Genomic DNA, 72,089 nt, shown 5'->3' on the forward strand with positions numbered 1-72,089 from the left:
GGCGTTAAAACACCAATCAAAAAAAAAAAAAAACAAATCCGACATTTGCAGTAGGTACAACACCTGGTAATGCCCGATTTTACGCTCAATTTTATTTATTTATTTATTTATTTGATTGGTGTTTTACGACGTACTCAAGAATATTTCACTTATACAACGGCGGCCAGCATTATGGTGGGAAACCCACGACCATCCGGCAAGTTGTTGGCAGACCTTCCCACGTACGGCACCCAATCTTAAGGTTGGCTATTATGTAATCGCATATCTTTGATGCGTAGTTGCATTAGCCGAACTGTTGACCGCCATAGTCAAAAATTTACTTATAACACACATACAAAAGAGGTTGCCTTACAAACGCAGTCGGTATTTAAAGGAGAAGAAAATTTTTTAAAATGACACTATAGGCTAAAGAAAGCACATTTTTTTTTCTATCTGCTGGTGCCTGCTGCATAATTTTGCGATTTTTCCTCGCCATACACGTAAAACCTGAAAACGGAAGTGCTGGCAGAAATCGCTGAGTCCATCGCGTCTCCATCTTTAACACCCTGTAATTTATGCTGTGCCTCTAAGCCAATGAGAGTCGTTAAAACTGCCTGTACGTGTAAACTTGGCTTGTTCGTGTAAACTCGGAACCTACGGCCAACATTTCGATTTTCCGATCGTCAAGGGGAAAACGAAGTGTACTGTTCACTACCTTCTGGAAGAAGAGTTTCAACCGGAAATGTTCGAACTGCACTTCGGCGGTTTCCGACGGCATTTCTCCTCCTAACACAGAAGTCTTCAGGACTAGTTCTTAGATAAAATGGAGTCGGCCACAGCCGATGTTGGCGCTGACTTTATTTATAATTTATCAACTTGAGGTACATATTAAAGTCTTTGTGTATGGCATGCAACTGCGAGGAAATGCATACTCTTTTCAGTGGTATTTGATTGATATTTAAATTTTCTTCTCCTTTAAACAAACCTTCTTTATGAGATGTCATGCAAGCCTAGAATTCAAACTGCACAATAAAGGCGTATGTATTATGGTAATCAATGGCGTGCAGCTATTCGTACAGTGGACCCGCAGTTCCTGCTGGATTTACGACTGCTCTGTTGTATTGCACGTGTACTATTTTATATACTCACCATATTTGCAGAGGTCCTTTCCTTTCTTTCGAACCTCTACAGAAGGTAGGCTAAAGGTTTGATATAGTACATATAACTGCACACATTAATCTGATCGTATGGTCGACTAATCAACGCGCCTTTATAGAACGATTACGGAATCTGGCTTTCCACGCTGTTGTTGTACCGTAATGCTAACCAGTTTCTGAAATTATACATTTGCCAGTTCAGGTTTTAGTATGTAAACAATGCTTGGCGACACTAATCGTCTGCACAGACTAAAGGGGGAGAAAACCCCCAGGAAGTGACACGTGTCAAACAGCAAGACACCTGACCACAGGGGAGAAAACGACCAAGCAGGAATAGATATTCATCAAACGGCAAGGGAGAGAAAACCACTGAATAGGAAGTAGCACACACCAACGGCAAGACACATAGGAGGTTGGAAATACACCGAATAATTGAAAAAGTTTGGAAGATGTGATAGTCACAAATCAATTTGGTGAGACTGATTATTCTTTACAGGAGTTGTTGACTAAAGTTATAAACTTAAAAAGTTTATTTTTATCAATTCAGAGGGTATAGGAATAAAAAGCTTTAAAATAACCCTTTAACAGTCAAACTATTTGTCTGATAACGTAACCTATGTTTCGTGTGATTAACTGGGGCCTCTGTGGCCAAAAGGTTTAGGCGCCAACGCGGCGCAATGACCTAGGAGCCTCTTACCAATGCCGTCGCCGTGAGCTCAAGTCCAGCTCATGCTGTCTTCCATTAACGCCATACGTGGAGAGGTATTGCAGCAACCTGCGGATGGTCGTGGGTTTCCCACATGCTCTGCCGGGTTTCCTCAAACCATAATGCTGACCGCCCTTGCACAAGTAAAATATTTTTGAGTACGGCGAAAACCACCAATCAAATAAATGAATCAAATCGTATGATACGAAAGTCTTATTGTTTGCTTTATAACGTGTTAACAGCCATCTTGTTTGTATGATAACAAGGTAACAGTCCTATTGTTTATATAATAACGTGTTAACAGTTCTATTGTTTGTATGGTAACGTGGTAACAGTCCTATTGTTTGTATGATAAAGTGGTAACAGTCCTATTGTTTGTATAATAACAAGGTAACAGTCCCATTGTTTGTATGATAACGTGGTAACAGTCCTATTGTTTGTATGATAACGTGATAACAGTCCTATTGTTTGTATAATAACGTGGTAACAGTCCTATTGTTTGTTTGATAACGTGGTAACAGTCCTATTGTTCGTATGATGACCAGATGAGTCAAATTGTTTTTATAATCGCCTGCTAACAGTCATATTGCCTCGACATGTATTTTGTATATGATTTACATGTTTTTGCTTTACTTTTTTGTTCTAACTGATGTAGATGTTTAGCTTTGTTTCACATTTGTTCTCTCGTTGTTTCTCTCTACATGGTACGAACAATCACTTCTGAAAACCACTCCTGCTAATGATCGCATGGTCAGCCAAACACTGAGGAATTTACCAAGAGGTTTGGTGTTACTTTGCTTAAGTCACTTGCAACGACTGCCCTCTCAGACAGACTCTGGGGCTCAGGAGAACGCTACAGGCAATGCTCTCCATAAGCTTTATGTAATTACAGTGTCCTAATTGCCTCAAGACACCCCATCTGTGAGCACAGTGCTATTGCTGATGCAATGTGGTTGGACTCGTCTTTACATACACATGCGATGTGAAGAGATGCAGAGGTTTTACGGAATCATAACATTTTGTTATTTATTATTTTTTGTTTGGAATAAACTATTGATTTGAGAGCAACTGTCCCCGAGCAATTCACAAATAGCAAAGGTCGTCTTGTTATTTGTTAGCTTTTCTGTTTGACTTTCCATAGATGATGTTCAGTGATTTTCAGTTAACATCGCTTCTTGTGCAGTTGCCAGAACGAGTTAAATCAAATAACTGACCACAAGAAGCGAGTTTGTGTGGTCTGAACCTCGCTCATTACGGCCATTAAGACGTATGGCCTCGCTGGTTAAAAAAAAAGCTCTATCAGGCTTATGATCAATGAGGTTGTGAGTTTGAATCCATCTGTAGCTCTATCGTTGAGAATTTTAGACCAGAGGTTAAATGAAGTTCCTGACAAAGGTTGATGTTTTATTCTTAATTTGAACATTTTTTGAGCACGGCACGAAATACCAATCAACTAAATCAATAAATATCGATATTATCGATGTCTTTGAAGGTATTTCTTACTAATTCAAGATTTTGCAACTCAACTTTTCTGGTGTTTTGCTAATGTTTTAAGGTCTCTATCAATTTTTTTTTTTTCATATCAAGGCGGTGTCTTTCCAGTTATAGCGGGCTGGCCTCGTGCAATGACCGTGTATTAGTAATGCAGTGTTGATGGTGACGAGGGCGTTTATGACTTTGATACTATAATGCTGCACACATCATCAAATACTGCTGTCCTACATTAGTATATACAATTTGGTAAATTATACTTTTAAAAGAATGGTACTACAGTTTCAGAATTTTAATTGGGTTTTGTGAGATTTAAACGAGTTTTTTTTTTGTTTTGGTTTAGGATGTTCTCGTTATCTTTTGGAAAACCTCCTGGAATATACGTGTACTCGCCAGGTTATGGCTACAATACTGCCCACGTGGTATATACATGTACTCGCCAGGTTATGGCTACAGTACTTCCCACGTGGTATAGACACGTACTCGCCAGGTTATGGCTACAATACTTCCCACGTGGTATATACATGTACTCGCCAGGTTATGGCTACAGTACTTCCCACGTGGTATAGACACGTACTCGCCAGGTTATGGCTACAATACTGCCCACGTGGTATAGACACGTACTCGCCAGATTATGGCTACAATACTACCCACGTGGTATAGACACGTACTCGCCAGGCTATGGCTACAGTACTTCCCACGTGGTATAGACACGTACTCGCCAGGTTATGGCTACAATACTGCCCACGTGGTATATACATGTACTCGCCAGGCTATGGCTACAATACTTCCCACGTGGTAGATACATGTACTCGCCAGGTTATGGCTACAGTACTTCCCACGTGGTCTAGACACGTACTCGCCAGGTTATGGGTACAATACTGCCCACGTGGTATAGACATGTACTCGCCAGGTTATGGCTACAATACTACCCACGTGGTATAGACATGTACTCGCCAGGTTATGGCTACAATACTGCCCACGTGGTATATACATGTACTCGCCAGGTTATGGCTACAATACTGCCCACGTGGTATTACATGTACTCGCCAGGTTATGGCTACAGTACTTCCCACGTGGTATATACACGTACTCGCCAGGTTATGGCTACAATACTGCCCACGTGGTATAGACATGTACTCGCCAGGTTGTGGCTACAATACTGCCCACGTGGTATAGACATGTACTCGCCAGGCTATGGCTACAGTACTTCCCACATGGTATAGACACGTACTCGCCAGGTTATGGCTACAATACTGCCCACGTGGTATATACATGTACTCGCCAGGCTATGGTTACAATACTTCCCACGTGGTATATACATGTACTCGCCAGGCTATGGCTACAATACTTCCCACGTGGTATATACATATACTCGCCAGGTTATGGCTACAGTACTTCCCACGTGGCATAGACACGTACTCGCCAGGTTATGGCTACAATACTGCCCACGTGGTATAGACATGTACTCGCCAGGTTGTGGCTACAATACTGCCCACGTGGTATAGACATGTACTCGCCAGGCTATGGCTACAGTACTTCCCACATGGTATAGACACGTACTCGCCAGGTTATGGCTACAATACTGCCCACGTGGTATATACATGTACTCGCCAGGCTATGGTTACAATACTTCCCACGTGGTATATACATGTACTCGCCAGGCTATGGCTACAATACTTCCCACGTGGTATATACATATACTCGCCAGGTTATGGCTACAGTACTTCCCACGTGGCATAGACACGTACTCGCCAGGTTATGGCTACAATACTGCCCACGTGGCATAGACATGTACTCGCCAGGTTATGGCTACAATACTACCCACGTGGTATAGACATGTACTCGCCAGGCTATGGCTACAGTACTTCCCACGTGGTATAGACACGTACTCGCCAGGTTATGGCTACAATACTGCCCACGTGGTATATACATGTATTCGCCAGGTTATGGCTACAATAATACCAACATGTTATAGACACGTACTCGCCGGGTTATGGCTACAGTACTGCCCACGTGGTATATACATGTATTCGCCAGGTTATGGCTACAACACTGTCCACGAGGTATATACATGTACTCGTCAGGTTACGGCTACAATCCTGCCCACGTGATGTACACATGTACTCGCCAGATTATGGCTAAAATACTGCCGACGTGGCGTTAAGCCATGGTTCTTCATTCAGTAACACTAATTCCAGAGTGAGTATCCGTTCTAGTGCAGCTCTCTGGTAATAAATAGACACAATATACGATTACGATAATATGAGCCCCTTATCACACCACAGAGAATTCTGGAGTATGTATGTATCAAATCTGTAGTGAGGTGAGATATCACACTGGTCAGTCCTCGGGCGGGGGGAACGGGTAATTCTGCTCATCGGTAGTTTTTTCCGCTGATCTTTTGGTTTGAGAGAGAACTAATATATTAAGAGGGACATGTCCATGTCACCCGTTATTATAACACACGCAGATGATCAAGAAAACAGCTGATGTTAATGAAATAACAGCAAACAAGTCCAGTCATGTACCAATTGGGTTCATGTTATTGGTGACGTTAACTGACTGCTTACTGATTGCTTATTTCCATCACAGTATGCATCACTGCAGCGCCCACCCGGGTTACAACAGCGAACGTTATTCGTTTCCAGTTTTGACGTGGTCTTTTGTACAATCTTCTGGTCTGTGAGTCAAGTCTGCGAGGAGAAGGAGACGGGGGTGAGGGTCTGGGGTGGGGTATGACAGGGGGTTGAGGGAGTAATTACAGTGACTGACAGTGACTTGATGTGGGATGCAGATAGCATGATACTGTGTTTTTTATTCATATCGGTATTAGAGGAGGACGCCGAAGGAAACCATAAAAGTATTATATGGATTAGAAAATCGTGTACGGTTGACGAAGACACCGTTTATATGAGGAGAAAAGCGTGATGATAATGAAAGTGTACCCATGCATGAGGAGGACACGATAGCTGAATAAGGTGTACACCGGATACGTTTTAGGAGGACGTCGTATATAATGCTTGACGAGGGCATGACGAAGATTACTGAAATAATGTTCTCAAACGTTCCTTCCTTCTGGTGAACATCAGATAAAAAAAGGTGATGTGACGTCAGAGTTCCTAGATACCGTCAATATGGCTCTTAAGCCCACCACAGTTTTCAGATATTTCAATGCCCTTCAACACTCTCAAAAAAATGTGAAAAAATAAAAATACGAATAGTTTTCAGCTGTCTTTGTGATGAACCTTATGTCATATTTTAGCTTTCTTTTACTTTAATTGTGCTATATGTATGGCAAGGAAACGTGTCCATACATGTATAAAAATGTACAGAAAATTGTACTGATTAGATTTGTTGAAATTCCAAACATACGAGACCGAATATGGCGGGATCCGGAGGTACATCAGTTTCCACATACAGTAAACGAAGAAATTTAAAGAGCATGCTGCAATCATTTTTGTTCCTATCGTGATGAAAAAGCCATTTGGAATCTTTTGAAGAGTTTCCTCCAGAAACTTCGTGTGAAATCCTGTATATAGATCACTTAATCTTGCCTTGGTTTGAGGGCCAAAAAGAGGACGGGACTTCACATAAACCTGTAGATTTGAATGTCTCGGTTACTCCTAGTTAAATCACCGTCCACATCCTCTTGTGCCTGGACACAAGTCAATCTGTTTCCTCTCTACCTGTTGATCACAACATCGCCGTGTTGGCCGTGAAGGAGAGAAATTTGACATGGGCAAAGACTGAGTGTTGATAGTCCATCTAGATGTGCTATTTTAATCTTCTAATATTCATCGTAACACTGAGTCCAACGTCACCTCTCAAACAAAGCGCCGCACATATGCGCACCCCAACTAGATGCAACCGATTTCCGTGAAGTTAAATTTACCTGCAACAAAATGCATTTTCTTTTTTATGCCCATTTGGTTTGGAATTACGACGATTGAAGTTGTTCTTGCAAACGTCAATGGAAATATAATAGTTTCCTCGAGGATTTCAATGCCGACACTCAGTTGCATTTTAAATCCAGAAGTAGGTCACGTGACACTTCAAAATGGCTGTCTACGGCGAGCCATTCGATACCACCGAAGTTCTAGCAGTCAGTTTGACCACAAGGCAGCGAGTAAATTAGTTTCAATGGTGTGGATGGTAAATTAAGAGGAAAGTATTAGAGATTCCTCCGGAAAAAAAGAGCAAGTGATTTTGGACTGTCATGAGTTGGAAGGAAATGGGAGTTTGAAATCCGCACCATGTTTTTTGAGAGGCGTTGATGGACTCAGTGTTACGATGAATGTCAGAATTTTAAAATTGTAAACCATCTAGATGGACTAGAGTGTAGAGTGCCGACATTTCCCAAACTCAGTACCGTACCATCCGCATCGTTATCCAAATCGACATCTTCTCTTCCGAAAACAAAATCGCCAGCCTTCTGTCGTCCCATCTTCTTCTCGCGTTTCATTTGGCTGCGATAAAACCACGCCTGACCATGACTGACCTAAATCAACTGTTCAGTAGAGTAACTTTGATGATGTACACGTAGCTCCGAACACTGCAACGTAGCCAACAGAACTGTAGGCCCCTGACAACTACGACGTTTATTAACTGTATCATACAGTCAATGAACAGTAATATTAGTAGAAAGCGATTACAACTTTCTTTCAAAGTAGGAAGACTCTGAACTTCACCCAGCACCGATAAACACCCACTGTAAAGATTTAAAGATTTTATTTTATCACACACAAAAAAACGCGAAAGGAAAGAAACCCTCGACATCATTAGTTTTCCTCAGTTTTGGTTATACAGTATGAGGGGGACACCGTATGTGTGAATCAAACTCCGTATATGTAATAGAGGAAACATCATGCAAGTATGAGGGCGACACCGTATCTGTATGACGGCGACACGTATACGTCTGAGGAGGATACCGTACATGCTAAGAGCCGCCCCGCCCGAGCCATTATACTGATACGGGTCAACCAGACGTTGCACCATTGCCTTCATGCTGAATGCCAAGCGAGGAAGTTACAACTTTCTCTTTTAAGGTCGGAGGTGTGACCCGACCCAGGATTGCCCCTGCATCTACCCCTCCCGAAGCGGACGCGCTACCAACTTTGCTATCGAGGCCGGTGTATGTAAAGGAGGGGGGAGGGGGCACCGGATCTGTATGGGATGGACAGTTTATAGGTCTATGCATCAAAATGAAACCGTGTGTGAACGAAGAACAATTCGTACATCGTATGAGGAGGAGAGCGTATGTGTTCGGTGAGGTTTGAGCTGGGTTTAACCCAAGTTGCTATAATCGGTTGCTATAACTGCAAATTTTCTGCAAAGTATCTTTCACATACGGACTTGGCCAAAACATCTATGTGTAGCGTTGGAGTGTGGCTATTACACTAAAAGACCTTTCCTCTTGTTCTGATTGTGACTGTCCGATGGTGCAGAATACTGACAATGAATACAAATAAGATGGATGGCCGATACAATACAGCATACAAATACCAGTCTGTATACTTTTTAAATATGTTTAAATCAAGGGAAAATATGTAGTTCCGGAAACCCGTAAACATTACGTGTCCTTTCACAGTCATGCCAGCAATTGCAAAGGCCATCTTAAAACAATGAATACATTTCACATAATGATATCCACGTTCTCTAAATATACGCTTTATGGAAAAAGACAGTTTTTTGCATTTAATATAAATAAATGATTGGTAGCTATGGTTACTTTATCAATGTAGCCCTTGGGTACAAAATCCGATGGCCCCTGCTATCCTTCTTTTTTTGTTTGCTTTCGGTAACCTTTCTCATCTTCCTCAGGACAAGAGGCAATACAATATGAACAGCTTCAGCGAAGTCTACTTGTAGGCCGTCACGTGATCCTTGCAGCGCCCTTTTTTGTCGGTGCATGTTCATGTGGACTTCGTGTTCGACTTCGTCTGTAGAATTACGTGGTAAATATCATTCTCGCCTCCACATGAGCACGTGATCTTCATAGGACAAATTGACTTCCGTTTGCGCATGTGTGCATGTTTCTGTTTTCTCTTCCACATGTGCGCCTGATCATAGAACGTTTCTGCACCAGCCCTCCAGTGACAGTCCCAAGTTACAGCGCTCGTTCGCTGCGACTGTTAGGCCATTGACCAATGAGGTCACCGTTTTTACCGTTTTTCAGTTTCATTTTCTTTACCACTTTCAGGCCCTCATATGTGGACATTGAGATAATTACATACTATGTGTACAAAAGTTGGGAAAACGGTTGACGGGGGGGGGGGGGGGGAATAAAATTCTAGACTAGACGACTAAACCTGGACATAACTCTATTAACTTGCTGTGTTAATCTTCTCATAATTTCAATGTTTTTATTAACAAACAAACTATTAAACCAGTGCAATCGTTGGATGCGGATAAAATATTGTGTCATATTTCTGTTCCTTATCCTACAGTTGCACTGAAAAATATAATCCCCTTCGTCACCTATGCCCACCGTTTTGCACTTATCACAGATTGAAGTACGAAAGCGAAACAAATACAAGTGAGAGTTGTTACTTATACGTATATCTCGCGATCATTTCTGAGTAAACTGTTGTTTTTGTTATTTGAAAATGTGTGACTGGCCCAAGTACCAAAAAGTCCCAAATTATTCAAGAAAGATTGTATGGCGTAAATTAAGTGGGATTGTGCCATAGTACTCGTTTTGCGCATGCGTGCATTGTCACTTTGCGTACCGTGTTCCGTTTTCGTTTTCAGGCTTGTGTATTATCATGTCGCATTATGCATGTACATACACAGTGGGGACGAAGTATGTTCTCAAACAGAGGGTGATTAATACGCTCTTGACTAAGCCACAGTTCATAATATGACAGCCATCTGTCGCGTGCTGTAAGTAAATGAACGAGATGTCGTTATTTACCATCACATTAGAAGTAACGGATGAAAGCCCACTTTTATGCGATTGTGTACTGTTCCGTACACAAAACTCAAAGCCAAGCTAAGGTATCATGGCTCATGGGGTGGGACTTTCTGGCATCATTGTTTGTTTCTTTGTTGCATGCTGTCACTGTGATTCTTCTTTTTAAGTCGGATTTGAACAATTTCTTGGAACAATTTTTTTTGTGTTTTTTTTTATATATTAGACAGGTTTAGCAGGTCGTGAATGACCTAGCAAGTGACGTCATCGTTATTTGACATCACCCTCTTCTAGGTCTCTTCGTTGGCTTGTTGGTATACGCGTAATGCTCTTCCGACTCAGTAATTGGGAGGTGGGGGTGGGTGGGGTTTTTCCTGTCCACAAAACTCAAAGCAAAGCTAAGGCGTCATGGCTCATCGAGTTGGGCTTGGCATCATTGATTGTTTCTTTGCTGCATGCTCTCACTGTAATTCCTCGTTGTATGTCGACTTTGAACAGTTAAGAAACTAGACAATTTTCTTAAAACTTTTTTTTTAATGTTAGGTAGATTAGCATCTGATGAATGACAAGTGACGTCGTCGTTATTTGTGTATGACATCACACTTTTTGTAGGACTCTTCGCCGGCTTATTTCTTAACAAGCTGAACGGTATATTCGTAATGATTTCCTGGCTCAGTATCGGGAGGGGTGGCGTGGGGTGGGGTATCTGCTTGAATGTGAAATGAAAACGAAAACATTATTCTGGCATGAGTATCGATTTTTGTTAGCAATTAAGCCAAGAAAACGTGATCTGCCATATGCATGTATTTTATGCCTCAGTATATGTAACTGTGTGATGATGAATTCCAGCGTATCTGCAACAGTTTTCGTGTAACCTACTCGTGCTGTAAACATGTAAGCAGCCTTCTGCTGTGCGGCATTCTTTACTTGTAACATATACTACTATGACATTCGTACTGACTTGACCGGCCTCGTCCAGTTAATAAGTGTAACCGTTTCCATCGTAGTAACATGAGCTCTCACTTGCATCTTATTGGCGAGTAGCTCAACCGCTGTATTGGACTTCTGAATATTTGTTTCGTTGCTCTGTGGCCGATCACTGGCACTGTAATTCTGTCATGATAGCTAGATTTAAGAAAGGATATGTATCATTAGTAACGTTTTCTGAAAGCAGAAGTAAAACCCATTTATCACGGTACCCTATTACACATCCATAGCAGAATTGTGTACAGGCTAGTCCTCGCCTGTCCGGTGTAACACTTCATTATCTGATCTTGGAGTTGCTCAAGGGTGATATCCTTGTCTATAAAAGAATGAGTTAGTACTTCCAAAGTTGTTGCTTCGCTACTTGGGGCGCATTTTTCGTAATGAGTTATCTCGTACTTTTATGTTGGAAGTTACTCTCGGCGCATGTTGGAACTACCATGTATAACTTGCCCGCTTTTGTCGAGATGAAGCACTAGCTATTCTTTCGTTGACGAAAAAATTTCACTCTTGAGTAACCGAGCTCAGCAGACTTAGCTGATGAGCCAGAAAAAATAAATAGGCTTTCATGCCTGGTATGTCGTATTTCACCTGAGATTTCTGCGTACGCTTTCTGAATGAAACACACCTATATATATATAAAAGTTGTATCGTAACCTGTGCCTCTTTGAATGGCCACGACGTGTGTATTATTAGTTTTCTTGGATGTTCTCGTGTCTTTAATACACAGAATGATGATTTTACAAGCACTCAATACAATGCCACAGTTCTGTGACACGAAATTTATGCCGTTCAAGCAAAGGTTGTTTTGGCAATTCGCTCAAATCATATGGGCTGAATTTCTATAACCACCGGAGTAACCTTCAGTGTACTGTTGTAAAATGATTTAAATCATTGCAGAATAACCATGGACAGATAGAATACATTAGCAGAATCCATGCCGAGCGAACCGATTTGTGTGATCGTCGATTTGTTGCCCAACAGTTTTCTTGCATAGTTTAGCATCACGTGATGACTTTTCGTGAGAAGGAAGTGCTAAAACCAAAGAGAAAAACAACAACAAAAAACAGAGGAATCTAATCAACTGAAAGCTGTTTTTGTTAATTAGCTGGATGGGGGATTCACGAGCCTCGCTCAAAAAGTGACAACAAGGCGGCAACGTCTTATTAGACAAAACCACCAAACAAGAATGTTTTAATGAAATCGTTAATTCTACAAGATTTGTTTTTCTTTTGGTATGGAATGACCTTAAGATGAAATGATTTGATGAAGCGTTTGCAGAAAGGCCCAAAATGTTTTACTTGATTTGTTAAAAAAGGAAATGAAACGAGCCAATATAAAGGGACAGTCTAGTGAAAGATAACGTTGCACATTTAAAATTTCAGCACCAAGCGCAGTTTCTTGATTATGTCTAGGGAGTGTCATGTATTTGTACTGTATTATCCATTTTACAGATTTCAACAACAGTTATGAATGCAGTATGTGTTTATCTGAAAAGAATAGTGCATGAAAATACCTGTCAAATGTTTGACTGGTGTAACTCATGTAAATTACAGTGATCCATCTTGAATCCTTTACTTTAATCATACAATAAAAAAAATAGCTCCAGCTATTAAAGAGGTATAAAGACATTTCTATGACAGAAAAATAAATGCTAGAAATGTTTTACGTTCAGTGTGTGCAGTAATGTCTAAAGGTTCCAATCAGCAGATGTATGAAGAAGCTGTCTGATCGTTATTTTCTCGTAATTCCCCTCCAAACGAATGCTGCCAAAATAAACCTGGGCCATTTTCCCTCGTGCTAAAGTCTGGACGTACACTATTGGTTTAGACTGTTCATAACATTCATCAAATGGTACATTTTGGAACCGGGCGCCCCACTGTCGGAGCTGACAGAGAATAGCTATTTCCACACCATGATTGCGCCCTTTCATTGAAACACACTTCATCATGATATAGCCCAGCGTGTATAACGCAGCCAACGCACGAACTGTTATCACGTTAATTAATTTGAGAAGAACTCCTTTATAGCGCGGCAGAGGGCGAGTCGCGCGGCCTACTTCATAGAACAATCTTGTAAACTAGAAGCACTGAGGAAGTCGTATTGACTCACTGTCGATATCGAAATCCTCCTCCGTCAATGTGAGTCGTGAGTGTGGAAGATAATCTGATGGTGTTAGTGAGATGAGTTTTAAATCAGAAGCGGGTACTGAAGAATAATAAGTGCTGTGGACGGCAGATTTTCTGGGTTTATGCTCCCCGCTTTGCGACATCTGCCTCATTACTTGGCTAATAAGAGCACACTTTTGTATCGGCTGTTACATGAGCTCGTTAATTTTCCTTACAGTTTACAGAAATATCAGCGCGTGTAGTTTACATCTTTCTCTTCAACTCTCCAAATAATTAATGCAGGGTGACCAACGTGTTGAATTTTGTCGCTTATCACACCATCATGTTTGTATCGATAAAAACAGAAATTCATAGTGTATTCCCAAACTATTATATCTGTTTCAATATTATCCAATCAGTGACCCTTTGATTCCGAAGCAAATCAATCAATTGCCAATGTATATCCTGTGACCACATGTATTTAAATGTTTTCCATTCGTCTTACACTTACGCAGCTGACTTTCGTGCTAAACAGGTCAGAATGTAAAATGCAAATTGCATCTTGGCTCTCGTTTGTGTGTTGTGTATACTTAATTTTGCCATCGAGGTAAAAAGTTAAGATCATGTCTTGAGATAAAGGTTATAAAAACTTATCCTAAATGGAGCTGTTTGCACCATGTTACACCATGAACTGAAGTCCGTCTACGATTTCTTTAACAAACAATCTTAGCCCTCTTCAAGAAACAGCCTAAGCCTTCTTTAACGAACAGCCTTTTTAACAAACAGTCTTTGCTTTCTTTAACCAACAGTCTTAGCCTTCTTTAGCGAACAGTCTTAGCCTTCTTTTTTACAAACAGTCTTAGCCTTTTTTAACAAACTGTCTTAGCTTTTTTAACAAACAGTTTCAGTCGTTTTTAACAAATAGTCTTAACCATCATTCACGAAGTTTAACATTTTTCACGAACAGTCTCGGCTTTCTTTAATGGACAGTCTTAACCTTTCTTATGGAGCAAACAAATGCAAATTAAAAGTTGTCCAATGAATATTGGTTTTTTTTTTAAGTTTAAGAGTTTTTAATGAACTTAATGTTCCTGAGTCTTCAACGAAACAAATCCATTAATACATCTACCAGTGTGGGTGGTATGGGACCAATGCGTGGATTGGAATTGACCAAACTGTTTGTCACAGCCTCAAGTTTCCGAATACATTCCCAATCAGGTCTGCTAACCACGTACACTCCAATGGCTAAACCTTGTCTTTGTTTCCCCAACAGGAAAGAGTAAACAGTCCCCAGACATCTTATTAGTAGTGTTTTCCGTTGCCTAGCAACATGCCCTGTTTCCTACCTTCCTCGGGAAGTGACAATTAGGCCAAGAAGAAAATTACACAGGTTGTTATTTCAACAAAAATCGTTGACAAATTCCTTGATTAAACAAGTTTATGCTGCTGCTTAGCCGAGTGAGTTGCATCAGTCTCATGTGCCCCCAAAACACTACGGATTATCCTAAGCACTTTCTTGCGTCAGTAAGGCATGACAGATTAAGTGTTACGTTATTAGCTATATTAGCGGATAGTTACCGAGATCGATGAATATTGCTAGAAATTACCTTGGACATTGTCTACAGTCCGTATGTAAATTCCAAGTATAACAGTCTGCGTTAATAATGTTACATGAAGATACGGAGCCGCGGTTATTCAAGGTGACGAGAGTTCGAATCCAAATAGTGCTGATTTCTAGAGGTTCCTTCCTCTGTAAGATGTCCACGTACTTACCATAACGCTTTCTTCGTCTTGATGACTTGTATAATGAGATTAATCGTATCGCTTTATATACTTGTATTAAATATCTGTATGTATGCTATTTTTAAACTGATATTGATCCTTACGTAATGTATTGGTTTTCTGATTAGGATTTTTGTACTTGGATTGTTGTCCTCGGGTATTAATCCCTATTTCTGCCTAGATGCCCAGTGCAACGTGAGATTCATATTTACCCAATGCGACATCTGCAGCCCAAATCTCATAGAGCAAAATAATAGCCCACTAGGAAAACAAGATTGAAGCTGAACGAGGGAACGATGAAAGAATGGGTTGTGTGTGTGTCTGATTGGGGGGAGGTGGGATTAATTATCAAATTAGACATGGGTGTGGAGGGCTGGACCTACATGCACAGGGTATAAAGGTTTCATGAACGGACTTAATTAGGCATTTGTGAGGTGGATTGAATTAAACGTGAAGCCTAACTTAAATCTTAATCAATATTGTTATTAAAACAGCTCGCAGTGTTTAAAACTCTTGTCTTTCAATCATTAAGACTCACAAAGTAGGGATTCTATCCCAACCTCTGCCAGAGAATTTGTGGGCCACTTATCAAAGGTAGGTGGTTTTCCCTGGACACCCCCGTTTCCCGTTGCGTAGATACCTTGCGCCTTTCCAAGATCATTGACTGTTTCTCTTTGAATGATTTCGTTCTAATTTAATATTTTATATACTTCCTTGGTAATTTGTGTTAAATATCGTTTTGGGGATTGGCCTTGCGATTATTGGCCTGAGACGTCTACGTTTTCTGGTTCGAGACCTCTTGTTTGTTCATGAAACATATGTTTTGTGAACAGAGGCGTGTAGTACCTAGGATAAGATGACAGTAGTCGGCAAACAAAAATTTTCGAAACATTAAAGCACGACTATGATAGGCGCCCCAACAAGTGCAGTTGATTGAAATGTACAAAAGAAAACCAGCAGCACTGTGTGAGTCGTGAAACATCGTCATCTGTGTATCTATGTATCCACTAAAATCTAAAGCTCTATATGGAAAACTGTTGGAGATTTCGCCCGGACACGAAATCATATCTATTTATAGAGTGTATATAAGGAAAATTGCTATCTGGTTACTATGACAACCGCGGAAATGGACAGATCTGAGTCGCGATACATCGTCATCTGTTTATGTATGCATCCACCAAAAATTAAAACCCTACGCAGAAAACAGTTGGAGTTATAGCCCGGCCACGAAATCATGTGTATTTATATGGTATGTATAAGGAAAATGGCTATCTGGTTACCATGACAACCGCGAAAGTAGACAAATGTGGGTCTCTACACATCGTCATCCATGTATCCACCAAAGATTAAGCTGTGTGTTGAAATCTGTTGGAGTTACAGCCCGAACACAAATACGGACGGAGAGACGGGCAGACGAACAGGCAGACAGAAACGCTCTAACACAATACGCTCCACTTCAAATGTGTGTGTGTGGAGGGTGGGGGGGGGGCGTATAAAAATATAAAGTTAATAGAAAGACGGGAACAAGAGAAACGCGTTTTCTTGAGTGAATAGAGGATCGCGGTTTACGGAGTCAAAAGGGGAAGTTTCACTGAGTAAATAAAAATAAATAAGTATAAAAATAGATCCATTAGAATGGATGAATGGAGTTTTATGCGATTTGACACCTTTTCACAACACCATGTCAGACTTATACAATTCGACACGTGACCTACACGTGATTAAAAACAGTGCCTGCAAAAGTATACGGTGCAAGTATAATTTGGGGGCTATGTTTAGCTTGATAATCGGGAAAACATATTCCTGTCAAAGCGATGCCCATCTGTTTGTCCGAACGGGCCTATACAGTGAGTTATGAACAATTCATTCCTGGGGAATGAATCGTCTAGCTATCGTATTTAATTGTTTACAAAGAGCGAATATAGAACGCCCTAAATCTTATCTTCTTGTTGTTCGTTTTACATTCTTTACAACCACACAAGCATTCAAAGACAACCATTTGACTAATGCATGTATCTATATATAAGCAGAGAATAAACACCATATAGTGACGTTGCCCTCATTCTAATTGCGATAAATCGTTATGTTTCTCAGTCACATTTTCTGTTATGCAAGGGAGATAACAACTGGCTGGCGCGTGCCACAAGGCGTGCAGGTTTGTCTCCCTGTCCACGAGGATACACCTAAGCTTTTACAAAGAGCGCTGATGGCTCAGTGATAACAAAGCTATGGTCTCTCTGTTTGAATCTAACATTCCCCCGTCTGGTTGAGGCTTCAGCTGTAGTACCAGAGGAACTTATTTTATTCTTTATTTATTGTCTGAAGTTCAACTTTACTATTTTTGTGTTTGTCGTATTCAAACATTATTTTTGATATGGTCTGTTTTTCTTTTTCTTGTGGTGCTGAACAAGGTTATACGTTTCTTTTGCCCGGTAGTTTATTTGATATGGTTAAATGCTTTACGTGTGTCCGATGATACTTGTTCTTACATATCCAAGGGCGTAGGAAGCAATTTCAAAGAGGAGGGGCGGGGACAAGCCAAAAAGGCGAGGGTCCAGGGGCCACCAAGGCCCCGGAAGCACGAAGCACTGAAGGAGCTATATAGCCTTAGAGACGATTTGCCATATCTTAGATATGCCAGTTGAGGTGTTATTGACTATTTAAGCCTGCCTGAAAAAAAGATATTCAGCTCAACTGTTAACGCTTTTGCCCTGAGAACCACGGGTCAACAAAGAACATTGTAACAATTTATCCAGAATTCAACATTAAATTTATTCATGTCGGAGAAAGGTTCCTGTAGATTGACTAATGCAAGCATTTAACTCGTACGGAGGAGAACTGGTAGCAAGAAACATCCATGTTTTTTATCTGGGCCTTGGTAGTAAACTTGTCTGCCTATTCGCGCTGGCTTGCTTTGGCTTGAAATCAATGTTATTCACATGTATACATACACTTTTTGATCAGGCGTTTGGCTCAGAAAAAAGGCGTGCGTCTGATTTAGGGGAACTGTCAATAACGCGCCAATGTCGGTGGTTACAACGGTTAATTATCTTTCCTTCACTGATGAATATTGCAACCCGTCCTAGGTGAAATGATCTTTAATGACGATAAACCATAATGAAATAAATTACTCAACACCGATGAGTGCATATATTGTACAAACATACATTAATTGTTCTGCTTTTTGGGCTGAATAGAATTGTAACGTCATCGCATTGAAACACAGCCACTAAATTAGAAAACAAGATTGTGTTTGGAGACAAATGAGTCCACGTTTTGTCAAATTATACTGTAGATGATTTACCCTTCCATGGGAGAATTATGTAAATATGTAGGCCCAAAGACGGAAAAAACATGTAGGCCCTATATTAATAGTAATGTGCAGTGGTAAAATTGCAGTTTACCATGTTTAGTTTACCCAAAAAATATATTTGCAATAGTGTGATGTTTTATTCAACGAAAGAGTCTGTTTGTGTTACAAGTATATATAATTCCCAGAACCTGAAAAGTGTGTGTGTGTGGGGGGGGGGGGGGGGCTAAAGACATGCTTTCCCCCCATTTTTGAAAGGTGGGGGGAGTGGGGCTTTGACTCCCTCCCACCGCTTCGTACGCCCCTGATATTAACATCGCACTCCCAGTTAGTGTCTCTGATTTGATTTATTTGAATAGGTTGTGACAAATACCCACCATACAACAAATGTTTTCAGTTGTATTTTTCTCCTTGAGGAAAACTCGAAAAAAATCTTGAATACCGTATTTACAAATAACTTCCTGTAATAGATGACAGCTATCCATACAATGTTTGCGACATATCTATATTTTCTCTTGTACGTGGTAGCGTCATCAGATCAGCAACACTAATCAAACCATGATACAATATATTTCTATCAAGTCAAGTGAAATTAATTTTGGTTTACGAATTTACAAAATGTAACACAACAGTCTGTGTGTGCAGCCTGTGGTTACTGTTGGTTATATCGTGTTCTTCGACAAGATAGTGATGTTACCTACATGTATATGCTCATAATGCACTCATGCTTTTCATGCTCATACTGCCATTCATGCTTAGTCGAAAAACATTTTCACAAAGATTTCTTTATCATTTACTGAAATACTTTAGTCATCGAATACCCTGAACGAAACAGAGCAATTAACACCGTTCTTCCTCAAGTGGTTATAGACACATTCATTAAGGAGACTTAATGAATTCATAATGACAATGTCTCTTGTTGTTTTCTTGGCAAAATAGGCGTTTTATTATAAATAAATAAATCGTACATTTACCCCTTTGTAAGTGCTGCAAGTAAAATGCTGACTGGCTGTAAGCATTTCATAAACGGCAGGAGTTTGATTTTTGAGTTGTAAAGATGACGGTTTATCTTGTCTCTGGTATGACATCACATCAACAATCGGTTTCCAGGAGATTTTACCATCGTATAAGGTGACACTCTGGTCCAAATAAATCATCCAGAAGGAATCAGTGCTAACCAGCGGTTCTATCTGACTACCTGTAACCTTTATATCTAGCACTATAGCCCGGACAGGGTCGTAGTTTAGTAGTTAAAGGGTGTATGTTTCCTTCTCTGTATCAGGCACCAGGTCGTGCTTAAAGGGTGCATGCTTCTTGCTCTATCGCCGGCTGCGGATCATGGTCTAGTGGTTAAAGGGGTCGCCGTACCGGGTCGTGGTCTAGCGGTTAAAGGGTGTGTGCTTCTCGCTCTACATTGAGCACCGGGTCGTGGTCTAGTGGTTAAAGGGTATATGTTTCTTATTCTATCGCCGGCTGCCGGTCGTGGTCTAGTGGTTAAAGGATGTATGCTTCTCGCTCTATCGCCGGCTGCCGGTCGTGGTCTAGTGGTTAAAGGATGTATGCTTCTCACTCTATGGTGGGCACCGTGTCGTGGTCTAGTGGTTAAATGGCGTATGATTCTTGCTCTATCGCAGGCACCGGGTCGTGGTGTAGTGGTTAAAGGGTGAATGTGTCTCGCTCGCTCTCACTGCTTATGTGGTCTTGATAAAAATAAGCGGTTGATAACGCTCGTGTGACCGTTTGCTCAGTCTAACTTCTGCTGAACACGATGTGTCGTCCACCATTATGAGGTGCATATGTTTACGTTACATATGTGAAAGTTGGTCTAATTTCCCAAAAGTTACTGGGTGCTCCGGTTTGTTCCATCGATACAACTGACAGCCAACTCAAATAAATGAGTAAGCAAGTAAATTAATAAATAAATAAATCATTTATTTCATGCAAGATATGGATAAAAGATCCGATAATACTGCACAAAGCTGAGGTACTCTTCTTGCTCAAATAATTGCCTACAACTGGTCGTTATTGAATGAATAATCACTATGCCTCCTGCCGATTTCTTACCTGAATTGGCTTTTTATAAGGTGGAAATGAAATGAAATCTTCTCCGGTTTCTTAATAATAAGACGCTGGGCTGTTGCAATCTCGTCCTTATAATGTCAGATATTGGTTAATTGTCACACAAATATCTGCTGGTGGTAATGGTTCAGCTACAAAACGTCTGTGACTTACATGTAGTATATAGGTATCAAAGTCCACGTTTATCCCACGCATGACACGTTCTGTAGATGAAGCGTGCTGATACATAAGTCGAAACCGTTATTTGGGTTACTACGCTGACCCTCATACTTGTAAAGTCCACCTTAGACAGCAGTGTCCACTAACGCTCTGGTTTCCTCCACCAATAAAACTGACCACCATCAATCAAGTGAAAAGTTCTTGAGTATAAAAAAAATCAAAAAATAATTCAGAAATATTCGGACAGTGTTACCAAATCACAGAGATATAGATGGCCTTGTTAAATGCTACGTGTACAACTAAAGACCTGTTAGCTGCTTTCCAAGTTCCATGCAATTCAAGTTCCCCCATACCAGTCAATCAAACACACTAAGGTTGTAGCAATGTACATAAAACAATATCCGTATAGTTGTGCAATTACGTATAGCTGTGAATTGCACAGCTCCGCTTGAAATATATTTGACATAGGCTATGCACTCACACTTAACACATCACTGAGTTGCATTAGTGTGTGTTATACAATTACCATACTTCTTGGTTTTCATGAAAAGAAATCCCTCCTTTCATATAACGTAAACACCGTGCATGTACCCCATCTAAGAATATATATGATGACCCAGCACTTAGACGTATAGATTTTATATGCTTGCACACAATTCCTGGGTTAGGGACCTCTGTGGCCGAAGTGGTTAACGTGCGAGCGCGGCCAACTTACCCAGGGGCCTCTCACAATGCGTTCTCTGTGAGTTCAAGTCCATGCTGACTTCCTCTCCGGTGTGGGATGGTATGCCAGCAACGTGCGGATAGTCGTGGGTATTCCCAATGCTCTGCCCGGTTTCCTTCCACTATAATGTTGGCCCACGTGGTATGTGAAGTGAAATATTCTGGAGTACGGCGTAAAACACCAATCAATTAATCAATCAATCAATTCCTCTGTTTACGTCAAAGGAGACACTCCGGCGGGTGCTGCGTAGACGCCAGTAGTGTAATAAGAATCTACAATGTAATAATTATTACACCGTGGAGAACAATTACAGGCACCAGTGTCATCCATAGTGTAATAATCCTGGTACTTTACACCAAGGAATTAAATTAACAATAGTCATAATTAAAATAACTAAGTACCAAGTTATTACCAATTCTGCACTAAGCAAAATTTGCTGTTAGATCGGCATGAGGTTAGATCAGGCGTATCTGGGTTCTCGCTGGCTCGTTGATTTGTAATGTGTTTTCTATGGGCTTTGCAGAGTCCCCCCCCCCAAATGTATACATGTGTTCTCAAGAATATTTCACTTACATGACGGCGGCCAGTTTTATGGTGGGAAGAAAACGGGCACAGCCAACCGCAGGTTGCTGTCAGACCTTCCCACTTACGGAGAGGAAGCCAGCATGAGCCAGCAATGGATCGTAATTTTCTCTAATCTCTGTTCGATTCGTGCATCCATAAACCTGACTGCCGTCATATGGTGAAATCCCCACTCCCCCAAAACATAATATCGTTTCATCTTTAATTGGCTTTGCAGTTGTCCAAGCGGAAATAATAAACAGCGGTGATGTTCGAAAAAAAATTGTAACTTTGCCTTTAACTCCACACGACATTTTTTTTTAAAGAAACGTGTTTCAAGAGACTTTCCAAGTTTATGAAGCGGAGACATCACGTTTGTCTTGTAACTGCCCTGTGTTGAAATCTAGTCGATCTCTTATTCAGATTTACATTAAAATGGATATTATTTTCGTTTCTCTCAACGATTTCCATAAAAACGATTGCCAAAGTGCAATTTTGAACCGTTATATAGTAAACTCTGACACGTCACAAATTATAACAGTATAATTAACCAAAACATGAGGGCATAGCGAGCTAAAAATAAAAACCAACTATTGCTCTTATATATATTAACCCTAAAAGCAAAGAAAACACTAGTATGAAGTAAAACTAACACAATTAAACACTGCAGGAAAATAGAATTTTATAGAATTTTTCAACCCAGTAAAATGCATTTGAATCATTGGAGTTGTGACCAGTGCCGGTTTTCCTCACACAATACACAGAAACTGCTAGACTTTTACATGCAAAAAGCATAGTCATACAAAACTGTGAATGAATTCGCCGAATGGAAGCATTCTGATTAATGCAAGTATTTGGACGTACCGTCAATGGTACCGACTTGGTCCCAACAGACGACCGCAAAGTTTTAATATCATTTTACTGGGTTGGAAAAATTTTTTTAAATGTAAATAGAACTTATTTCGTTGACAGTGTTTAACGTTCTTTCATTTCACGTACACGTCATCATAAGGTTATCTTTGCCTCTAAATTAACTTGTCAGATGAATGTTACTTCTTTTCTAGACTACCACAAAAGCACTAAAATTACATATGTACAAATTTGAAAAGTAAATCGTAAAATCTGATATGCCACAAACTATAACTGAAATATAAAAAGATATTTTCACCAAGACGGATTGACATTTAAATTTAAGCTAACAAGTCGGTTAAGTGTTTTTCTCTTTTCTAGATTGCCATAAAAGAAATTGCATCTGTACAAATTTGAAACCTTTATAAAGTAGAATCTGACAGGAAATAAAAAATAACAAAAGTACAACAAAAACATCATAACCCAGAAAGGTGATGACAGACATTTCCTGTGCACGTGATCGCAGATGACTTCCGCCAAACCTCATCACGTGATCTATCCAAATGGCAGCACGTTCCCGTGGGGTCTCTGGACGACTTTTGAAAATGTCGGATGCGTGTTTCATGTTGGCTTTGAATGTTACATTGTGCAGAACGTAACTCAAAGTTGAGAACATGGCGTCCTCTGATGAGTAAAGCAAGGATAGGGAAAGTCCTACTCTCCACTTTTCAACACGGGCGGCATTATAGAACTGGTCGCCATAGAGAGGGAAACATATAAGGGGCACGGCATGATAAAGAGCCTCGAATACCGAGTTACTGCCGCAGTGGCTGATGAAAAGCCTCGTTTTGACGTGACCAAGTAAGTCATTCTGAGGGAACCATTTCACAGATTTCACGTTTTTGTTGTCGTTTTCCTGTGTATACTTCCATATCACTGCTACGTTTAATTTGTACAGTGTGCGCAGAATTTTGTGTTTCACTGTCATTGGCAGGGCTTTGAAGGTTGAACCCAAGGACATGATCACAATTCCACTTTTCTCTTTATCGTACAGTTTTTTTAACTCCGCAGGAAGAGGCCGTGCGGGTCGAGCGGTGATGCCGCCTATCTGGATATGATTTTGTATTCGCGGTGTCGCATATCCAATAATGGGGTCCGAATTCTGCAGAAATAAGTCGGATTTGGCCGCGAGATGCAGCAAACTTCTTGTTGACAATTCTGGGGCGACACTGACATATACACTGCCTGGAATTGCCATCCTTACTGTTATGTGGGTATATAACTGTCTGTATAGGTTTCGTATTCGCTGAAAAAAAGACATGTGATCAGTGTCATGGGAGAAAGGGCTGGGAACCAAGCTGGGCAGGAACGGGCCGGCCATGGTGTAATCCTCAAACGCGGTGCTGTAAGCCACATACGGTATCCTCAGCTTGTACGGGATTAAGAAATAACAATATGCGAAGACGGATCCTTCTACAACAACCATGTCAAACTTCTCGGCTCTAAAGTGCTTCCACATTCTTGTATCAGAAACCACGCCTGCGCAATGATACGAAATCATTTCCTTAATAACGCCCATTTGAGTCGAAAACGAAGCCTCCTCGCCATTCATGAGTAAATCTGTGACAGAATCATAAATTTTCTCGGGTGTCTTTGGTGCGGCAGGTCCGGAAAGCGCTTTAAATTTGAGAGCCCTTACTTTACCCTCACCATAGCATTTCCTGTCATTGAAATTGGACAACAGGAATATCGTGGAGTTATGTCCCCTGCATGAGAGTGCCTCTCCAATGGCGGTCATCTCTACACAGCCGCTATAAGTCTGTAATGGCAGGAGGAGTATTTTAGCAGCGTTTGCCACAGCTAGGAGAATGACACAGACAAAGAGGGAAATGTTGTCTTTACTCCACCAACCACACGCCATTCTGAAAAGATAAAATGAATCAGTAATTGGATTAGTATTTAAAAAAAAAACATTACATCCTATACAGCGAGTTGACCTGTGTCCCAGAAGTATAAACATTATTGTATTTTTTACAGTTAAATGACAAATTAAACTGACTCAGAAAGACCTGTTAAAATTCAAGGTTATTGTGGCACTACATCCATATCATGTTATGTTCATTACTTTCTGTGCACGTGATTTGGCTTTATTCTGGAACGAATTTAAAGTGCAAAAAAGTAATTATCGCCTGAAGTGAGAAAGCTACTCTATCCCGAATGTACAAGGAGAAATGCTGAAAAATGAGCTAAAATCAGATGAAGCTGAAATTTCAAAGCCATTTTGAAGTCTGGTCTACCTAAAACACTTTTGAATTGTTTCGTTTTAATTTCCGTGGTTCTAAACCGATGCGAGGTGGCAAATAATAAGAATCAACCCACTGAACACGTTTCAGAGGAAAGGATGTTTACATTATGTAGAAAGCATCTTTTTTTCATAAAATGTTTGTACGCAGGAAAAGTAGGATTACTGTATGGACCCAAAAATTCGTCAACGATGAAGTCACCCTTTCGGTTTGATCCTGATACATTCATTCATCTTAAAAAAGTACATGTATTTTGTTTGGAAGGTTGGATGATGACCTATATGGAACTTTCATTTGCCTCTACAAATGCACGTTTTGGGAGAATGAATCAAATGGTCTTGGCGAAGTGCAACAGATTTTCTTGATGGTAAAAAAGAAAATGAAGGAAAAGTTGTCGAACAGTCATATATATAGTGTTGAAAAACTGAAGCTGTGCAAATTTTCAGTCTTTAACTACATGATTGAGAATGTGCCTACTCAGCAGATTTACAGTCGCGTGAACATGTTCTCCCCATTACACAGCTGCAATATTGCCGAAATGGCGTTAAGACATAATCATTCATTCAGTTGTACGGATAAAAATATTTAATCTGTGTTGTATAACGTCAAAGCGTCATGTTAGTGACTTACACACAGGTTTAGCACTGAAGTTACACTAAATTTGGATAAATAAGTTAATTCTTTTTTCAAGATTCGGTTCCGTTTATATGCCAGTGATGACACTCAAGCCTAAAGGGATACAGAATCGACGCTGATTGGCCGACACTTAAATAGATCTGCCATACCTAAAATTCATCTTGGGCTAAGCATAACCTATGCATGCCTATCTCTCACTCCAGCCAATCAGAATCGGTTCTGTATCCCTTTAAAGCTTACGACAATAAACAGATATAGAAGCTGGAGCTATAAGCTTGAGCAGGCTTTGTGATTTTAGGTCTGTGATCAGCAGACACCCAAAACGTAAATGATTTTAATTAAGCATTCAATGTTTACCACTGAAGGTAATCAACTAAGCCTTTCAGACTAGCCTTCTCAAAACATCTCGGACTTTCGGGTCATGATAAATGGGAACGGAAAGGACTGTGTAAAGAACAAGCAGTTTTTTTTTACATATGTATGTTTAGAGCTAGTTTTTGGATAAAAGAGAAAAAGAAGACTCCGACATAATCCAGACACTGATATATACACCAAAGCTGCCAACCAGTGAGTACGTTTTCACTCCAATGTTTTTTACTTGTTTGGAGTTCAACGGTAAAGGAATGCATACGAACTCAAGATATGTTGCAAGTTCAGTGTGTGCTGAAATGCAAATCTATTTTAAGGATAAGCTAAAAGATAAGTGGCACCTGTCTATAGTTAAGCATTCCGAAGGGGTTGTATACCCTTGGTGAAGGAGATGAGGTATATTGATAGTGAACAGCTTCGCTCGTCACGGTAAACTGCCTCTTGCAGATAAATGTTTGGCCTGAGAACGATACTGATGCGGAGGTTGATAGATGTTTTACGATAGAACTTGGCCAGAGGATTGCGCCCAAATACTTTGAAGCTCTTGGAATCTTCGAGGGGTATCTGGAGTCTTAACAGTCATTTTAAGCTGAGTGTGTTATCTACCGTCCGTTTTCTTCTATCACTCAAGACCCGACATCGTTTTTTACACTCGTATTTAGTGAATATGATGCTAAATCCTCCAGTCACTATTTACAAACCTGTTGGAATTTTTAGGTCTGTGCCTTTATGCCTAAAGACATAAATACACGCTCATTCAGAATTCGACCTAATGGCGTCTTTAGAGATAATTCCTGAATATACCTAAAGAATCTCAGCCCTTGGGGCAGAGAGTTAAAGATTTTAACACCATGATATTTATTTATTTATTTGATTGGTGTTTTACGTTGTACTCAAGAATATTTCACTCATACGACGGCGGCCAGCATTATGGTGGGAGGAAAACGGGCAGAGCCCGGGGGAAACCCACGACCATCCGCAGGCTGCTGGCAGACCTTCCCACTTACGATAGGAAATCTTATGATTTTGTCAGTGAATTCTTGCACATATGCCTCCTTGCGAATATCTTCCATGTTATAGTTCTCTGGATTAGTTGAATAGTTTTTAAGGATAAGGGCATAGATGACTTTTATGTAATTTAATGCACATTTTTGCAACAGAAATGCTATTCTACTTAAGCTTTTACAGAAATGTAGATATTAGCGTGAGGTAAGATAGGTTCAGTGGAATTCCGATTGCTCTTTTTTTGAAACCTTAAGATTCTGTCAATTTGTCAGCCCGTGAATTTTATCATATTATTAAACAATGAGCAAAATGCAGGAGAATATACCCTAATTCTTCTAAGTTTTGGGACACCTGGTCTGCTCAGTTTATGCAATACATATGTAATTGCGAATGGAATGCAGTTTCTCTTTTCTTACAAGGCAAGTCCATCTTATGAGAACAATATGCATAACTTTACCTGTCTGAAAAATAGACATAGAGAGGTATGTATTTTTTTGGTTTTTCCCACTGCTGATGTCTGTCTCAAAATCACAAGAATTATATCGTGCACTATTATAGGGAAATTTTGTTGCAAAGGAAGTTTTAAGCGCTACAATACATGGCACGACTGTTAAGTAACAACAATTATAACTGTATCAATATGCATGGTAACTGATGACAGGTCTTAGTCTATATATATATATATATATATATATATATATATATATATATATATATATATATATATATATATATATATATATATATATACACAAACAGATAAACTCAAGGAAGTGGACCTGATCAAAAATATTTTTTCAGCTGCTATCAACTAGGGAATATAAGAGAACAAGGCGTCCAAGAAGGGTCCGGTCCATTATTGTTTGTACAGTAACGACAGAATAAGACTGGAATACAAAACTAACTGCTTCAAATGCCTCTGGTCTGTCTTATAAAGTTCACACAGAATACGGATATTAGGAATAATGAAGACAAATGGCAGAATGATACCCTTCAAGCTTAAAATACCCACAACGATTTCCTGTGGCGGTGTTGATGGGTGAAAGATGCGGTGTTAGGGAACGTACCCCAGAGCCCTGTATCCATTATAGTAAAAGAAAGCCAAAATATGAAATAAGGTTCATCATACGGATAACTAAAAACTAAACTTAAAAATACTTTCATTTATTTTTTCAGATATTTTTAAGATTGTTGAAAGGCATCCAAATGTTTGAATACTGTGGCGGGTTTTATGAGCCATTCTGGCGATCTCTAGGAACTCTGACGTTACAACGCCTTTTTTTCTTGATGTTCACCAGAAGCAAGGAATTTTTTGGAGAACATTATTTCAGTAACGTTATACTCATGGGTGAAAAAAATCACTCCAGTGTAGTGATTAGAGTTGAAAAACCTTCTGTTTAGGGTTCCTAAACTCTGATAGCATGGTCCATAAGCCCATCTTACAATTCAAATATTTGCACGCCGTTAACTCTTTTTACAAAAATCGAAAGTATATTTGTGCATAGTTTCAAGTGGTCTATTTAGTGATACTTGTTTCAATTTTTGGAGGCCTTTTCCTTTATACGAGAGACTGTATTACTACTCGGCATGTGTTTGCTGGCATTTAACCATGTTTTTGTTTCTTATGTGCAACAGAATTAACAAAATTCTGCAACAAATATACAACGCTGTTTTTATCATTTTTTATTTACATCCGTTAGTTAATTGGTGATGAGAAGTAATACCGTTTCTTATTCGCCCAATATACAATCGGGACATCCGTGATTTCACAGACACGCAGAAATAATTATACTACCGGTATAGTAAAAATAGAGCAGCGTCGACGGTGAGATAGTCTTTGTTTACGCATATAAAGTGGCTTCTCTCAAATATATATATATCCAAGAATGACTGCTTTTAGATGATAAAATCACGTCAATACAGAATGGCTTAAAATCAAACGAATCTGTAAGCTTTCTGTGGATAGTATTGAACGTTTGTGAAGAACTTATTAATTCCAGACCAATAAATGTTGTAACTTAATCGACATATGAGTTAAAATTTTTCTTTAACTGAGGTAAATTGAAAAGAAGTCAATTGACAAGAAGAACATTTCAATAGTTACGTGTGCCAGCAATCACATTGTCCTCGTGGTTGTGGTTTTACCCTCAGTGCTGCTAACCTTTATACCTGTATGGACTTTACGCAATTGAGTTTATTTATTTTATTTATTTGACTGGTATTTTACGCCATACTCTAGAATATTTCACTTATACGACGGCGGCCAGCATTATGGTGGGTGGAAACCGGGCAGAGCCCGGGGGAAACCTACGACCATCCGCAGGTTGCTGGCGGACCTTCCCACGTACGACCGGAGAGGAAGCCAGCATGAGCTGGACTTGAACTCACAGCGACCGCATTGGTGAGAGACTCCTGGGTCATTACGCTGCGCTAGCGCGCTAACCAACTGAGCCACGGAGGCCCCCAGTTGAGTTTAGGGATTGCTGGCTAGAATCTTCACAGACAGGTGGATACCGTAAAAGTGTTTACATAATATCATGCAGTGATAAGCCATATGTGCTATTCTTTCAAAGACGATATTGGCATGTGCGCGAATGTGTGTGAAGGCATTGAGAGGGCAATGAGTTGGTGTTAGTACAGCGGTCGAATACGTGAAGTTACCCTTTTTCGCTCTTGGCACCTCTGGAAAGTGATCTTGCAGAAGAACAACAACCCGTGTTTGTTGCTTTTACCAGGGTCCCTCCGTGGCTCAGTCGGTTAGCGTAATGACCCAGGAGCCTCAATGCGGTCGCTGTGAGTTCAAGTCCAGCTCTTGCTGGCTCCCTCTCCGGTCGTAAATGGGCAGGTCTGTCGGCAACCTGCGGATGGTCGTGGATTTCCTCCGGGTTGTCCCCGGTTTCCTCCCGCCATCACGCTGGCCGCCACCGTATAAGTGAAATATTCTTGAGTATGGCGTAAAACATCAATCAAATAAATAAATAAATAAATTGTTGTTGTTACCATAGACCCCGTACACAGACAAGAGGACACCGTATATATGGACATGTGTTTATTCAGCAGAAATATTTTGATTTATTGATCGACTTTTTGTATTGATCGCCCAACTTATGAACCATTCACTTATATGAGGGTGGCGAGATTTACAGGTGGCGAACCTGTAGGTTATTTTATTGCCGTTGTCTTTGGGATTTCAGTGGTCACGCGAGTTCACGCAGATATAGGCGAGGAAAATGGCTCTCGTAAACTTTTGTGAACATAGCCAATATGAGATTCTTAGATTACCTTAACACATTTTGTTCTTTGACCATATGAGACCTTACATGTGTGCGAAAATTCTCGTACTGACCTCAATGATACAATATGATAGACAGAGCAGCAACGATTGGCGATACCCGACACATGGTCACACGTATAACCAGTAAACTCTGGCCTTTTGAGTGTCAGTTAGGGTTTGAACTGCATTACGTAAACGTTTAAAATTTAGTATGCTTATTCGTCCATAGCACAAAGCCTTAAGCAGAAGTAGATAAGAAAAATGGAGTGAAACTAATAGGAATTTATTGGACGTCCCTTGTCATTAATAACCATGGCTTTGAGGCGACGTAGCAGCGGCATCCGATCACACGAGCATGTTTACAACCTGTTGTGTCGTGTTAACGCTATATATAGCTTATGTTTTCTCAGAACACTTTGCCTATACCAGGTTGAACCATTGATAAACACAGGTGCTCGCTGCCAAACTATATTTTTAGCATGTAAACGAATCTCGTTTCTTTAACACTCGAGTCATCTATATATGAATACCAGATGGCATCATATAGCGTAACGATACTTAATAAACATACTTGTAGCACTACATGTAATAATTATATGGGTTCCCCGTGAATAGTGATGGCAGGATCTTATCTACCCCCTGCTCTCCGATGGAATCCCTTGTACTTGGCTAAACACCAGATATATGTAGTAGGAAAACACTAAATGCTTGTACACACCTCTTTCAGAGCTTTGAATAGCTTGATTATATTCTAATGACTTCTAAGGTAATTTTCTAGCAAACAAATGACAGGTGCGCTTTTTAAAAACACTGACTGGAAATAGCTTGTCACATGGTAAATAAAGAGTTGGAATATATCTTAACATTATTGTTGACCACGTGAAGGAACATATCAATTATGTCACACAGCAGATTGGTACAATTAAGACGTGGCAGAATGTTATAAAGATTATTGTGTCTCCGCATACACTGAATTTGTCACATAAAAAAACTGTGCACAGTGTCACATGACATGATACAACATGTTGTATCGCCAAATGGGATCTAAGCACACCCCATTTGTGTCACATAGTGGCTTATTGTATCGCAGAATGCATTTGATGAAACTTATTGAATACAATAAATCGTAAAGCAACGGACTCCCTACATTCGACATTAGGTGTGCTGTATATTATTTTTGGGGGGTTGATAACTTTTATGGGTTAGCAAACATTAGCACATAATCTTTCTCAAAAAAAAAAAACAATACATGTACAAGTTATAGAGAATTGCAACATCTCTAACACTGTCATTGCCTTTAGACGTGTTATGCAACTTTCTTAATAACATTGAGAAAACGCCGAGAAACGCCCAGACAGGACATACATCTAATGATGTAGGATGCAGGAATCTGTTTGTTTACTTGTCTTTACCTATGTATATTCCCATTTTCTCCAGAAATTTTCGTCCAATCGACGCCATCATTTGCCAGCTTTATTACTTAGAACCAAAGAAGTACAGTGTAAACAATGATGACGTCACAAGCTGTAGAATGAATATACTACCCGCTATTGAGGATATGAACTGTTTGTGATGGACACAACGGTATATAGCTTAGTAAATTAAAGGGATAGAAGAGAGATACTGAGAAACAGAATGAATTAATCACTATAATCCTAAACTCAAATACACGAAAATACATTAACAACTCAATTTTGGAGGCCTGCCTTCGTTGTGCTTAGTCCAGTGTGTTAACAGGTGAGCATAATACTCTAATGTATAGAGTTGTCGTATAAGAAACTAGACAAGAGCCTAAGATGGCCCTACTAGGATATCATTCAACACAATATCGTGCCTGTATTGGTTTAAAATACTTTGGAATCAGTTTTTCTGTGTCAAAGTTAGGAAGTTTATTGGTGCCTGTTTTATACTCATCATTAAATATACGTGTCTCACAACTACTCCCGGGTGCGATACAGATGACCAGTACTTGATTTATAGATGCTTACCAGTGTCCTCATACAGCATAAATCACAGACTTTCAGCTTTTGATTACAATAATAAGGGATGCTAAAACTAATTTTTAGAGGATTTCCTGGCACGAATGTGAATCCATAACTTATATTTCGGCCCCTTTGAAGATATGAACGTTCATGATAATTTGACTTAGGATATTGTTTCACCGTTTGACGACCTGAACTGTGATTTTGACACTTTATTTGCTACTAAAGAATTCTTATAAAACCCCCAAAGCACTGATGGATTTGCATTAATGTTTTATGCCTTTCAATTGAACATTTTATTTGTCCTGTGTCCATTTCTAGCCCCAGTGTTTTAAACCACCGACCTTTGGCAAGTTACTGACCAACTTTTATGCATGTGATGTATAATTAGGCGAGTAGTTCTCAATGAATGTTGGATCTCGCTAACGGCCACATGAGACTAAAGCATTGATAAAATGGGAACACACTCATTAAAGTACAACATCCGTCTTCTCCATCTTTCCCCACAGACAGACTGACAGCCCACCTTTTCCCGCACAAGTTAAGTAACATCCCGAGCCTCTTTGCCAACGATAGCAGGGTAATGTAAACAGCGAAGAGAAGCTGCCATGGTCTGACCAGCGAACATCTCTGCTGGTTGAAATGTTTATACAGGGTACACACAACACGTTGTGGCATTATAGCAGTGTACACATATCCACGGTCGGAGCTTGTCTGTGTACACTGTGTATCTCCTTGGAATTAAGTCTTACATCTATCAGCATGCAGTCATACATGCGCAAAAATCAGCTACTTTCGTGTTGGTTTTGCTAACAGAAATAGATCATTACAGATCAAGTAAACATGCATAACTTAATAATGAAAAAAATCTTGCAACTGGAATCAGTTCTATGTTGAATCATGCTTCAGTTTGCGTTGAAAACATCGCCAGGAATGTATTAAGATAAGAATTCCAGCTTATCTTGGAGCCAATTTTTCCCTACTGGATAAATAGTGGATACTTTCTCTCCCCCGACCCACTTCCTTTACTGGTCAATTTCTTCCACTGGGCAAGTGATGCCCATCGGCAAATTCCCTCACTGCTTAACGTGCCGTGATAAACGACTTCTCTTAAAAGCCACTGGGCAATATAAACCACCTTAAACCAGTCTGTCCAAGTGGTGTACTGTTTTGATTTATTTAGTAGAATGGTCACTGTGACAAAGATCTGGTTGGTTCACAAGCACTTCCACGTAACTGCACAGAATGATGCGCTTTTAACGCAGCTTACAGCTGAGTTGTTTACCGGGAAAATATCCCCGATTCACCTCTTCGTTCAGTTTCCACCAATCACTAACAACTCCTTCCCTGTTATAACTCTACAAAAAAAGTTGTTTACCTGCATCTGAGACATGCTAACCGAGGAGAAATGGTTTCTTCAAATAACAATTTATAACCGTTAACCAAACCGGTCAGTGCCATGGAAATAAAGATTTACGTTTCAGATATGTCTATTTATTAACTTTTATTGAGTAAAAAGGCTTTCTTGATATGGGCCCATCTTTCTAGTGATACTTTTGTTTTAAGTAAAACATACAATAACGGATTAAACCTATTATCATTTTAACTGCTAGAGATCTCTGAGTTTACCGTCTGGGGCTGATTCCAGAAAGCCGGTTTTAACTTATGTCAAAATTTGAAATGCGGCTTTAAAGCTTGTTTTTGAGGCCCTGTAAATTGAATTATTTCCCACCTCGCCAATGTTCTCTGAAGACAAATGTGCCAAAATTTCAAATTCCATTACCGAAAACTAAGCACTCTGGCAAGGTCTGAAATTTTGATTTAATGGAAAACTGCTGTTATGCTGTTATTAGTTCTTAAAAGAAGATTTAAGAATACGGGTCGGTTTTATTGATTTATCGATGGCTTAAAATCCATTGTGCTTTAACAACTCTTGATATTAAAAATAATTCAAATGCCATGTACCCAGCAGATATGGGTGGGGGATTGAAGGCATCTTTTGGACAAACAGTTAACCTAAGGTCAGAGTTAAATGTTCCAAGGGTGACAAGAATAAAAAATCTGAAGAATTGTAGAGCATTACCCTCAACTCGTCTTCTTGTCCACTTTAGACAAAAACTTTTCCGTCTGTTGCAGTTCTCATTAACGTGTAAGGGCTGTGTGACAGAGCATGTATATATAGTTAATCCGTTTCAAAGCAGTATGTGATAATTAACCAAATACATTTTTAGGATTCCAAGCTCGTCGTTTTACTTTGTTTTTTAAACCATGACACTTGATACGCTGGTGTAAAGAAATATGCATATTTTAGTTGTTACGATAATCTTCTCAGAGTGCAACGATCTTAATAGTAAGTAAAAGATACACAGGTGCCAGTGGAGGACTTCGGATAACGGACCAACAAGGATGCTTGAAAGGTAGGTAGGTACTCGTAACATATGAAACGTTTGTGCAGGCACAATACATTATACTTGTACTAGAGTGGCTTCCTCAAGATATGGTTGAAATACCACGAACGCAACCTAAGCAACCACTCATTTATTCTTTCATGGACGGCAATGTTGACTCTTTCCTTTACTTGGACGGTTAACGATCTCGTGGTAAAATGTAGCAATGCTTATACAACGGAATACTGGTCAATGAGAACACCACTACTTCACTATGAAATATATATCACCAAATAAGGCTGATTGGCAGATCACAGGGTCGTATGTAAACATCAGGATGGAACGCTGTCTTTCAACAAGGTGAGATGGTAAGGGTGTAATTTATGCTAACTGACAGACAGACTGACAAATTAGTTTGTATCACATCTGTGCTGTCAATCAACACGTCATGATAGCAGCTGGTTTTGTAAGGAAGGGTTCGGAAGGATAAGCCAATAACGCCTCCACACTTCTCAGCACTCATCGATCTGTTACTACACTTTACGGAGAAGTGAAGTCACAGTGATTATAATCACATCGAGGTAAGAATGCATGAGCTTTTTATATAACTATTTCTTATCACTTATGTTTGTAAAAGCCACACGCGCTACCTAAAGAGAAGTTTTGATTGGTTTCTGAAACTTCCAGGGATAAGCTTACCCAATGAAAAGTTACAGCAATCATCTAATGGCCTATGGAAATTTACTGCCACACTGAAACGACAGCTGTTCGTGAAAACAGGTTCATGCAAGCTGTGTAAGGAAATTTTCAGTTGCAAAAACACATTTCCCAAAGGGAAAAAAAAGCCAAAGATATTCAAGGCTGTTGCAAATTATATGGTAGCCACTACAATATTTTCTCTTTTTAAATAGTTGCATATACTTGAATTTTGATAGCTTTTTCGTACTGTCGTGATGTAACTCATTCCTGTACAGGAATCACCCGTTTTCTAAGTAATCACCATCAATATCAATGCTGTTCTAGACGTTGAGAGCTTACCTGTATTTTACAGGGTTATGAACACAACACGGATCTGCGGAGAAAGTGCAGTAATTATTATTGGTTTCTGAGTAGATAAAATTAATGACCCAGTGGATACACGTAAATACAAATACATCTTCACAAAGAATGGCAGAGAATTAGTTTGGGGAAAATTAAACGTTTGACCTAAAAAAAACTGAGGCACTCACGTATTGCAAATTCAAAAGCTCTAAATCCCTTCCAGAAAATGGGCCGTACTTTGACACTCAATATATCCGAAACCCTCTTACGTTAGCTTCTAAAAATTTACACACTCTAAAGCCATTATGTCCTAAGTTTACAGACCGAATTTCAATTTCATCCTTTAAGATTTCTGTTCAAGGACCAAAATCAAAAAAGAGTCACAAACGCATGTTCCTGACATTTCAAAATAATGTTCAACCTTTGCTTTACTTGAAAAGGTGATCAATTCCTTGTCCGCCACAGAGAAAACCAAATTGATTCAGCAGAAGGGTTTCTCTGACACTAGAGCCAGACAATTTTTACAGACGACACTTGACTGATACGTGTCACACAGGTGCAGCGCGCGCTGCCATTCGAATGTCTAAAGTTTGAAGGGTTTGAAGAAAGGATAATGGAGCAATGCAGCATCAAAGTACGGCCCATTTTTTTATGCCCACCCGATATTTGACAAGATTAAGGACCAATATCCTGACGTGAATATGATCAAGTAATCACATAACGATTGTGAGTACCTTGTTATCTGTTAACGGATATATAACAAATACTCTTATGTACGTGGTATGCTTCCTTCTGTAGTAATCGCTTCAGTGATATTGATATTATTATGTTTTTCGCTTACATATATTTGATATATAGGATTCATAGCTACATATAATATATACTACATTTATCTTTTATCATTCGTTCAGATTCAGGTGTGGTGCTTGTGTGATTGTTTTTGTTTTATTTTTTGTTTTTTTGTTCCAGGGGGGACGGGAGGTGGGGGCTAGAAACTAAAAACTGGTCAACACCTTGGCGAGTAAGACAACACACCTAATAGCCAACCGACAAGAACTGACGTTCGCTCTCAAAGATGAATGACAACGAATCCCACGTCATCTCATCAGACGACTGACTTTTTGTATGCGTCGGAGAGTTTTTGCATGCATTGAACCAGGGGGTGGCCACACGCGATATTGATTGGTTTTGATATTGACGGATTTTAAAAATAGTCGACTTTTTGTATACTCTGTCCATTGTTAACCAAGATGGAATGGTTATTTTTCTACCCCTGCTCTGTTTGTTCACTTGTAAAATGATTTGAGGGCTGCTTTGCCCGTTCTTACTCAAGACTTTCAATATCTAAAGTCATTGGTCTTTTCAATATATTAAACATCAGTCATCCTGTTTTTTGCATTGGCAAAATATATTAATTTGTAAAGTTTCTTTTGGCTGTCAGTTCATAGGCCTTGATGCAGGGAACCATAACGTTTCGCGGGGGTTAACAGAGAATGGCATATTCATTCCTATTCACAGCCAATAAATTTGGATCATATAGAAGTGACAAAGTTTGTTTCTATGTCTTCACCCTCATTTAACTTATTTATTTATGATTTATGACGTAATTCGTCCTGGATGCTTTTTGTGGGGTAGTATTAAACGTCTGATAACCGATGTTGTTATAAGAGGTATATTTACCTAGACTTTTACGTATTTATTCTCTAATTCTACACATGTCCCAAAGAACTGTACATCTGTCATTGCACATGTGAACATATTTGTCCATATATCCCAAATGTTTCCGTTTATTCATACATTCATGTAATCCATTGTAAATATGTTTATTTATATATTTATATATTTATTTATTTATTTGATTGGTGTTTTAAGCCGTTCTCAAGAATATTTCACTTATACGACGGCGGCCAGCATTATGGCGGGAGGAAACCAGGCATAACCTGGGGGAAACCCAGGACCATCCGCCGGTTACCGGCAGACCTGTAAATATGTTGAAATCATTTATACACACACGGTATGTACACTAAGTATTTATTTACACATATGTATATACGATTTCCGCATATATACAAAAGAATTGAAAATATCCTTAATAAAATTTATTTACATATGTTCAAAAGAACTGTATGTATGTATAATTTAGAGAATAAATGCTAAAACGGCTTTCCATATATACAATGCAGTTACGCTGTACATATCGTACTTTAACGCTGATGTGCCGAAGTTTACTAGTCTGACAGGACACTTACCTTGCACCTGGGCTTGAGTACACCAGTACCAGGTGAACCGTTTGATCAGGGGATTAAAGACTATCTCTGTCCATCGATGAATCAATCAATTAACCAAGGTCAAGTTAACATATGAGCATGTTTAGCGGCATATCAGATAAATAAGGCCTCTTGCCGTCGTCGGATCAGCACGCACCGACGAGTTCTGTTATACCATTGCCATTTCAGAGCCTAGCTGCGTACCTTTCTTCTCCCGCCAGGCTTTACTTCCAATAAAAAACACTCTGCTGAAAGGCAACACCATGTCACGGGCGATAAGGCTCAGGCGCGCCTGAATAGTGCGTTCTACTATCCGGCGCTTCGCCCATTCTTGATTTTTTACATCGCCCATGCACCATTACCGCATTAAATGATGCCTTCATTTACAGAAAATGTTTTAATTTTAATCTTCCACGTGATGGTATGTTGTCTAAGATTAGACTAAGATTCGGAAATCAGCCGTATTTGTAGCCGTGCGTTTTTAGAAGAAATCTTGCACAAAGCTAAAATTCAATGTTTATTTTCCCAAACAATTTCCTGTTGGCGAATACATTCAGCAGAAGTTTATACCGATTTTGTTTCATCGTAGGCATTTTATGGTATGTCGTTGCAGTGCTCTGTAGTACAAGATGGCCGGAATTTATCTCAGAGGCACTACCTTCATGCAAGCTCGAATTCATGGAGGTTACGTGCGCGGGTACGCCAGAGGAAAGATTGTGGGCTGCTCTAAGAAAAGAACGATGGGGGTTCCTTTGAGGCCAGCTGGCTGCGGTGTATATTTCACATCGTCCGTAGGGAATGCGGTGAAGCCTATAAGAACCGCTGCTTTAACGATAACATACGGTGCGTGTTTTGCACACCTGAGAGGCTTTATAGTGGACATATGAAGGATGATAGATTGCCCTTTACCCACGGGTTACAACAGAGAAAGTAGCGTCTTTACTGTTATCTTATCTGAACAGTTCCCAAGAGATTTATTTTTGCAGCGTACCGAAGAATCATAATGGAAATCCTCGACTTGCCGATGATTGGTCTAATCCAGTACGTAGTCCACAAGTCATGTACGTTTGTGGTAATCACATATATTTTCAACAACACTGATAGTTTTTCTATATTTACTTGATTGGTGGCGTTACGCCATACTCAAGAATATTTCACTTGTACGACGACGGCTTGCATTACGGTGAGAGGAAACCTTGCAGAGCCAGGGGGAAACTCACAACCATCGGCATGTGGCTGCAGGCCTTCTAATGTATGGCTGGAGATGAAGTCGACATGGGCTGGAATTGAACTCACACTGGCCGCATAGGTGAGAGGCCCCTGAGTCGTGGCGCCGCAGTGGGACTCTAACCACCTCATCCACGGAGGCTCCGCAACACTGATATAACCATATAATATATGTATATAATACCAGTTTCCCCACTTCTCAATTAACTACACCTTCTTAAAATCGAGACGATTTCCTTATCCCTTTTTATCTTTCGGTATAATCTGGTTAGAATGTGAACCTACTGATAAAACAGATAGTTTCCAATCGAAACATAATAGCCATATTTCAAGGATGTTCAGCAATTTCTTCCACCCGGTCTTTGAGTATGATCTAACTAGTATGTAGGCAAACTGGTTCAATAGGTGCTTATCAAGACCTAATCAACTCGAAGTGGTCTCATTAAATAGAAGTTGAACCAAGTTCTGTAGTGTTCAAAGTGCACCATCTCAAACTGGAGGCACTCAGACTGCGCGGTTGGAAGCATCTTCAAACGCTGTTTGTGTAAAGCATTTGCAAATATTGCAATTTGCTTCCATTTTTTCACTGAACAGTGAAAGGCCTTACATCTAAACGTTAAGTCGGACATTTGTATAGCACTCGTAAACAATGAAAGTCGAACATCAAAAGATCCATTTCCTAAACACCGCAGAGACACCAATTCCCAAAGCACTATTTAAGAAACTGCTCGCATTTTCACGGCTTCCATGTTGTATTCATCCCCAGTTTGGACTTATTATTTAGCTCAGATCAGCTTCACCCGTGAGCAATGATTTTAAGTGTCGATAATAGCACATTTGTGTTGAAATTTTTTTAAAATACAGCCTTTTAAGTGTTTTCTATGACGGTCATAGAATGAGTTAGTCAAATTCTTCTTCTCCCTATGGATACTGCTAATGACTTACAGCCAACAAAACAACACTGGTCCCTTATAGCTTGGCGAATGCGGCTTGGTTATCGCAAGAAGCAATACGTTCTCCTTAGTCTAATTAGGGATTTATATCCATTAAAGAGATCCACAGGCAGATCCTGTTTCACTGCAGACAGTGAAACGTCCCACGGATCGATTTCGACAGTTTAAAACGCAGAGAACACACCAAAACAGTAGTATTTAGTATTAAAAATCTACTTCACCACGATAGAGTGACATTTGACCTTGTGACGTCACAGTGTTTGTTATAAAAACAACAAAGACACGATCATCTACAGCTAATGCCCGCATTATGCAACACGGAAGCGTTGCTTCACAAGAACTACCAACACAGGATGGTGTAAAGTTATACACGTGACCCAAAAAAGATTTTGATAAAACAACGATCAAAATTGGAAACACAATTCGAATTGAAGCCAAATTCTTAGGACAAGCGTATTCCACAATACAGCCAATGTGTTGAATTACGCGTCCCCATTACGTCAGCCCTATCCGTTTCTCTGTTACCTTCTTTAGGTAGAGTATGTTCACCCATACCTTTCAAATAATGTGGGGGCCTCCGTGGTCTGGTGGCTAGCGTGTTAGCGCAGCACAAAAACCCAAGAGCCTCTCACCAAAGCAATAGCAGTGAGTTCAAGTCTAGCTCATGCAGGCTCCCTCACCGGTAGTACGTGGGAATTTCTGGCAGCAGCCTGCGAATGGCTCTGTCCGGTTTACTGCCACCCAAATGCTGCCCGACCTCGTATGAATGAAATATTTTTGAGTTAGGCGTAAAACACCGATCAATTAAATTAAATTAAACCGTAATGATATTTTGTGGGCTAAATGGTATATAACGAAGGCTTCACGGGGATAGGTATTTCATAAATGTAACACAAGCCAAACATTTGAATTAAAATAATATATTTTGATGGTTTGTATTTTTTTCTGTGTGAATAACTCATGAGATATATGGAAATTAAAAATGTACTTAAACAAGTCATGACCGGGCTTATATCCATACTACCACAGGGGAGTTAATGTATAAAGTATGTATGCAGTATTTCATTTATCTAATAACTCCTGTGGCTGATAACAGGCCTCTAGACAGTGACTTTAGTGACCTCGAAGGGTTGGGGGAGAGGATTTAACCTCCCCGAATCAAGTGGAACACGCGAAGGCAGCAGATTAGTACTCCCCAAGTTTTCCATTTCCTCCAAGGGGTCATGAAGGCCTCGTGGTCGCCAAAGTCGAGTTTCAAAATGGACTCTATACTATAAATAACAAAAGTCATGTGTTTTAGTCAGTACTTATATGTGTCCCTCGGGTAAGAGTGCAAATTCTCCACAAATGCAATCCCTGAGGACTTAGAGGAAGATCCGCCATTGCCGTTCTCATCACTTCCACTTCCCCGGCCTCTCCTTCTCATGCCCCTGCTCCTCATGCCGCCGAAAGGTACATGTATGTCGTGGTGCCTCATCATATAGGGCTTCATGTAACCTTTTCCCCTGTCCTTACCCTTACCCTCTCTCTTGGATAGAAGTAAAACTTTGATAAGATCGATAAGTCCAGCATCGTTATCTCCAGTCACTCCACCTAAAAAGAGATACATAATGGCCTCTCACCTTAATACTGGCCGCCTTCGTACAAGTAAAATATTTAGTAAATAATTAAATAAACACAGCAATATTTTGTGTCGCATTCAATGGAGTAATATTTTGGTCAATACGTTATCTTGACTCGGTACCAAGTCAGAATGGAGTTTTGAGCTCGAAATAGTTTATCACGTGACTTGTTATCAATGTTACTTTTCATCACATTTATTAAAACATGGGCGTTTTAAAAAAAGTTTCAGAGTAGACCAAGGTGAAGGAAATTGAAGAGCTGGACGTTTTTGAACTTAACAAATTCGTGAAGGAAAGATTTTTCATTTGTGGCTTCGGAACACGGTGAGACGGGTGATTGCTAAATTAATGTCACTAAAGGCTGCCTAAGTCACATGATACATTTGGACTTATTTCACCTTTAGCGACAACAGATTTCGAACTGGAAACTCCAATTATACGTATGCTCTCATACGTACTAGACAATAAGTCTGTATCTAAACCTGACGACATCATGTCCGGTTCCACACAAATGGCATTGTGATGTCTTAACAGGTTACTAAAAGTATCCTTGGTACGGTGTCTGACGTCTACGATGTAGACCTGTCTGACTTGTTGTTTTTGTTGTTTTTTTAACACCTGGGCGCACGTAAAAGACATAAAGGCGTCGTCCTTGACATTGTATCCAATGCGTACACTTCATTCACAAGACTAAAAACACTTGCTTGGAATGTAATTCCGGGCACTCCAGCTTCCTGCACGTTTGAATATGGCCATCGTCATATAGATGATATATTCCTGAGATAGCAAAGCGTTAAATAACAATCAGTTAGATGAAAACAAACGATATTCAAGAATCTACAACATTCTCCAAGAACTCCGACATTCGTATACAACTGGTTAACAGCATAAATGCCTTCGATAATCGCAACAAGTATATACGAATTAGGAGACATAAGTATATACTTGTTACCTGTGACAGCTGCCATAACACAGTCCACCGCCGTCGCCACACAGACTTCGTCCTTTTTCAGCCCCGTGACAGTCAGGTCCAGATTGATCGTCTTTGAACAGGTGCTGGAAAGTATCGCCCGGATCGTACCCATAACGCTGCCTTGTGCCAAACAAAGGTCCAGTCTGTCTACATTGAAGCACGTGACGAGCACCGGATTCTCCATTTCCGTGCCCAGACACTGACCTGAGAAATGTCACAGACTAATTAAACAATGGCTCTAACAATTCCACTTAAAGAATCCCGTTTTAACAAAGCAAATTGCGGTCTTTGGTCTGGAATTGCAATCTAAGTTAAATAGTTTTATCCATAATTTTAGATAACTTTTCAGCCAACTGAAGATATAGTCAAATGTCTGGACGGTTAGGTGGGTTTTCTGGGCCATGATTGTAATGTGTGGCGTCAAAATTAGTTGGGCCGAAAGAAATAGGCGAACTCATTTGGAATGCAAAACGTGCAGATTAGCATAGCTCTGAGATCGGTTGGCTACGCTCACACTCGAAGAGACCGAGTTCCGGGTTAGTGAATGGACGATTACTGGGCCCACTTTCACAAAGATGTCGTACATGTACGCTAATGCCACTTATAGGACAATGGAACGGCAATAGTGACGTACAAAATAACGTACGACAGATGTATGACAAGAAATGTCGCTTTATGAAACTGTGCCCAGATCTGGATTTCTGAAAGCTAAGCTAGGAAGAGTGAAACAGATGTCAGATCTAAGACTGGTCACGGTCTTTTAGATTCCGAAATATTTAGACATGTCACGGTCACGTGGACTCCGAAATATACAGACAACCCACGGTCATTTGGATTGAGAAATTTACAGACAGGCCGTGTATTTGGATTGAGAAATATACAGACTAGCCGCGTTAATTTGGGTTGAGAAATATACAGACATGCCGCGTTAATTTGGATTGAGAAATATACCAACAGGCCACGGTCATTTGGATTCCGAAATATAGAGACAGGCCACGTTAATTTGGATTGCAAGATATACAGACAGGCCACATTAAGTTGGATTGAGAAATATACAGTCAGCTCACGTTAACTTTGATTGAGAAGTATATCGACAGGCTGCATTAATTTGGACTGAGAAATATACAGACAGTCTGCATTAATTTGGATTGAGAAATATACAGACAGGCCACGATAATGTGGATTGAGAAATATACAGACAGGCCGCGTTAATTTGGATTGAGAAATATACAGACAGGCCACGGTCATTTGGATTGAGAAATATACTGACAGGCCACGGTCATTTGGGTTCCGAAATATACAGACAGGCCACGTTAATTTGAACTGAGATAAATACAGACAGGTTTTGTTAATGTGGATTAAGAAATATACAGAAAGGCCACGTTAATTTGGATTGAGAAATATACAGACAGGCCGCGTTAATTTGGATTGAGAAATATACCGACAGGCACGTAAATTTGGATTGAGAAATATACAGACAGGCATGTTTATTTGGATTAAGAAATATAAAGACACGTCACGTTAATTTGGATTGAGAAATATACACACAGGACACGGTCATTTGGATTGAGAAATATACCGACAGGCCACGTTAAGTTGGATTGCGAAATATACAGACAGCTCACGTTAATTTGGATTGAGAAATATACAGACAGGCCGCCTTAATTTGGATTGAGAAATATACCAACAGGCCACGTTAATTTAGATTGGGAAATATATAGACAGGCCGCATTAATTTGGACTGAGAAATATAACAACAGGCTGCGTTAATTTGGATTGAGAAATATACAGACAGGCCGCGTTAAGTTGGATTGCGAAATATACAGACAGGCCACGTTAATTTGGATTGAGAAGTATATCGACAGGCCGCATTAATTTGGACTGAGAAATACACAGACAGGCCGCCTTAATTTGGATTGAGAAATATACCGACAGGCACGTAAATTTGGATTGAGAAATATACCGACAGGCACGTAAATTTGGATTGAGAAATATACAGACGGCCACGTTAATTTGGGTTGCCAAATATACAGACAGCTCACGTTAAGTTGGATTGCGAAGTATACAGACAGGCCACGTTAATTTGGATTGAGAAATATAACGACAGGCCGCATTAATTTGGATTGAGAAATATATCAACAGACCACGTTAATTTAGATTGGGAAATATACAGACAGGCCGCATTAATTTGGACTGAGAAATATACAGACAGGCCGCGTTAATTTGGATTGAGAAATATACAGACAGGCCGCGTTAAGTTGGATTGCGAAATATACAGACAGGCCGCATTAATTTGGATTGAGAAGTATAGCGACAGGCCACATTAATTTGGACTGAGAAATATACAGACAAGCTGCGTTAATTTCGACTGAGAAATATACCAACAGGCCACGTTAATTTGGATTGAAAAATATACAGACAGGCCGCATTAATTTGGATTGAGAAATATACAGACAGGCCACGTTAATTTGGGTTGCCAAATATACAGACAGCTCACGTTAATTTGGATTGAAAAATATACAGACAGGCCGCATTAATTTGGACTGAGAAATATACAGACAAGCCGCCTTAATTTGGATTGAAAAATATACAGACAGCTCACGTTAATTTGGACTGAGAAGTATACCGACAGGCCGCATTAATTTGGATTGAAAAATATACAGACAGCTCACGTTAGTTTGAATTGAGAAATATACAGACAGGCCACATTAATTTGGACTGAGAAATATACAGACAGGCCGCATTAATTTGGACTGAGAAATATACAGACAAGCCGCCTTAATTTGGATTGAAAAATATACAGACAGCTCACGTTAGTTTGAATTGAGAAATATACAGACAGGCCACATTAATTTGGATTGAGAAATATACCGACAGGCCGCGTTAAGTTGGATTGAGAAATATATAGACAGCTCACGTTAATTTGGACTGAGAAGTATAGCGACAGGCCGCATTAATTTGGACTGAAAAATATACAGACAAGCCGCCTTAATTTGGATTGAAAAATATACAGACAGCTCACGTTAGTTTGGATTGAGAAATATACAGACAGCTCACGTTAATTTGGACTGAGAAGTATAGCGACAGGCCGCGTTAATTTGGACTGAGAAATATACCGACAGGCCGCGTTAATTTGGATTGAGAAATATATAGGCAGGCCAGGTTAACTAGGATTGATAAATATATAGGCAGGCCAATCACAAGATGTAGATGGGATGAAACGCTCTTGTAATGTTGCTTCCTGTCGTATTTTTTTATGATTAGCACGTTTCTAGTAATAAGCTGGAAATAATGTTAAAAATTTCGTGTATCGGTAGCTTTACATTACAATAATCAGGAAGTATCTACAAATTTTACTAGATGAACTCTTCCACATCAGTCTGACATAGAACTGTCGATAGAGACCGGTTTCGTGGGCTTTAGTTCTTAGATTTAAACATTGATCGCTAACTTCTCACCACAAAAGTTATTTTCAGGAAACCCTGGCCACCGTGGGACATGACGGATGTAACATTACGATACCTAAGGGCGTGATTTGAGTGAAGGTGTGAGTGAATGTTTAACTGATCGGTTGCTTTAATTTTCTAAATGTCATTTTTGGGTCAGTACTGAGGGAACCAGCAGAATGTGCTAGACCTAGAAATAACTACTGTTTAAATCTTGCTAAGTCTTTATACGTTTTTACCAAACAATAATTTTGCTATACGAAAATTTCCTGTTGTGCGTATACATGTAGATATAACAATACTTTCCCACCGGGTTTATGTGTTGAGCCTCTTTATTTAGTATTTGTTTCTACTGTTTAATTCGAATTTTTTTCAAACAAAGATATTGCCATTTCCGTCCTTTTTCGAAGATGACCACGACAGTATTGTATATACCTAACAACAACAAAGAAAGAAAACCCCAAAGGGACCAAGAATGACCTATAAGTATAGCGGAATAGCTAATAACATTACAAAATCCTTACCGTTTATGACAGCTGAAAACTGCACCAGAAGAAGGGATGCACTGAGCACAAAAGATAGCCTACGTGACACAGTCATGCTGTGGAACAAAAGAAGAACAAGAAAAATGTGTGTGCATTTATAATAATGTTTTTTTTTATATAATGTTCAGTTTTAACGCTTTCAGTATTTAATGGCCTAATTGTTTCCTTAATAAGAGAACTATATTCCTTTGAAAGGCGCTGTGAAATACAGTATACCGTTAAGACTCCAGAGTAAACTAATGCATTCGCCAGACATTTCCTCATGACGAGTGCTGGATTCGAACACACGGCCATGCGCATTGGTTAAGGACCTGATGCAGTTTATCGCAGGCCAACCTTCTAACCGTAACAGCGAGGGCCCACTTCTGATCATTGACCCTTGTCCAAATATATCTCGTTGAATCGTGATGAAATTACTTTATATGGAAGTTCAAAAACAACCGAAAATCTTGTAATAAAAAGCAGCAACTGGCATTTCCCTGAACTCAAAGCTGTCACACTGAACAAGAGAACTTAATAACAAGAAAGGTCATAAGAAAACAGGAAAGCATAAGACTCACCTGAAATGCGGATCTGGAAACAGCAGGTCGGAGTGTCGTCAGGCTGTTCGAATACTCGATCTTGGAAAAGGTCTGACTTTTGTAGCAGACTGCCCGGATGTCAGATAAGATGCCGGCATCCTGTCGATCACTGTCTCAATACATGGGAAGAGAAACAATGAAAGCCGATTAATCTGTCATGTGCGCACTAAAGACGTTAAGCGTTTGGAAATATTTTCAGCACGACAAAAATATTTTCTGTAAAAAAAAATATATATGCAGAAATGGTTTCCTCTGTAAAAAAAAGTTTCATATATCAAAAAGAATAGTGGTAAAAGAATATTTAACTCTGTTAAAAGAATATTTTCTATAAAAAAACTGATTGAATATCCTTCGTTGATAGACTGTTTAATAACTCATTTTAACGCACAGGTATGCAGAAGATTCAAATTCAAATGAAATTGCAAGGTACTAATAAAGTAAAATATGCCGTACCGTCCAGTTCACATGTCACTCCATGTTAGTCTGCCCTACGTATGTTTAATCACAAGGTAAAGCCAGGTGTTGAAGAATGACAGCTGCGTCTCCAGGAATGCAGCCGGCATATTATCTTCCATCTCCAGCTATAACAGTTGACTGGGAGTCGAAATCGGCGTTATTAAATAATACACAGTTTACACAAATACATGTAAGTTTCCCCGGCATAGACAAAAGTTTATTACATGTTACGTACAGTACTTAATCACTTTTTGTGAATTCATTTATGTACATACCTTTAAATTACTTTCGTCCATGGTATAGGGCTGCACTTTAATTTTGACAGATGTCGACTATGTATTTAATTTGAGTGATTAGCTTCGTATAGAAGTTTATCTTGAAAATATTCTTTTTGTTTACCAAAGAAAATGGTATTCATTGTGTTGTTGTTCTAAGGAGACTTCGACAAACAAGAACATATTAAACTTCAATGAACTAGTGAAATGCCCGTTGAAAAGAATCCATATATATGCATGTCACAAGTGGGAGGGTTAATGCCATGTCTCTTTGTATATATACAATTTGTGACCCCATTATTGCCCAAACCACACTGATCATGTTTAATATATATAATCTACAAAATAGTACATCGTAATGTGTAAAATTATATTATACTGTATAGATGAAAAAATTGTTTTGGAGAGGGGAAGCTGTCAAAAAGTTCAAACAGGGCCTACATTCAGCTGTCTATAAAACCTTCATTGAACATTCTCCAGTCGAGGATAAAATTATGTGTTAATTACCGTATACCTGGTTTAATTGATTTGATTTGATTTGATTTGATTGGTGTTTTATGCCGTACTCAAGAATATTTCACTTATACGATGGCGATCAGCATTATGAAACCGTGGTCTCACTGATTTATTTGTTTTATTTATTTCATTAGTGTTTTTCGCCGTAATATTTCACTTATGTGACGGCAACCAGCAATTTAGTGTGAGGAAACTTGGCAGAACCCGGAGGGAACCCACAACCATGCACAGGTGGTTTCATTGAGATATCGTTGTTGTGGCCAATGACTGAGTGAGTTTCTAGTAGATTATATCAAGGAATTATAGGTCAGTTTTTCGTCGAAGAACTACCGCTGCACGACCGCGTGGAAGTGAAGTAAACAAGTGTAATTCCCTTCCGATTAGGGAATACATAGCTTATAAGATTTCTGTGTAAGGTAGCTTTACTCCCGCAGTAAAAACTTTTCGGTTAAAACTTTTTTACAAAGGCACTGTATTTGCAATGATCGCTTCGTTTACCAAGGGAAGCGTTATTTGTATGATGACCTGTATTAAGTTATAAGACAAAAGAAAGTATACAAGAGATGGACGATGCTAGTATATACAGCCGTTACGTCTAAGTGCAAATTCTGGAGTTGTACACGGATTAGACTCCATTAGAAAGGACCTAGTACAATAAGGCGGAGAATCGGATACCACAGAGGTACGATAAGAAAGTGCAAATTTCAAAATCCCAACACAATTCCGTAAAATTCCAAATCAGAAGTATAAAACTTGGTTGAAGAACCTATAAAAGTTATATGGCCTTGAAAGAGATAGTTGCTTAGTAATAAAAAAAAATGCATTCTCGATCAAACAAAATGCATTCTCGATCAAAGACCAATTTTTCGTACAGACGAGACATTGCGTTTTCAATTTAAAGTATGAAGATCAACGTTAACCAGAAAAATACCTTTACTGAAACTTTCATGTGTGTATTTATACATGCTATCAGACTTTATTTTGGTAAATATTTGTCGTCATATATGTAAAACATAAACTTCATAATGTGATCAGTTTTGTCATACTTTAGCAAGTCTAAAATTTGTATTTCTGCTGATTGGCTCCTTCAAGACACGCGCCTTCTATAGAACTCTGAGGGAAAAGATTACCCGGGCTTCAACTTCGATGGGGTATTGGAGTCATTGTTTCCGAAGATAGACGTCATGAAATGGGAATAGGTTACAACCCTGAAGAACCCTGAAGAGATTCTATACATCTGGATTTTAAATTATCCCTTAATGCTATCTTTACAAAAAAGATTTATTTATTTATTTAGTTAGTTAGTTATTTGATTTGTGTTTTACGCCGTACTCAAGAATATTTCACTGATATGACGGCGGCCAGCATAATGGTGAGAGGAAACCGGGCAGAGTCCGGGAGAATCCCACGACCATCCGCAAGCTGCTGTCAGACCTTTCCACGTACGGCCGGAGAGGAAGCCAGCACGAGCTGGATTTGAACTCACAGCGATACAAAAAGGAGAATGGTAAAATATGGAACAGCAGCTGATACAAACGTGTGAAATATATATATATATATATATATATATATATATATATATATATATATATATATATATATATATATATATATATATATAAGAGTATATATATATATATATATATATATATATATATATATATATATATATATATATATATATATATATATATATATATATATACTCTTGTGCTGAAAAACTGAAAAAAGAAATAGCCTTACGCGTGTGTCAGTAGTTGTCACTCACACCTACAGTCAGTTAAACACTGGGACCGATTGCCCGCCTTGCCATGCCAGGTCCTGGGCCATATTTATTTCAAATTTTGATAATTCATTTTCTTATCTTTCCTATTATAGGCCACTATAATTTTTAATATTGTACATACGTGAGTTGATCTATTTACGTTGTCACTGGAGGAGGGACATTTCTTGATTAATTATGGTTATCGGTCTTGATTATAAATTAATATGGAAATGAATTATGAATATTGAAGCTCCTTAACATACACCGGTCGTTTTCTCTTTCTGTTTTTGAGACACTGGCTTTGTTAAATACGTTGTCATCTTCATTATTTTTCAACATAATGCTTTGAAATTTGGCACGCACTAAACATTTTTGATGTCTTTACTAGTTTTAAAGATGTTAGGAAAGGTTTTAGTAGTACCTATGCACTTGGAAATTAAAATTTTGAATTTTATAATTTTGAAAAATAATTCTTGTTTGCTTTGAGGCCTTATATCGTGTTTTCTATGTATATATAGTGGCAGACTTTATGTTCGCTTTAAACAGCAGTTTATCACAAAGATTGTAATAAGTTATTTCCCCAGCCTTGGGCAGCCAGCTTGTTTATTTCCCCACCCTCACAGTTTTTTGAGATTGTGGTGAAATTTAGCGGTCGTGTGACTTGCCAGAATTAGGCAACAATAAACTGTTGGTCACTGTATGTTTATTCGATTACTCAGCTCATTTGTAACCAAAATCGCGGTTTGGTCACTGCGACAGGAATTATCCATACCATATCACACCTACCAATGGACAATTAAAACAAATGAAGAATGGTCAAAAATGTAGATCGTGAATTTCCTGAAACAACTTTCACTGGAATTCGCTTAATCGAGGACCCCCAAGAGAAAAGTGACGTTTTCTGTGTGAATGAAGTGATGAATCATATCAAATAAGTGGTTTTATAGAAATAAAACACACATATGCATCTAATGGAAATGACAGCATTAACACGGATGGAGATTTTTACATTTCCTCAACGACCAGTAAAGAAGAAATTTTGTTCGATATTTAGTACATTGTCTGCCTCATAACATTTTAATTGCATTCTTTAAATGTATACTTAGTTGATCAATTTACTTCACATCTGGATTATTTAATTCCATATCACTTAGAATCGTTCACGCATTACGATTACGCAATTATGACAGCCAATGATTCGTATCATGAAGCGAGCATGTTTTCGAATTTTCCCACGTTCATATATAGTACAGTAGTGTGTTCCCAAACATGTGAACTGCATGCATTTATCTTGCTACCAAAGTTAATCTCCACATAAATGCGGAGAATAAGTTTGGTAGCAAGATATATGATACATGACAACGACAGGATGTTGAAGTACCCACGATTAACTCTGCCCAGATGACGTACCCGAAAAAAATCATGCTAGGACATTCTTACTGCCTACAACAAGCTAATTAACGTCTCAATCATTCATGTATGTCAAATGCTATATACGTTTCCTTCGTCATTAACTTAATGCTTATTATAAATATAAAGATTTCAATTAAGATATTGTTATAATTGTACTGATGTGTCCTGTTTGAGCTATGCAATCATCAGTCAAGCATGTTGATGGGATAATCCTTACGAGATATTAATTTCACTCACAATATATTCTGGTTGTGGGTAATTTATAGCGCATTGTACAACAGCTTTAAAATCTATTGAAAGACTTAACATACCTGTAAGAACGCCACTGTATGGCTGGTAACGCCTAGGCAGTATGTATTACAGTATAAGCATTACATGTTAGATACAACCCTCAAGTTCATAAGTTTAAATATTAACTGTAAAGATATCAAATATAACTCAGAATGATTTGTCCATGGGAAATTCTGTGTCCACTCGTAAATAAATCTTATGTATTATATCACTTTTTAACGGCGGCGAATTAGCGATGGGTACATATTGCTTATCGTATTACAGTGGTTGTGTCAAGTATTGACGTGAATCAGCCATTGTATGGATTGTGACCAGGTAAACATGTGTATATATTTACAAACTGCAACACTTCAGTGCAAAGAAACACTAAAATAAAGTACATATATACACGTCTATCTTAAAGAAGACAATGGGGTACCGGCAGATTTTTCCCCTCACAAAGGGTGGCGCTTGTGTGACATAGGACTTGCAAGTCACAAGTCTTTTGTTGTGCGACGCAAAACATGTTGCGTGCTGCGGTTTCATCTGTGACGTATTTGGTCTACCCATTGTGACGTCGCGCTGTTGACGCTGCGGTGGAAGGTCCAGCGTCACTGAAATATCCCACTTCGGACTTCTGCCGGTATCCCATTTTGTCGATTTATTCTATCCTAGCTTTTCCATCAGAATGAAAAGGTTAAAGAAAAATAAAACATCGAATTCTACGATTCCTAATGTGACGTCACTCACCAACAGAAACGTCTAGCAGCCTTCAGTGGCAACAGCTGACGTGACGTCAGTGGTACGGTCAGCGTACGGTCAGAACAAGACACCGTACGTAGAACCCAGCTTTTCACTGCTTCTCTAGCTCCCGTCGGCGATGTTCGCATCATGGCAATTTTTTCTCTTTCATATTTGTATCAGAGCTGCGGGGATGAAATGTTAGGACACTGTTACTTTTAATGCATCTCAGCTGATTGCTGTTAAATAATTAACTATTTCTGGTGGCTTCAGTGATATCTTCCAGCAATAGACTTGTGATGAAGTCTTCGTTCAGTACTATGAGGCAAAGAGTTACTGTCTAACGGCCGTATTTAATTGGTTATACTTGAGATCATTTGCTATCACAACGTCTTTGCTACATGCTCTGTTGTAAATCTTATATATTTATGGCGCTGATTTTTTTCTTTTTTTTTTTTTTTGTTTGTTTTTTGGTTAGTATTCAAACTCGAATATTTCGGATAAATTAAGAAATACGTATTTACATGTAGGTTAATTGTTACGTTTCCTTGACAGAGATGCGTCATTATAGATTAAGTTAATACCGGTACATAAAGTAACATAAACCAATTAATGTCTGGAAAATAAATAAACGATACATGTATCAATAACAACGTTAACATTTTGGTTCAATTAAGTTAGCCTTATTGTGCTAATTAAGCACATTATTAAGTTGCAGGCAAGCTAATAGACCGAGTGTCATTCGGTGAAATATTAGGGTAAATTCTTTGCCCTGTACTTATCCGTGATACATATATTGAGTAAATACATTCAATGCCAACAGTTTGATAGTTCGTACATAAAGCTGCTGTGATCAGAGCAATGTAGACTGAGTGTGTGAGTGCTTGGGGTTTAAGGTCGTACTTAACAATCGTCATATGACGACGAAGAGTGCATGTATTCTGCCTGCTTGTTGCAGTACGGATTTTCACCGCTCTTTTACCTAGTGCTGCTTTACTGAGACGCCTTACCGAAGGCAAGTAAGCTGCCCCGCCTGAGCCATTATACTAATACGGGTCAACCAGTCGTTGCACTTCCCATTAATGCTGAACGCCGAGTGAGGAAGTTCAAACTTCCTCTTTTAAGGTCTTAGGCGTGACTCGACCCAGGATTGACCCTTAATCTACCGCCCCCGAAGTGGAAATGTACACAACGGAGTCCACTGGTACGATTCTCGACTGTTCCTTAGTTCCTATATGGAAGCCGATAGATATGAAAGATGATAGATATGGAAGCCGATAGATATGGAAGCTGATAGAGGACATCTTGCTACCTCGACCTTTCTAATACCTTTGCAAAGCGCGAGGCAGCAAGGTACATGTAGCGATGTGGGGAGCAGTTATAAATTTAGCGTCAGGTTGAGACATACACGTTGAAATCAATGCACTCCAATTGCCAGGCCCTGGAACTGTTATATAATAGTCCCCGCTAGGTACTTCTGCTTAGCTGGGTTGTCAAGGAAAGCCATGGAAATTGGGGTGCAAAAGTGGGACTTTTCTGGGCTTTTGTTGGAGTATATACCGATCGCTTAATTTTCCTCCCATCATTGCCCGTCTTATTAATCTTGACTACGCCATATCTCAGTACTAGTTGGGGGTAGGAATCTGAACTTTATTTATTTATTTATTTATTTATTTACTTACTTACTTATTTACTCAATTTTGCTTTACATCGCACTCAAGAATGTTTAAGTAATACGACGGCAGTCAGCGTTATGGTGGAAGGAAACCGGGCAGAGCCGGCGAAAAACCTATCACCACTGGCAAGTTGCTGAAGGTCCTTACCATGTACGACCGCACTGAGTAAGCCGGTCAGCGCTGGACATGAACTCACGGCGACCGCATTGAAAGGAAGCTCTTGGATCAGCTAGCATGTTAACCTCAGCTGCAGGAATTTGACACGTTGTTTATGTATTTCGCTCTTACACAGTCATATTATTTTATCGTAATGGTGCAATCGTTTTGTGCTATGCAGTATTCTGGTATGTGTATGACCTCAGGCAGTACAGTGCAATTTAAATCTGACACCTTTGTCAGTTTGAACAATATACATTGGTTTATCTTCGTGTGTATACTCTTCCTTATGTGCTCATGATCATAAAACCTTGTCTAGGCCGAACCAAAGTAATAACTGGCGTATGGTCAAATCTTACATGTGATTGAGAGCAATGTGACGTGTTTGAGATGTCACCTCCACGCTGTTCTTGTTGTTGTGTGTCGTTGGAAATCTGTTAGCCCGAAAACAATGAGGTAGAGACCGGACTATAAATACTTAAAATAAAAAACAAAAATAGGCCAAATTATATATATATATATATATGTAGCTGTATTGGTAAAGAATCACACTTAAAGTTTAAAAAACATCAGATTTTATTTTTGTGATTTAGGATAACCGAGATATCGCTGTACTTCACATTTTTTCCATCCATATAACGACGAGGAGTCATTTGGTGTGTGGACATGTTCTGTGCCTTCATATGGCAGTGCGAGTCCATGCCGCCAAAGTGACACTTAGAAAGTCACATTATACTGATACCGAGACAACCAGTCCTGTTTCTTTGCTCTGACTTCTCAGTGCTGAGCGCCGAGCGAGACAGCAACACGTACCATTTTTAAAGTCTTTGGTATGATCCCGGGGTCTCCCGAATTCGAGACGGACGCTGTAACCATTAGGCCACCGAAGTGGTCAGGCCAAGGTGGTAGGTTACAGTCAAATAACGACAGGTCCCCAACAATCATGCACAGTGGGAGATTCACTAAGCTCCTGGCTGTCTTCGCAGGATGCCTAGGTAGAGAGGCAGAGAGACAGAGAGGTAGTGGGGTATCGAGACAGTGATATAGCAAGGTAAGGAAGTAACGAGGTAGGTGAGCGAGGTAGCCAGGTAGCGAGGTGAGCAATCCCACTACCTTGCTTCCTGGCTTCGCCACCTTCCAGGCTCGCTTCGCTCCCTAGCTATCTCCCTTCGCTGCCTCGCTACTTCGCTTCGCTGCCTCGCTACCTCGTCCCGTATGAGAAAGGCCGAGGTGGAGAGATGTCCTCATCGGTTTTCATCCACGCATTAGCCTGACACTATAGTGATAAATAACTGTTTCCTACCTTGCTCTCTCTACCTCGGCACCTCGCCATCTCGCTCTTTGCAATGGTCGAGGTAATGAGGTAGCGAGCGGTACTGCCATATATATGTGTCAAAACCCAGCCTAGCTGGCCTTCTCTCATCAGCTGTCCCACTCTCCACAACCGTGACAAGAAGTTGCCAGAGTAATACGGTATAAGCTCAACCATGGAAAGAGGTTTCACATTACATGGTCCAGAGATTGGATCTTCGAGCAGTGTTTGATCACAGATCACTATATACTTTCCCGAGGATAATTATCAGCCACAGTCTACATTATCGAACATGCCATGAAATCAGACCGATCATAATCAATCGATAACTTACATAGTTTAAACATATCCCTTGACTTTCTCTTTTGGAAATGTTTTATTAGGTTTTGTTTATTATTTCAATGTTCATGCTTTGTTTGCAGCTCGTTGACTTCAAATGTAATATCAGATAATTTCACAGATATGCTTCTCGCAGTTAATGTAACTACATAATATGGGAAGCACTTAAAATGTGTGTTCACGTGGACTCACTCACACATATGTAGTTCAAAACACAATACTTGAATAAACAACTCTCATAAAGCAATGTCACCAATATGTTTTTTTTATCATTTCATGGATTTTTTCTTTACCTAATACAAATGAAAAAGAATTAAATCTTTGAGTCTGGGGCAAGCACCCAGCTGTGAAATTTCTTTTTGGTTCAATTCATTCAGCTTAATTTGCAGAAGCCCTGGCGATGAAAGCAGTTAACAAGTGCTTAGAATGCAATACTAACTGCAGTTTTCCAGTGATTTCACCAGCAAGAGCTTGTGGAGATTTACCTTTGCAATTTATTTTGACCTGATGAATGTTAGCATTGTTTTACCGGTTATTCCTATAGGCTTATCTCATCGACCTGGCTCTAAGATCGTCGGCCGTGTTCCCAGCTTTGCTGTCACACTGCGTTAACTGAATATGATAACAGTGACGTAATATGGTTTGTGCTATTCACCAATAGCTAAGTCAGGTGAAATCAGAATTACTGCAGAATAAGAGAAAACGTGTTTGTAGAGTACAGCTTTGATATATTCAGTACAGAGCTGTATTTCTGATAGCTGAGCTGAGGAAAATGAAACAGGTCTCAAATACAACATTGACCTGACGCTGCATATGCCGTTGTTGTGCGCCAATCGTAAGAATTAAACCACGTCGGCGTGTACATCGTTCCGTGGTGTGAAAGTACCTGAAGCCGCTGTGCTATACCGTACCGATATTGGGCCGACCCTGACGCACTGTATACATGCTGTATGAGACTATGTTATGTAATTTCCAGGATGCAGTATGTACACAAAACTTTAATTAAGCAAACGCTTGCTTCTTATTTTTCTTGCATTTGTTTCATTCTTATAGGTAGAAGAAATCGGAGTTCGCGGGTTAAGCCACCGCAAATTAGTGACGAATTTGTCTACGCTTAAAGGCTTTCACAAAAAAATGATCTGGTGTAGTAAAAAGAATTTAATTAAATGACAAGAAACTGACGCTGTGATTGGGAGGGTTTTTTTTTTTTTTTACCACCACGACGTCAACCACAGATGCGAAGCGCCGCGCGCGAATACGATAGCTGCACATGTTAAAAGAAGACGTGGTAACATCTGTGAGTAGAACTTAAAAAGCGAGATATTATGGTATTACCTCTTGCACAGGCCTATAGGTAAAAATGGCTCAGAAGACCACGACACCTTAATTAGCTCACAGCCGATTTTTTGGCTAGTTAGATGTTGAAGTTTTCTGTTTTCTGTTTTTTTTTTTTTTCATCTGTAGGCGTATCTATATGTAGTTACTGTCCTGTTTGAATACTGTTGTAGGCCTACCTGATGGTGTTGGAATTTTCATGATGCGTGTCTCGTATCCATTAAATAATGCGAGTGAAATACTAAAATCTTACGTCTGAAACATTTTGAATAATTGCAAATTTAAGAGAAATGTCTTTTATGTTTTTCTGTCTCACCTATTGTAGCACATGTACGTAGAGCCACCAAAGGGAGATCATCGAGTACGTGTTGTCAGGCAGCAAATGGCGTCGCGTTGCGACATGTTGAGAGCAAGTTTGCAAATATCTATGACTATGACTGAAAAGGCGCCGTTTTAAAAATTTGACAGCATGGCTCTCCATGTACCGCTGCCTTAGCGAATCAGTATTTATATGAATGAAAGCAACGTGCGAAGCCTTTTATGCACTCAGTTGGTCTGAATCAGTGATTCCCGATAGTACAACAACAACAACGGTACACTGTAGGTTGATTCTTGTCTAGTGGATAGACTTTTCCTGGATTTTTTGTTGAAGTTTAATCGAAAAATTTTGATTGATGCTGAGAAAGAAGTGGTGGAAGTACCATGCGAGTAGATGACACTTATGAATTAAGGGGCAGATACTGGTATCAACAAATGTGTTTTCAACCATGCAGCATACCTTGGCTTATAGGCTACTAAACATGGCCCAACTAAATAATCGTTATCAAATAGTGAATATATACAGCATATATAAAACCAGCAGATATTAAGATTAATGTGATTATGTTCAGAGACAGTGGCAGGAACTAAAACATGTCTCTTTGTATTCAGTTTCTCATATACATATGCACGTTATATATAAACTGTAATGTAAACAACATTCATTGTTAAAGTAGGGAATTTAAAAAACACAAAAAAAACAACAATATTCCATACTATTAACAACTAAAGAAATTATAATGAACATAAACTGTAAACTTTGGATGATTAATTTGATGCTTTTCAGAAATTTCGGAAAATGTGGCTAAGGTCCCCAGAAGGATGAACTATGCTTGTGTTGTGTCAAAATCTGCATCATTAAGTTCTTTTCCATGTCATTGTCTTGCATGATAATACTATATAATTAGAAAGGCTTTAATTAGCATGTAGTGTTGATATGATCTGTATGCTTTATATGTTATGAGGAGTATTTGGATGATTTGTTTGTGCTGTGTAAATTAGAGACAAAGATACAGTCAAATACAGATATGCACATTTTCTGACGAATGCCACATCAGGATACCCTTAAACTGACACATAGTGATACATATATATTGCCTTTGTAGCCTGCACACAATATAGTGTCGTGTCTGGTGTCTTTGGCGCAATATTTCAGTGGTGGTAGTGCTTTGGTGGCATGGACTTGTCCTACTACAAGGAGACACACAATATGTACACACACGTAAATCTTCGTCGTCATATGATTAAAAAAAAAAAAAAAAAAGGATGTAAAACTCCAAGCATACATACGTGTACATACTACAGGCCTACATGCACAAGCATTAAAGTTAAACACTACCCCTATTGTAATAACATTTAGGACAGATATTAGTAGTGCTGAAAGCAAAGCATAACATTTCTTTCCCAGTGTTTTTGGAAAAAGTAAAGATATGTATCTATGTTTATCATTAGACTGTCTAACCATGTGAAAACAAAAAAAACAAAAAAATAGAAGCTAAATATTCCTGCTGCAATTACATGTACATGAATATTGGCTTAAAAAAAGGCAGACCAGGTGTCCTAAAAATAGAAGAATTACTGTGATCAAATAAATAGGCTACCTATATATGTAACATTCACCGTGTTTAGAATTATTAGACATGTGCAGGGAGGTAGAATATTCTTCTTCCATGAACATATTGGTTTAAGGTTAAGGGGTATAATTACAAAAGAAGCACTGGTGAAGGATTTCAAATTATAGTATAGGTAAAAGTCTTAAATAGATGATAAAATCACATTATGCAGAAATCAAGTTATTTTTTAATGATTAAAATTTTGGAATGCATATTGAGACAGTATGCCAAAGTATTTATATATTTGACTGATGACTGTCTGTGCACCTGGTCAAGATTTCATAACTTAAGTACTTTGATTAAGGGTTTAACACTGCCTTAGGGGTGTTTGTTGTGTAACCCGATACCGCTGATCCTTGTTTCGAGTCATATGCGCATTCTCGGGATTTGACAAAGCACGACACATGGTTCAGCGGTATCGGGTTACACAACAAACACCAAGACGAAGGTGTTGAAGTTTATTCTACCTCTAAAGTTGAAGAAAAGATGGGAAAAACGGCACATTTCATGCTGCCATTCAGTTTTACTGCCTCCACAGTTGTCATGCATTTTAGACCAATCAGCAGCAAGTATTTTTTTGTTGCGTGACTTAGAAATGTACAAGTTTACTGTACATGTATTATGACATCATACCACTGCGCTCAGATTCAAATGTTTCCTTTTCAGCGTTATGGTGCCTGATATAAAAAATGTAAAAACAAAAGCGATAGCTGTAAACTGTACAAAATAAAAATTATATCTCTTAAGGAAATTCCAATAGTTCACCTTTATATAAATCAGGAAGCAAATGTAACAAGTGAACAAACTCAAATTCTGTTATTTGTAGACATAAAATGCAAGAAATGGTATTTCTCAGGGAGGTAAACTTACTAGCCGGTGGGTTACTTGATACACTCAATGTAGTTTGAAACATCATCTCTATTTAACATTTTTTTTTGCAAGTAACAGCGCAGTAGAATATCTGTCCCATTAACTATGAGCCTACATGTATACTATGTGTGAATTCACAGACAAAGAAGCAATGGTATTTTACAGGGTTTTAAATGAAAAATTGTCATAGAACCCTACAATACTTAATGTACATGTAGGAATGGTACCTTTAGCATAACTAATACATTGGTTGCTAATATGTATATTGTATTAATATCAGTCAATTTGTCTGTTTATTATATATATATTTTTTTGGCTTTGTTTTCTTCAGGTAAGAACTGGTTTGTCAGCTTCACAGATTGTACAGTGACAACATATTGTAACACCAGCAAATCAATACAAACATGGAGAATTTTGTACTGTATGAAGAACTTGGAAGGGGAGACCACTCAATTGTTTATAAGGGTAGAAGAAAAGGCACAATTAACTTTGTTGCCATACACTGTGTGGAGAAGTGCATGAGGCCTGAAGTGACAAATACTGTGAGTTAATTGATTTTGGTTAGGATATACGTAGAAACTGATGCAAATACAAGTATATATGGTATGTACAGAAAAGCTATTACTGTAAATCTTCAACCTTTTCAATCACTAAGGCACCTTTTTAAATGGAGTTTAAATGCATGCAATTGTTATGAAAGTGACACTAAAATGATTTGTTTGTGTCACAGGCTTCATAAACATGTGCAGATTATTTCTCTACATCCCATAGTTCTCTCAAAATGTTTAAAAGTACTGGTTGCAGAGAGGGTTGAAAAGGTTGGAGAATTAGGGTATATTGTATGAGGGAGCAGTCCATGATGGAGTAGGTCATGCCTTTTAATGGCCAGGTCACTGTCACATGATGTGTTGGTTCAGACTTTTGTCAGGAAAATTTGTCAGTAACTTGTCAAGGTGGGTTGTTTACCCTATGGTTGAGGACCACCAACACTCTGATACATGTACATGTGGACATATGTTTGTTCTATTGCCCCTCTTGACCCAGGAGTCTCTCACCAATGCAGTTGCTGTGAGTTCAAGTCCAGCTCATGCTGGCCGTACGGGGGAATGTCTTCCAGCAACCTTCAGATGGTTGTGGGTTTCCACCAAACATAATGCTGGCCGACGTCGTCCAAGTGAATTGTTCTTGAGTACAGCGTAAAACACCAATCAAATAAATAAATAAATAAACAAATAAATAAATACATAAATAAATAAATATTGCCCCTCTTAATGATATCCTGTTTTGTGTACATCTTGTGGTTATTCCCTCTTAAAGATTCCTGTTACTCTTATTTGCACATGTTGTCTTTATTCCCCCTGAATGCTTTCTGTTCCTTTTTTGTGTACATATTGTGTTTATTCCTCCTTAATGATTTCTGTTTCTGTTTTGTGTACGGTACCTTTTGTGTTTAATTCCTCTTAATGATTTCTGTTCTTGTCTTGTGTGGTTATTCCCTCGTAATGATTTCTGTTCTTGTCTTGTATGGTTATTCCCTATTAATGATTTCTGTTCTTGTCTTGTGTAGTTATTCCCTCTTAATGATTTCTGTTCTTGTCTTGTGTGGTTATTCCCCCTTAATGATTTGTTCTTGTCTTGTGTGGTTATTCCCCCTTAATGATTTCTGTTCTTGTCTTGTTTAGGTCTTGTGTAGTTATTCCCTCTTAATGATTTCTGTTCCTTTTTTGTGTACATCGTGTGTGGTTATTCCCCCTTAATGATTGCCGTTGCTGTTTTGTGTGGTTATTCCCCCTTAATGATTTCTGTTCTTGTCTTGTGTGGTTATCCTCTCTTAATGATTGCCGTTGCTGTTTTGTGTGGTTATTCCCCCTTAATGATTTCTGTTCTTGTCTTGTGTGGTTATTCCCCCTTAATGATTTCTGTTCTTGTCTTGTTTAGGTCTTGTGTAGTTATTCCCTCTTAATGATTTCTGTTCTTGTCTTGTGTACATCGTGTGTGGTTATTCCCCCTTAATGATTGCCGTTGCTGTTTTGTGTGGTTATTCCCCCTTAATGATTTCTGTTCTTGTCTTGTGTGGTTATCCTCTCTTAATGATTGCCGTTGCTGTTTTGTATACCTGTAGGTGAGAATGACCCATGGAATCACCCATACTAATGTGGTTCAGTTTCATGAATGGTATGAAACCAGCAACCACCTGTGGCTGGTTGTGGAGCTTTGTACAGGTAATCCCTCTCTCTAGGTAAAGAGCTGCTCCACCTTTTGTGGAAATATGTAAAAAGCTGGGTTAAATTGTTAAAAATGCTTTCCACATTTAGATCAGTTGTGAAATGTATTAAAATCCAATATTTTAAGGTTTAGACGATGAAATAGAAACAGAAGTTTTTTTGTTGTTTTCCACTATTGCCTACCTTGATGTTATTCAAAAACACATGGCATCACCCATTGCGAAGCCATATGTTTAGCCACAGTTGATACTGTACTTACAAACATTCTTGATGTCATTCTAGTATGCCCTAATTCCTCTAATGTTTTGGACACTTGGTGTGGGTTTTTTTTTTCGCCCATTCACATGTAATTCTTATTGTAGCAGGAATATTAAATTTCTTTTTTGTCACATGGTAGGTACATCTATAAACAACATATTTATATCTTTACTTTTCCAAAAAACCTTTGAGAGAAATGTAGTTCTTTGCACTGCTAATATCTGTCCTAAAAATTATAAGAATTGGGCTAATTGCCTTACTTGAAGTTATATTTGCTTGGTATGATACTTCGGTGGAAGCAGCACTTTGGCAGCATGGACTCAAGAAAAGATCAAAGAATCAAGAAAAAAAGTATACATGTATGTAAACAAAACTAAGTAATGATTGGCAAATGGTTTAGTATGACATAAAACCTCAAGGTTACCACGCAAGGTGACCACTTGCCAATTTTATGTTTGTTTGCATACAGGTGGAAGTCTGTAGTCTGTTATCAGCCAGGATACCCACTTGCCTGTGTTATGTTTCCTTGTGTACAGGTGGAAGTGTGAAGTCTGTTATCAGCCCGGATACCCACTTGCCTACATGTATGTTATGTTTCCTTGTGTACAGGTGGAAGTGTGAAGTCTGTTAGCACCCAGGATAACCACTTACCTGAGTTAGGGTTGTGTACAGGTGGAAGTCTGGAGTCTGTTAGCACCCAGCATAACCACTTGCCTTTGTTATGTTTGCTTGTGTACAGGCAGAAGTCTGGATACCCACTTGCCTACATGTGTGTTATGTTTGCTTGTGTACAGGTGGAAGTGTGAAGTCTGTTAGCACCCAGGATAACCACTTACCTGAGTTAGGGCTGTGTACAGGTGGAAGTCTGGAGTCTGTTAGCACCCAGCATAACCACTTGCCTTTGTTATGTTTGCTTGTGTACAGGCAGAAGTCTGGAGTCTGTTAGCACCCAGGATACCCACTTGCCTATGTTGTGTTTGTTTGTGTACAGGTGGAAGTCTGTAGTCTGTTATCAGCCAGGATACCCACTTGCCAATGTTACGTTTGCTTGTGTACAGGTGGAAGTGTGAAGTCTGTTAGCACCCAGGATAACCACTTGCCTTTGTTATGTTTGCTTATGTACAGATGGAAGTCTGGAGTCTTTTGTCAGCGAGGATACCCACTTGTCTATGTTATATTTGCTTGTGTACAGGTGGAAGTCTGTAGTCTGTTATCAGCCAGGAATATCACTTGCCTATGATATTTTTGCTTGTGTACAGGTGATGTCTGGAGTCTTGTTAGCACCCAGGATAACCACTTGCCTATGTTGTGTTTGCTTGTCTACAGGCAGAAGTCTGGAGTCTTTCATCAGCCAGGATGACCACTTACATGCGATATGTTTGTTTGTGTACAGGTGGAAGTCTGGAGTCCATTATCACCCAGGATAACCATTTACCTGAGTTAGGGTTGTGTACAGGTGGAAGTCTGGAGTCTTTCATCAGCCAGGATGACCACTTACCTGTGATATGTTTGTTTGTGTACAGGTGGAAGTCTGGAGTCCATTATCACCCAGGATAACCATTTACCTGAGAGTTCTGTGAGGGAGTTTGGTGTGGATTTAGTCACCGGCCTTCATTATATACACACTCTGGACATCCTCTTCTGTGACCTCAGGCCATCCAAGGTAAAGAAATGAGACCAGTGCAGACCAGTTTTGTTTATCTTATTGTCTCCTTACACCAAAAGATATAATATATGAACAAAGTAATTTTGCATCAACATCGAACCCCAATCAAAGAGTCAGACAAATTAAGTTATGCTGGAAAAAACATGGGAGTATTGTGTTACTGCTTGCCTGAAGACTGGCCTATCTCGTTGGATGTTGCTAGCTACATGTACACATTATTCTGATATTGTGGAGCATTCTGGTTTTGGTCCTCATTACAATATGAAGGAGAGGCAGCTCAACCCACAACCTGTCTTCTGTGGTGGTTCTGTCTCTGTCCCTGTATCAGCGTGTCCACACAGCAAATTTGTCTTTTTCAATTAAGTTGCTCTGTTGTGATCATCTGGAAAAAATTCCAGATGTTTAAGTTAATTGTTGCAAAGGACAGTCAGACAGGAATTAAATGTACATTGTCGTAATTAACATCACTCAGATTTGTTGAGTCCACTTCTTTGGTGATGTACATTGTGTAGTTATGCCCTCCTAAAACTTTCGGAACTTGCATTGTTAAATCAAAATTTGACCAGAAATTTGACGAATACTGTCTAGAAAAATGCAAATGGCACAACGTATATGTATACATGAAACAGTAAAACAAGTCTTCTCATCTGGAGCACTCTTTCTTTTTTCTCCTCTGTCAGTGTCTGTATAACTGCATGGCTGTAGCGTGCTTGTATTGACATAGTTTGCATAGAATGAGCATGTAGACACGGCTGTATGTTGTTGGGTTTCTGCGAGCTTATGTAAATAAGTATTATTTTATTCAGTTCTTGGGCAACACACAATAAAATATGTTCGCGGGAATTAATTTTCACGTATTTAAGAGAATACTGAAGAACAGATCTTAAATTCTCACAATTTTCCAAGATATGATATGGCAGAAATTATTCAAGCATGTCAAACAGGTCTCATCATGAGTGGCTTTATTCCTCCTTTGTTTCCTGCGGTGTCGCAAATCGTCATGATCTGCATCACAGATTAAAACCATGGGGGATGTGTTGTGAGAAGATTACTTTCACACCTACCATGAGCAGTACTCAAACAGGTGTCACTTCTTTTCGAATCATTGATGAGTACTTTTAAACTCCTGGCAAAGTGACCTTTTGAGCGGTTCAACGCAAAACATATGAATTCACCATTATCGGTGCTGGTCACTCTTTCTTTATCAAGCAGCACAGAAAGTTTTGCATTGTTTTCAGTTTTATCGTCCTCTGCAGCAGGTCAGAAACTGCAAACATTGCCGTAGCTGTCGAACGGCCATTGTGTACACACTTCACAGTTTGTTAAAAGCTCATTCATTGGACCACAGGAGAGACTCAGCCAGTGGGATAGCATGTATCAGAGCGACATTCATTTGAAGCCAGCATGTGCTGGTATCTACTTTTTTTCACTTTACGGACAAAGGGAAGATTGATCAACCTAAAGACGAATGAACTCCCACTTTGATTTATTCCCACCAAGCCTTAGCACCAGAGTTTGTATATATTTAAACCATAGTTTCCCTTCCCTGCTGTTAAAAAATTTACCTGGCCCGTCAGGCTTTCCTAGCACAACTCCCGTCAGCCTGGCAAAGATTTCACTTCATTATTACTACTACCTGTAGTATATGATTCAATATTGGATATTTTTTTCGCTGGAATTAATTTTTACTGTTAATTATTGCTCGCAACATCCACGAAAAATTAGTACTTCACAGAGAGCAGTTGTTGAAGCTGGAATGCATCTTTGGGCAGCTCTTAACTCTCATTTGAAATGAGGTTGTCTTCCACAAATATGGTGTGCTTTTCTGCATCACATATGGGAAAGTTCTTCAGTGACTTCCCAGAGGTCAGTGGTTTATGCCCAACACTCTGATTTCCTCCTCTCATAAAGCTAACAGCCATCGTGTACATTGTAAGTGAAAATTTATGTAATGATGTTAATAAACAATCAAGTAAATAAGTAAATTATTGTTTTCTTCTTGTACTAGATCCTGCTGGATGGTCCTGGAGTGCTGAAGTATGCTGACTTTGGTCTGTCAAAAGTGGACGGCGAGGACTTGGTGGAATTGTTTGAGAAGTTTGCCGAGGCAGGTGAGGCAGGGGCAGGGGACATAGACACAGAGGAGCTGCGGAAGAAGTCAATAGGTAACAAGCATATTCTGTTGAGAGGGCTTTTAATTTCATGGATGTGGAGCAAAAGTGCAGTAAGACCAAAACTTCTTCGTATAGTAGCTCAGTGTGTTGAATGGTATATTAATGTATCATTTGGACTGTAATGTCATAATGTCTTATAATTTGATATAACTATGATGCTCTAGGAAACAAATTTTACGGTTTACTGTCTGGCTATTTGATTGGATGATAATCAGAAACAACCAAACTTCTTGAGCGAGGCAATGAGATGTGTGAAGCTCACTGTTATTTGCAGTGGAACTTTAGAATCAAATGACAGTGCCAAAACAGTATCAGATTTTTTAATTTGTTTTTTGGGTATGACTTTTGTGGTGAATCATTTACATATACAAAACCACAATGTTGCATTTGGCCTTAAAATTCACCCAAACCATGCACTTTTAAAATCAAGGAAAGGTCATTTTTTTCAGTGCTGAAACATTTCCCAGTGCAATGTCATCCTACCTTCTAAACAAACCTAAAAGTTGCTTTCTAAGATAAATAAAAGTTTCAAACTCAGGTAAAATGAGTACTTTACCAGGGTCAAAATACAAATTTGAATTTTGTATGTACAAAAGCATATATATACATAGCTGTGCATAAACTGTGGGTAGTGTCTGTGTGAAGTCTAAGTTTAGCTGTCGCCCGTTTGTAATGTCAGTGGATAATAGCATATAGGCTACGTGTACGAAAAGAACAATTCGTTTCATGTATGTGTATTGTATCATGTAGATATAGTCATGTATGTATCTGTATTTATATCATTTAAATTCCCCAAATTTACGGTTGTAAGGTGCTGTCAAGTTGGCCAAATTTTTGTGTTTACGCTCCAATAAAGGGCAAAAAGTGAAGCCACACCCTCGTAGGATTTCTCTGTCTTAGAGTAGAACTGAAAGACACTGAAGACACGTCATGTCAAATGACAAACAGAACACGTTAAATATATCTGCTTTCGTCTGTGTTATCTTCACAGTCATAAACAGGAGCATCAGTACAAACCCTGTGGATAGTCTAGGATGAATTAAGACTGTTTAAACAGTAGTGCCTACCTCAGTATATGAGCTTGATCACAAACACGCACGGAAGTGCTGGGTCAGTGAGTGCATAGGCATAGCCGAGTGCCTGTGCTCATCAAAACAAGCCAGTTTGATCAAAATTACTTTCCCACTGATATTTACTGTTGTTTCTGGATGTCTCAAACCAGTATGTTTGAAATACTAATATATCATCCATATTTCACCAGTACACGTGTTTTGCAACCAGCATGGCATAGTCACCTGTGTAGCCTATACACTCCCACATATCTTTAGCGTGCAACAACAGCAATAATAATCCGTTATGAACAACGCAAACTCCTTGTTGCCTCAAAAATGCGTCTCATGAATAAATTCAACTCCTTCTACATCTTCTGTGCCCTAAGTTCTCAGGTTCAGAATTCACCTTCTTAATGTTTTTTAGAGAAATGTTTTCACAGTTCTTTTTGATATGACCCGCAGATGTAAACTGTGCCTTGTCATTTCGCTCGCAGTGCACGTGACGTTGCTTAGAAACAGTAGAACTTTGATCTCCAATTTCATTGGCCCAAAGAATCTCATTCATAAAATGTGTATTCCGGAGCCTGCAGCGTTTCCTTCTACAAAACAATCGACTAACATCTCTCAGAGTTTGGAGTGAAAGTAAAACATTAGATAACATCCTTTTATTCCTTAAATTAACTTAAAGATTGACTGTAATATTTTTTAGGTTTATTAGGGTATTGGATACCGCTACACGGATTCATACAGTTTGCACAGTGTCTTTTTTCGTTTATATCCCCAATAAACCTAAAAAATATTACAGTCAGTCTTAAAGTAAATCCTGGAAGATTTCATCCAGTCGTATTGTTGTATGTGCTGAGCAGGTTCTCCCACCTACATGGCTCCGGAGGTAACTAAGGGGAGAGAACCCACTGTGCACAGTGATTTGTGGTCACTGGGCTGCATCTTCTACCAAATGTTCACAGGTATGGCGGGTTATGTGAACCATGATTAGATATCTTGTATTTTCCATATAAATGTATGTATTTTTAACCATTCCAAAATTGTAACCATGCGACCGCATGTATACATGTACACGACATGGTGTGATTTTAAAATTATTAACAGTTGTTCTCAAACCAATGCGGTCGCTGTGAGTTCAAGTCCTGCTCATGCTAGCTTCCTCTCCGGCCGTAAGTGGGAAGGTCTGTGAGCAACCTGCGGATGGTCGTGGGTTTCGCCCGGGCTCTGCCCAGTTTCCTCCCACCATAATGGTGGCCGCCATCGTATAAGTGAAATATTCTTGAGCACAGCGTAAAACACCAATCAAATAAATAAATAAAATTAACAGTTGTTCATGTTTGTGACTGTATTACGCAGGCGTTGATTAAACCATATCATTCAGGTATCTTTGCATTCATTCTAAGCTTTTAAGATTTTGTTATAGTTGAGTGAAGGTACTTGTATGGACTTGTATGTTAACTGTTGTGTGTATAGCTAAATCATGATTTACATCTGCCATCATATTATTTATATAAATGATTCAAGTTTAACTTGTGTCTGTGAAGTGTGTTCTTGAACAATTAAATGTAAATGAAGATAAAATGCAGAGCGTAGCATGTACACACACACACACATATATACATATATAAACAAAGATGTAGGAAGTTGAAAAAAACAAAAATGTGTGAAGTTGAGATATACGAAAATGTAGAGAGTTGAGAAATACAAAGATGTAGAAAGTTGAAAAATAAGAAAATGTAGAAAGTTGAGAAATACAAAGATGTAGAAAGTTGAGAAATATTAAGATGTAGAAAGTTGAGAAATACAAAGATGTAGAAAGTTGAGAAATATTAAGATGTAGAACTTTGGGAAATATATAAAGATGTAGTAAGTTGAGAAATACAAAAATGTAGAAAGTTGAGAAATATTAAGATGTAGGAAGTTGAGAAATACAAAGATGTAGAAAGTTGAGAAATATAAAGATGTAGACAGTTGAGAAATATAAAGATGTAGGAAGTTGAGAAAATGCAAAGATGTAGAAAGTTGTGGAGGCTTATTTGTTTTCCACAGAAAAATTCTACTTGTATACATGTAGATGTATATACTGTATTTCACCTAAAGTTCAGCATTTTTCAAGTGACACATTTTGCTTGATTCTGATTGGTTCATCCAGGTTATATGGTGACTTAAAGTGTTTTTAGTGAAGTGATTAACTTCTTATCAGAATAACTTGAGTAAAAGCATCAGAAGTACACACACTGAAAGGTCTTTATGTGTACTTGCTTCGGAGGAGAACATTTTTTACATATTAAGCTTTAGGTTTAAAAATACCGTATATGACATGTAGACTGTATTGTTTTTGTTGAAGGTCATCCGCCGTTTCTGGCAGAGTCCCTAGAGGATCTTGTGGACAAGATTCAAAATGATGATTTTCCTCCTCCGAGGATTAAAGGTAGGGTGTAAGGTACATGTTCAGCAAGGTACATGTTCAGCAAGGTACATGTTCATCAAGACACATGTTCATCAAGACATGGGTTCAGCAAGATACATGTTCAGCAAGATACATGTTCATCAAGACACATCGTCATCAAGACGTGTTCAGCAAGATACATGTTCAGCAAGACACATGTTCAGTAAGACACGTGTTCAGAAAGATACATGTTCAACAAGATACATGTTCAGCAAAATACATGTTCAGCAAGATACATGTTCAGCAAGACACATGTTCAGTAAGACACGTGTTCAGCAAGATACATGTTCAACAAGATACATGTTCAGCAAAATACATGTTCAGCAAGATACATGTTCTTCAAGACATGTGTTCAGCAAGATACATGTTCAGCAAGATACATCATCATCATGACACATCGTCATTAAGACATGTGTTCAGCAAGATACATGTTCAACAAGACACATGTTCAACAAGACACATGTACATGTATACTGTCATTCATTAAGACAGGTTGTGCCAGCAAGCAGTTGTATGTATAACAATTTCCTCCATATCTAGATCTAGAAATGTTTCAGTGTCATTGGCTGAAGTAAATACAGTAGTTGAGTGCTGATACCTTGCCAATCAGATGGTAATAGGGATAATTTAAAAGGCACATGCAGACCTGTGATGAACTTACGTAGGGCCTGTCAGCAACCTGCCAATCATTGTGGTTTTGTTCGGTCTCTCCCACTATAATGCTAGTCATTGTCATGTAAGTGAAATATACTTGAGTACAGCATAAAACGCCAATGAGGTAAATAAATACAGCAGACTTCCAAAGAGAATACAGTTGGAGGAGCGCTGGTGATGAATGAGGCCTGACCCCGTTTATTGGGATAAGTGTCAAATGTTTGGTTGACACAACTTAGGAATCAAATGCACTGAACCTTCGCTCATGTACATAGATTAGACATTGGATATTTCCTCCCATTGGCTGATTTCAGACTTTTTTATCTAAAATATGAAAAACAAAAAGCAACTGATTTCATCAGAATAGGTTATTTGCTGATGTAACTTGGAGGTTGGTTAAACTATTGTCAAACTTTCTTGAGAAGTGCCAATCGAAGACTAACAACTTTTTTTTTGCTCCTCCCTCTCCTTAACCTTTGACCTTCTATGTTGCTCAGGCACTCGCTTCTCAGCCAAACCCTCGCCTGATTTCCTCAGCTTACTTCGTGGACTGCTTCAGAAGGACCCACTCAGAAGGTGGGTACATCACAGTGTTATTATGGAACGTCCATATCACTGCAGCCCCCATGTTTTGAAAAATCTTAGTTCGGTTAAGTAGATTATTTTAGCATAACCCACAGGTCTATACTGTTTTACCTGAGCAAGAAAACGGTCGCCCGTTTTGAATTTGTGTAACCTCTGCGCGAATTGAAGGGTCATTCAGGCCAATTTTTGAGGGTTGCCGTTGGTCCGTGGATTCGGATTCCTTGAATTCTAATGAAAAGTTTTCAAGACCTTAGAAATCCCTGTTTTTTATATTGAGATATTTCCTTCAATGTACTTGATTTTTCAATGTTATATATTACGTTAAATTCTTTTAGAATTGTACTGGTAATTACATGTATATGTAATCTGCCAAAATAGCACCCATTAATCTCCACATGGTGGTTTGTACTTTAACTGAATGGTTCATGAAAGTGCTGCAGAAATATTTTCTTTGATGTTAGGAACTGTGTAAAGTGTATTGATGTGCTTCTCCCTAAAACTATTTGTGAATGTTAAAACCATGTCCCTGGGGTCAGTGTTATACTGTTAAAA

The 72,089-nt window shown here is 39.1% G+C and overlaps 2 protein-coding genes across 3 annotated transcripts in view; one reads left to right on the forward strand and one right to left on the reverse strand.

Annotated features, from left to right (window-relative positions):
- Nucleotides 1-22,481: 22,481 nt before the first annotated feature.
- LOC135464755 (UDP-glucuronosyltransferase 1-2-like) lies at nucleotides 22,482-38,257 on the reverse strand. 2 transcript variants are annotated; one of them, XM_064742295.1, is made up of 3 exons: nucleotides 38,049-38,257; nucleotides 35,797-35,830; nucleotides 22,482-24,724 (listed from the first exon to the last, which is right to left on the reverse strand). In XM_064742295.1, exon 3 carries the CDS (start codon nucleotides 24,721-24,723, stop codon nucleotides 23,161-23,163), a length of 1,563 nt encoding a protein of 520 aa, XP_064598365.1. In that variant the 5' UTR covers nucleotide 24,724; nucleotides 35,797-35,830; nucleotides 38,049-38,257; the 3' UTR covers nucleotides 22,482-23,160. The 2 variants fall into 2 exon arrangements, with proteins under 2 accessions (XP_064598365.1, XP_064598366.1); XM_064742296.1 differs by lacking the exon at nucleotides 35,797-35,830.
- A 19,798-nt stretch (nucleotides 38,258-58,055) lies between these two features.
- The window catches only part of LOC135464703 (serine/threonine-protein kinase ULK4-like), a 50,605-nt gene continuing 36,571 nt past the window's right edge, over nucleotides 58,056-72,089 (forward strand). The window contains 8 exon segments of the mRNA XM_064742206.1: nucleotides 58,056-58,260; nucleotides 60,800-61,010; nucleotides 62,591-62,690; nucleotides 64,475-64,614; nucleotides 66,626-66,782; nucleotides 68,707-68,811; nucleotides 70,197-70,280; nucleotides 71,450-71,528. Of these exon segments, the coding sequence (XP_064598276.1) occupies nucleotides 60,873-61,010; nucleotides 62,591-62,690; nucleotides 64,475-64,614; nucleotides 66,626-66,782; nucleotides 68,707-68,811; nucleotides 70,197-70,280; nucleotides 71,450-71,528 (803 nt within the window). The 5' untranslated portion in view covers nucleotides 58,056-58,260; nucleotides 60,800-60,872.

Source organism: Liolophura sinensis, chromosome 4 (assembly GCF_032854445.1).
Source record: "Liolophura sinensis isolate JHLJ2023 chromosome 4, CUHK_Ljap_v2, whole genome shotgun sequence".
Classification (NCBI taxonomy): domain Eukaryota; kingdom Metazoa; phylum Mollusca; class Polyplacophora; order Chitonida; family Chitonidae; genus Liolophura; species Liolophura sinensis.

What these genes read in the sequence shown, in the direction of transcription:
- LOC135464755 (XM_064742296.1), bottom strand. Translation starts at nt 24,723, where the DNA reads ATGGCGTGTGGTTGGTGGAGTAAAGACAACATTTCCCTCTTTGTCTGT.